The 60,948-nt window shown below is 57.9% G+C and overlaps 5 protein-coding genes across 6 annotated transcripts; 1 reads left to right on the forward strand and 4 right to left on the reverse strand.

Annotated features, from left to right (window-relative positions):
• Positions 1–1,088: 1,088 nt before the first annotated feature.
• Positions 1,089–7,604, reverse strand: LOC147414049 (peptidyl-prolyl cis-trans isomerase H-like). 2 transcript variants are annotated; one of them, XM_086476174.1, is made up of 9 exons: positions 7,539–7,604; positions 6,876–6,940; positions 6,470–6,511; positions 5,932–5,976; positions 5,447–5,489; positions 4,377–4,469; positions 2,745–2,832; positions 2,410–2,450; positions 1,089–1,157 (listed from the first exon to the last, which is right to left on the reverse strand). In XM_086476174.1, the coding sequence occupies exons 1-9, from the start codon at positions 7,602–7,604 to the stop codon at positions 1,089–1,091; spliced, it is 552 nt and encodes a 183-aa protein (XP_086332300.1). The 2 variants fall into 2 exon arrangements, with proteins under 2 accessions (XP_086332300.1, XP_086332301.1); XM_086476175.1 differs by lacking the exons at positions 5,932–5,976; positions 6,470–6,511.
• A 17,186-nt stretch (positions 7,605–24,790) lies between these two features.
• Positions 24,791–31,229, reverse strand: CASP9 (caspase 9). The gene is made up of 10 exons (XM_086476003.1): positions 31,098–31,229; positions 29,891–30,110; positions 29,601–29,672; positions 29,372–29,403; positions 28,803–28,979; positions 28,200–28,289; positions 27,356–27,503; positions 26,656–26,835; positions 26,365–26,474; positions 24,791–25,345 (listed from the first exon to the last, which is right to left on the reverse strand). The coding sequence occupies exons 1-10, from the start codon at positions 31,227–31,229 to the stop codon at positions 25,253–25,255; spliced, it is 1,254 nt and encodes a 417-aa protein (XP_086332129.1). The 3' UTR covers positions 24,791–25,252.
• Positions 31,230–31,465: 236 nt separating this feature from the next.
• On the forward strand, positions 31,466–43,639 carry DNAJC16 (DnaJ heat shock protein family (Hsp40) member C16). The gene is made up of 14 exons (XM_086475987.1): positions 31,466–31,632; positions 32,515–32,581; positions 33,478–33,808; positions 34,609–34,793; positions 36,095–36,199; positions 36,793–36,951; positions 37,313–37,443; positions 37,762–37,945; positions 38,140–38,322; positions 38,574–38,650; positions 39,136–39,216; positions 39,321–39,419; positions 39,861–40,031; positions 40,472–43,639. The coding sequence occupies exons 1-14, from the start codon at positions 31,466–31,468 to the stop codon at positions 40,866–40,868; spliced, it is 2,337 nt and encodes a 778-aa protein (XP_086332113.1). The 3' UTR covers positions 40,869–43,639.
• A 722-nt stretch (positions 43,640–44,361) lies between these two features.
• Positions 44,362–47,333, reverse strand: AGMAT (agmatinase (putative)). The gene is made up of 7 exons (XM_086476257.1): positions 46,981–47,333; positions 46,631–46,833; positions 45,769–45,817; positions 45,448–45,643; positions 44,922–45,101; positions 44,565–44,649; positions 44,362–44,435 (listed from the first exon to the last, which is right to left on the reverse strand). The coding sequence occupies exons 1-7, from the start codon at positions 47,331–47,333 to the stop codon at positions 44,362–44,364; spliced, it is 1,140 nt and encodes a 379-aa protein (XP_086332383.1).
• Positions 47,334–48,990: 1,657 nt separating this feature from the next.
• PINK1 (PTEN induced kinase 1) lies at positions 48,991–60,605 on the reverse strand. The gene is made up of 8 exons (XM_086476025.1): positions 60,300–60,605; positions 58,568–58,879; positions 57,489–57,592; positions 55,484–55,666; positions 54,453–54,616; positions 51,963–52,090; positions 50,628–50,864; positions 48,991–50,218 (listed from the first exon to the last, which is right to left on the reverse strand). The coding sequence occupies exons 1-8, from the start codon at positions 60,603–60,605 to the stop codon at positions 49,958–49,960; spliced, it is 1,695 nt and encodes a 564-aa protein (XP_086332151.1). The 3' UTR covers positions 48,991–49,957.
• Between the last annotated feature and the right edge of the window lie 343 nt (positions 60,606–60,948).

The following is a 60,948-nucleotide window of genomic DNA, read 5'->3' on the forward strand; positions in this document are numbered from 1 at the left end:
GTGAGAAAACCCAAAAAAGGTAAGATGCCAATGATGAAGTAATTTCAGGAGAACGTCAAGAGCGCGGATCTGGCCTGCAGAGAGGACTGGGGCAGTGGGGGAACCGGCTGGAGATGGAACGGCATGGAGCCAGCACAGGCCTAAGCACCGGCAAAGGAACGCTGAAACGCAGAAGAAACAGGTCCGAAACGCTGGACGGCCATTCCCGACTCATCCTACAACAGCAAGACCGTGCAGTGACACTGGGTGCCGCCTCAGCGGTTTTCACGGGAGCGCTACTTGCTGCACGCATCAGCTCACCCTGAGCCAGAGAACGCGGGCGTCCTCCTGGGTCTCCATGCCGGGCCTCTGCACCCGCCTCCGAACCCAAACCCACCAGCGCCTCTTTCTCCCGGCTGATTTTAAAGGGTCTGGACAAGTAACTGACTCAGCTGGCTGAAGCTGGGCAAGGCAGATGCCCTCCTTGTCTCCAGGCAGCTGAGAGGCAGCAGGCTGCAGAAAGGCAGTTTCTAAAACCTGGCTGGGAAGTCAGCGAGGTGGCACCGGCCTCGTCCCTAGAAGGGAAAAGCTGCCGGTCTCAAGCTGGATCTTGGCCAGAGATCATGTGCTCCAAGCAGAAATGATGAACAAGCCTGGGCCTGAGGACAGCCCTAAAGGGGACCCCACCCATCAGCACGGGTCTGCCCATCTGCAAGAAAGCCTGGGAACAAGGTCGTCCCTCTCTTCAAAAGCCTATCGACGCCACCAGAAGTACCAGGGAAACGAAAGAACAATTACATCCCCTGTTGTCACTTCATCAAGCAGGAGGAGCTCCCCAGAGTCTGGAGTGCCACAGATCTGAAAGACTCTGTTATGGAAGCGGGGACAAAGTGTCTTCGTGGGCAATTCCAGACCTCTCTGGAAATCATCGAATGGAAGGCCAAAAACGGTGGGGATTTGCTGGCGCTTCACTGAGCTGAGTCAGCTCTCTACAGACTCAAAGGACTGCGAAACTAAGTCAAGAGAAAAGGAAAGGAGCAGAGCAGCCCAGAGGCTGATTGCACTGGCGGCCTGCGAAGACACACTTACCCCATTTCTGTTTCACTGCTCTACATTTCCCTGCACTGGGAGATCACAACCGGCAGCTTGGGTTTGTTGTTTGGACCCGTCGGCACATTCTGAGGACAGACAAACGTATAGCGTTAAACCTCATAAAAGCTCGGCAAATCCCGCGAGTGACAGGTACTCCAAGACCGGCTGAGAGAGAGATGCCTACAGCATCAGGAACCGGGAAATCCAGACACAGCTCCGAGTCACACAGAAGCACCATCACGCATTTGGGCAACGGACCCAGCCATAAGCTGCTGCACTCTCTCTGCGGGCAGAGGTTTGGGATACAGACCAGACCCCGATCCCTCCAAGGGGAGGGAAGGCACAGAGCTAAAGCCAGAGAGCTCCTCCTGAGATACAGCAGGCATCACGTCGCTTGAGGCTGCTCTGGCCTAAAGCTTGAAAGTTACTAATTACAGCTGCAACACGCGAAGCAAACTTGCCTTTGTACGGCCTTTGCGGAATCCAAACACCAGACAGTCCCACAGCAACCCTCATTCTGAACCTCTCCTTCTGCTGGACTCAGCTGCTCCTTTCTGAGTCTCTTACTTATTTCCCTCAACTCGCCCCTCGCTGCAGTGACGCACAAGGCAGGCACACCGCAACCCTGCCATCGGTGCTCCTGGCAAAGAGGGTCAGCAACACGTGCATCACACCGCGCCGTACCCTTCCTTGCACGGGACCTTTTCTCAACACCGGACGGGGGTCAGCTCTGTGCTCGCCCCGCTTCCCAGACCGAGGGTGGAGGCCCTTGCGCACATTAGCCAGGCGCGGGCCAGGGAGTTAAGTTTCGCCCGTCTCGAACTCACCGCTGTTTGTTACATCTCCTCATCTCCTCAGACACCCAGTCACGACGCTGGAAGCCCTTCAGGAGATGACTTTCATTTTTCTTATCAAACACGCTGATCACGGATCAGCAGAACTGATCATTCAGCATCCACGGAATAATCCCGGGCAACGGCACAGAAGTGATCTGCTTCACACCCTCGTCTGGGTTGCTGACGGAACAGCTTTTCAATTCAGCTTCCCCAACAAATGCAAAGCGTCGCAAATAAAGCCACAGGAACACAATCCCCGCTCAAAGACCAACCAGCAACCACGACAGCACAGCATTTCTAAAGTCAATCTATAGGACAGCATTTGCCTCAACGCCTTTCCTGCCATTTTATAACAACGACAACCGGTAATACCAGTTATCAACGCTGCTGTTCCCTGGTACCCTCTAAACAGACAGCGGCAGAGAACAGAACCACCCTTGTCAATCCTCTGTACCACTTGCCCAAGGGGACGTTCGCGGAGAAATAGGCAAATTCAACTTACTTCCATTTTTCTCATGACCAACAGCCCATCGACGATTTTACCTAGAATGAGAAAATTCTTCCATCTCAATACGGCCGGATTTACCTTTGCTCCCCGCCACTCATCACAGGTACATGCACTTTTGGTCCCGCTGGAAAGTCTGGTGCAGTGTAAAGCTACTGGCCACGTCAGGGCTGGCTTCCGAGCTCTAAACGGGCAAAGGAAACGATCCCTCTTAAAACGTGCTCCACAGGCGAGGGGCGAAGAACAAGCAGTCCCCGGCTGTTTCTTCGAGCAGCTGCGCCACAGGCAGTGTCCCTCAGCCGGGACGCCAGGCCGCCGCTGCCGGTACTCACCAAACACGACGTGTTTCCCATCCAACCAGTCACATTTGGAGCACGTAACGAAAAACTGACAGCCGTTGGTACTGGGACCACTGTTTGCCTGGGGGGAGAATGGCAAAATACCAACAGTGTACAATCAAAGACTTGCCAAAACCGAAGGCAGATGCGCCTCACGTAGGAAAAAGCTGTTGCTCTAGACCCAGCCTAGCTTCTTTTTAGCTTGTGGCTACACAAACCACGGGCAGCAGATACGCATCCGCAGGAGAGCACCCCGGGCTGGGACGCGGCACGCCACCCAGTCTGGTCATGCCGCTCTCACCAACTTCCCACCGTACTTCTACGCAGGCACGTTCAGCACAAGATCGCGCTGAAATCTGGGCTCTAGGGCACGCTCCTGAAAAAAGGCCAAACTTTTTGGTGGCGAGTCCTTCCTGGCTGCAGTATTGTCCCGGGGAAAACTGAAGAGACAGAAACCAGGGCAGAAAAAAAAAAGCAGCTTTCTGCTAGTTGGAAGGTTTCCTCAGGACAAACCAACCCAAACGTGTCTGTTCTGACGACCAGGATGAGAAAGGCAACGATCCCAGCGGCACAGGGCTCACGGAACAGCGCGATGCGGACGGCAAATTGAATTCACACCTGAGCGCAGCACCCGGAGCGTGCGCGCTCTGCTAAGAACACGTCTCTGCCACGCTTAAGTCCATTCCGGTTTTTCAAAGCTCTTTGGACACCCAGGAGATACTAAAGCCCGTTTCTGGGCCGGCAAGTGAACTGGGCACGTTTTGCAGCTGCAGGGCTGCACGGGACACAGTCCCGTGGCATTTTTACTTATCGCTAGCCAGCTGCGGAAGGACCCAGCTGGGAGGGACCACGGCTTGGCCCGGCAGAGCGACTCCGGAGCCACGCCGCTTTCACACAAAGCTGCCGAGACCAGCGCGGGATCCCTCGTCCCACGCCACGGCACACTGCTCGCTTAGCTGTGTCGTGACACCTCTTTCTGGGCCGTGCTTGGAACGGGAGGAGTAACTAATGCACATGGCGAATGCTCTAAGCAAGTGCTTTAAGGGCAGGGCAGCTGAAAGAGCTGGGCGAGAAGCAGCTGCGGACAGGAACGCTGCAGCACCGGCTCCGCTTGCTGTCTGTGGCCAAAGTCAGGGTACTGTTCCTACCAGGCAACGGGCAACGCTTGCAGTTTTTCCTACAGCGTGGAACAGGAAGCCTATGTTAGCAAAGGCACCCTGGGAACGCTGCTACGGCTTCGGAACGCCCCACCTCTTTGCCTCCCCCTTGCTGAGGTCAGTGCTCGGTAACAGCATCGGGGAGGAAGAAAACCCCACCGCTTGCCACCCTACACAAACCGCAAGAGCCACCAAGCTCTTCTCAAAGCTCATCGAGCAAAGCCTGCCCCAGCCCTCCAACGGGGGAAAAGAAAGGATGCTGCAGGATCATCATCGGGACCTGGCTGTTCCTCCACGCATTAACCCACGAGCAGCCTTCTGACGAGCACTCACACAGCCGGTCTTTCAGCCCTTGGGTCCAGCGGTGGAGATGTCTGTTGCCTGGCAAATACCCGATACACCCAGGAAAAGGGCACAGAGAAAGTACCTAAAGCTTTTCCGTCTTACAACGGCAGTGTTTTCTACTCACCATAGAGAGCAGCCCAGGAGCAGAGTGTTTCAGCTTGAAGTTTTCGTCGGCAAAAGGACCCCTGTATATACTGGCTACTCCGGTGCCGTCTCCCTGGGTGACAGAGGTGCCCCGTCAGCCTCAGCGCTTGTTCTGAGCCAGCGCTACCCAACGGTTCAGTTTATTAAAACACAAATTTAAAAGCCCCACGCAAAAGGACAGGGCTCAACTCTGCCCCAAATGGATGCTCCCCTGCCCTCGATACGCACCAGGAGCCAACACATTCAATGTCTGGTGCAAGCCCTAATGCTTGAGCAGCTCCAGGGGAAGGAATAAAGCCCGCGGGGGCATCGCAGCAGCATCACAATTAGCGACCACCTAAAGTCTGCTGCAGCTGAGCCGCCCGCCGTGCGGTCACTCCCCTCAGCGACTTTCAGACAACCAAGTTTTAGGAAGTTTGGATTAAAAAAGCTTCATCACGCCCCCTCACGTTTTGAAACGCTTCCAGAAATGAAATCATTTTACTGGGTCCTAGGACAGCCAAGAGACCCCGCGGTCCTCCAGCCTTCCCCACACACTCTGCTTCTCCCCAACTCAGAGCACGACCACCACTGCCGGCACAAACTCTGTCCTCTTTTGGCACAATTCACTGACAAAAAGTTCGTTTGCACGGAAACGATCTCTTGCACCACATGCTTCTCGGTTGCCTACTTAAGGTCACTCTCCGCAAAGCAAAGACAAACTCGCAGGGTTTCTTGTTCGGGGGGACAGGAGAAGGCGGGGAAGGACAACAGGGTAAAAAAAAAAAATCTTTGCCAATTTGAAAAGCCTCGAGCTGTACTGCCACGGGGCTTTTTAGAGAGGAACTCTTTGGGGGAGGAGAGGGTATGTGCACACAAGACTCACGATTCCTTTCCAAGTACATTACAGCCTGCTGCAGTGAGATGGCAGCAAAGCTACAAGGAAACCTCCAGTGACTACTGGGGACCTCAAAAGAGAGCCAACAGAGCCCCCAAATCAGCACGCACCCTTGGAAACAGTGCCTATTACACCACGCAGGAGAAGCCCCAAAGGAATACAGAGGTACATACGTTTACAAAGTCACCTCCTTGGATCATGAAATCCTTTATCACCCTAAACAAGGAAAAGAATACTTAGTTCTCAGCAGACAAATGCCTCAAGAAGAATACTACGTGGTAAAAAGGAGTTTGGCCTCGCAGCAGCACCACGGAAGTTATCAGGGCCTACGAACGCTACAGTCTCAAGTCTACCACAAATATTAACTACTGGTTGCTATCAGGTGATTTGGGAGCCACTGCTCTTCGACCAGGGACAGCGATTAGGTGACAGATGCCAGAAAATGATCTCTGACCTGGCCCACCAGGAACGGGGGATCCCTCCCAGTGACCCCAGCGTACACGTCTGACAGCGCCCCCAAATCCCCCACAGCTACAGAAGGACAATTAGCTGCCACCCACAAAGGCCTCCCAGACCAGTAACGCCTTGAAGGCGCGTCTCAAAACCCCAGCTGGCTCAGGCTGCTATTTAGGTGCCTGAACAAAAGCAGGGGAATTACCTGTGGAAAGTGCTTCCTTTATAACCCACAGGGACACCATCTTTCCTGCAAGGAAATAAACAGGAACATCACTGCGACTCACTGGACAGCCCACGCAAAACCCTCCCAGGGATCCGGAGCCCCAAAGGGCTGCCCTGTACCTCAGCAGCTGCCTTGATACACAACCAAGCGCTGCAGCCTGGCTCTCAGCTGGTGCTCTCGGAGGCACAGGGAAACCTCCGGTGGGCCCTGCACATGAACTGACGTGGTTCCCTACAACCTCCACACCATCACCTTGACGGGATCCCGCGGCAAGCTGCAGCACGGGCGGCTGCGAGTTGCAGACAGGCCGTTCTAGAGCGACCTGAGCACGAACACAGTCATGCCCAAATGGCAAAGTCTGCCACCTCCGCGACTCACCGACGAGCCCGGCACAACTTCATCCCAGCAGGTTTCTCTCCCTCTTTCCTTTTGTACTGGGACAGTGAGAGAAAATCCCAAGTGACCCTTCTTCCTACTTGCCCAGCCCTCTTTCTCGCAGTAGCCTACTTAAAAAGACCCACTAGAACCCACGGATCTGAATTCCCCCGTACAAAACTGCCTGGAAAACAAAAAAGAGAGCAGAGCGTGAGGCACATCCGTCGGCCCGTGGCAAAATAACCGGGCGGCGAGGAGAGCCCCACCGTGACCTTAAGGCAGCCCCCTTCATAGATGCACCGGGCCTATCGGAAGCTCCACCGAGGGAGCAGAGAGGGACCGGAGGCCTTCACCTTCCAGCCAGACGGGCTCCCCCGGGGATCAGCATGCTGCACCGTCACATCTCTCTGGCAACGCAGAGAGGAGCAAAGCAGGTGCAGCAGTTCGCGGGGGCAGGCAGTCGCTCTGCCACCAGAGACGTTCCTGCACCGAAAACCCTTCGCAGGCCGGCTCCAGGCTGAGCCGCAGGAACGCCGGCCGCTCCTCACCTGAAGTTCTCCGCCGTTTTGGGGACAACGTCGGCGAACAGCTCCATCTTCATGCGGCCGACCTCCTGGGCAAGACGGCGGCCACATGAGCCTTCTGGGCCCCACTCGCACCCACCGGCCTCCCCACCGCTGCACCCAGGCAACTCCCGCCAAGTCAGCCTCCTGCTGCAACCCCAGCCCTGCAAGCCCCCTCCCGATGCAGCCCTGCACCTCCACACCCCTCCCCCGCAGCACTGCCCCAAGCCCCTGCCCACGCGCCCCTGCAACCCCACAGCCCCCGCTGAACCCCGACGCGCCCCTCCAACCACTTGCGCCCCTCACAGCCCCACGACGGACCCTGCGACCGCCCCCTCCCAGCGCACCCCCACCCTTGCGCTCCTACACTCCCAACGAGACCCAACAGCCCCCCCCGCACCCCGGCCAACCCCCTCCCGCACCACCAACAAAAAGACCCCGCCCTGCACCCCTGGCCGCTCCCCTCCCCTCCCCAACAAGCCCCCCCCGCCCTCCCGCTGCACCCCCGCAACACCCCACCGCACCCCCGCCGGCCCCTCCCGCTGCACCCGCGGCCCCCGGCCCCGCCGCGCGGCTCCCGAGAGCCCCAGGGGCCGGGGCCGGGGCCGGGGCCGGGGCCGGGGCCGGGGCGGCGGCGCCCTCGCCCACCTGCCCGCCGATGGCGACATCGAAGAAGACCACGGGGTTGTTGGGGTTGGACGCCAGCACCGCCATCGCGGCCGCCTCTCCCGGCAGCGGCCGCGGCAGCGGGAGGCGGGGCGCGCACGCGCCTTCCCTCGGCTGCCCTCCCTGCCTGCCGGCGGGCAGCGGCGGGGGCTGGCGGCCCCGCAGCCGGGGCTCTGTGGCCCCGGCCCGCCCCGGAGTCGACCCGCCAGGCCGGGCGGCGCCGGGAGGGTGCCAGGGGCCTGCGGAGGGCTTGAGGAGATTGGCGTTCCCCTGGGCTTTGTCCCTCGTGGGCAGCTCTCGGCTCCCTTCTTGGCAGGGCCGGGCTGCTGCCCTCTGGCCCTTGGCGCCGGCCCCGCCGGGGGAGACCCCAGCCTGCTGCCTCCAGGATGGCTCCTGCCCCCGGGGCTTTCCTGGGCAGCTTGGCAGGGCCGGGCTTCAGCAGGGGGCAGGGCCTGGCCTTCAAGCACGTCTCCTCCTGCCTTAGTGCGGGCCTGCTGCAGCGCAGAGGGTAGACAGGCCAGCTCCAGTGCCCCACGGGAGACTTCAGGGAGCGCTGGCGAGCGGCACTGCTGCGGCCATCACCAGATTGAGGATTTGGGGCTACTGCTTAGCGACCCCCTTGCTCTTCCCACCTTGCCTTGAAGAGCAAGAATTCTAATTGGCGAATAGCAGTAGGAGAGACTAATGATTATGCTGGGAAAGTAAGTCTCAAAGGGAATAAATGATCAAATACGAAATACAATCTCTATTGCCAATGCTGCTAGCACGCCCCTGTAAAGTCCCAGACCGAAGGTCTTCATTAACCAATGCTCTGTTCGTGGTTAGAAACAAGGACAGTCTGTTGTAGTCCAAGATGTCTGCCAGACAGGATTTATTACGGTACCCGCTGTGTGTAATCCTTGAATCATGACCAAAGCAGCTGCGAGCCAAGGACGTGTTCCCTGACCATCCGCAGTCAATTCGAGGAGCGGTCGAGACCTCCGACTCACGGGCCACCTGCCCAAATGATAGCCCCTACTCAAAGGGGAACAATGGACAGAGGCTGTGCGCTAATTTGCATCAGAAGCGAGGAAAGAAGAACCAGTCATCGAGAGGAAGAGAATGAATATGCATTGTATAAGCTAAATACGTATGAATTGAATATAGAAATACTCGTTGGTTGCAGTGTGCAGGCGGACATCCTTGGGAAGGATCCCATGTCCCCGGTGCGCAGTGTTAATAAAGGACGTCTCTACTTCTCTAACTGGGTGCAGAGAATGAATCTGAGAAAACTCAACAACAACTCAGCGTTATCGAGCGGGGATTCTTTATGACGGCGCCGGGCAGCACGGGGGATAGCTCCTTCCATCCGTGCTCCAACGGGCCAGCAAAACACATCAGTTCCTATACACAGAAATCATACCCCTCCGTCAGATTCCCTGAGAAGGGCAGTCCGATGGTGATGAGTTCCCAGCGTTCCTAGTCTTCCTCACCTGTCCACTAGTTGAATCCTTCTTCTTGAGCACAAACCTGGGCCCCTTCTCTGATGCAACCTGTTGTAACAATCAGTCCTGTACTAGAGGCGTCTCCTTGATGTCTGGAGCTTTGTCTCCTTAAGGTCTGGCAAGATGTCAGCTATTTATCAGCTTTGCTCAGCAAACAGCTAAAACCATCCTTGCAGGGGAAGAAAAACTCAGGAGAAATGCAAGTAAAGTTTTTCGGTATCTTAGTCAGGGATTGTCAGGGGTTTAACTCTTTCAAGAAGTTTTTCTGACCGCTGCAGATTTGCAACAGCACCTCTGGGGAGAAGGGCTTGACATGCACCCAGGCGACCGTGAAAGTCATTGTGCGGCCCTTGACCAAAGGCAAGGCCTTGGGCTTGTTGCTGGAGAACATCAGCATCCCGGCGCGCCCAGGAAGGAGAGGGGCCTTGAGGTGCTCTGTGGATACGACGGGGACCCTGACTAAGGATTACCTTCTCTGTTAACCACCTGGATATTGGGGAGGAACCCACTCTTGGAGAGTTTTCCGAGGAGCCTAAGTGGAGGGGGAGCTGCTGATCTGCTGACGGGCAAGGCTTCTGTACAGGGTCCTGGGGCGCTTGGGAGGTGCCCGGGGAGGACGTGCAGCGTGATCCAGACCCCGACGGGACTCCCTCTGCACTCTGCCGTCCCCGTGGGCCCCGCTGGCTCCCCGCCGCGTCTCCCGCGGGGGAAGAGCCCTTGCGTGCACACCAGTAACATCTAAGGCTTTGCCCCAGGGTGACTCCACCCGGGACCCTCTTTCGTTTCCTGAGTGCCCGCTCCCAGCCCATCCCCATCCTCTGTCTCCACCAGACTCTAACAAGGGGCCCCAATCCAGACTTCAGCCTCGGACAGAGCACTCGCCGCTCACCCCCTCGAGCCCACGGGGAACGCAAGAAAAGCACCAGGCCCCTTGAGGGTGCCCTTCCTTGCGCCTCTTCTTAAGCCCGGCCTCGAAGGAGGCGTCCAACCCTAAGGCAGTGCCCAGAACAGATCCCTTTTGACTGCAGACGGGCTGCCGGGGGTAGCTCTGACACACCAGTGCCCATTGCCTCTCCCTGCTCGCGGGGACGGCAACGCCCCCAGAGACCCAGCAGGAGCATCGACACCGTTCGAGGCCGTCTGCCCCCAAGCCCAACGGGACGGAGCGGAAACGAAGGAAGAGCGACAGCAGGGAACTGCAGCCTCCGGCAGCCTTCAGCAGAGGTGGCTCATGGGCAGCAGCCAGGGGGTTGTGGGTGCTCCAGAAGGAAGCCCGAGCGGTCCGGGCTGTCCCAAACGGCACGCCATGGTGACCGGGTTGCCCCGAAAGGTACACGGAGGAGTTGTGAAAGGCACAGCAAAGGAGACGGGGTGCAGGAGAAAGTGCAGCAAGGGAGATGGGGTGCAGGAGAAAGCACACGGCGGGGCCTGGAGATGCAGCCAAAGGCACAGCAAGGAGTTGGGGGAGCCCGAAAGGCACACCGCGGGGCCTTGGGCTGCTCAGAAAGGCGTCCTTAGGGGCTTTATCGTCCTGAATGGCAGTGCAATTGCCGTGGAGATCACTGAAATTCACACCTGGGGGGCTGGGGCACCCTGAAAAGCACAGCCGCGGGCGGCAGGAGCAGCTAAAGGCTAAGTGAGACGTGCAGGGGAAGCCCAAAAAGCCGAGCAAGGGTCTCGGAGCAGCCCAAAATGTACCCTGGTGGCCTGGGGTAGCCCTCTGGCAGACAGACAGAAGGCTCTACGGTGTACCAAAGGGCACACCCACACACCCAGGGGCTTTGGGTGCACTGAAAGGCACGTTGAGGGGCGCGGGGAGACCCAGCATCACACCCAGGGGTGCAGCGTGTGCCCAAATCCATGCGCAGGGGGGCTGGGCACACCAGTCGCTTCCCCTTGGCCCCGTGGGCTGTGTGTGTGCAGAGAGGCTCTGAGCGTGCGGGCGCCTCTGCCCCGCCCAGCCCCCAGAGCCTTATGATGTCACTCAGCCGTTCATGACGTCAGCGCACAGGTCCACTAGACCTGGGGCGCTGGCACAGTCCCTGCACACACCGTACCTGCTGGTGCTGCTGGTGCTGTGCCAGTGGCTCTGGCGGTGCTGGTGCTGCCAGTGCAGCCAGTGCTGTTGCTGCTGGTGGAGCTGGTGGAAGCGGTGCTGCCGGTGCCGGCGGTGCTGGTGCTGGTGTCACTGGTGGAGCTGGTGCTGGCGGTGGAGCTCAGCCCGTAGGCAGCTGCCCGTGCCCTGCCGATCCTCGGGGCTCGGCTCCGCCGCTCGCAGCCGGCCCCCGGCAGCGCCCGCCGAGTCCTGCCGGCCCCTGCTGCCCGGGGAGAGGGGAGGCGAGGCCGTGCAGTGCCCGTTCCCACCGGGCCGTGAAGAGCATCTGGCGGTTCCTGCGGCGCAGGATGGCGTGGGGGGCGCCCGAGCCCTCCAGGAGCCGTCGTGCCGATGAGCTCCGGCCGCGCGGCCGGGACCAGCTGCACCCTGCGTCCACCACCATCGACTGGGCCCCGTTGCCGCTGGTGCAGGAGCGCGACACCGGCTGCTGGGGCAAGGACGATGCTGGCCATTGGGCAGGAGCTGCTGGAGTTACGCAGCCTGCACCCGCTTTGGGGAGAGCAGGTAGGACTCTCGGGGTGAGGGCAGTGATGGGGAAAAGGGCTGTCGCCCGCCCTTCTGCTGGGCTGCCATCGAGAGAGGGCACTTGGAAAAGGACAGCGTGGTCTTGCATATGAGCCAGGAGAAAAGGCGCTGCCAGGCATTGTCCCTGGCGAGCAGAAGTCTCGAGGCGCCGGTCCCTTGCGGGCTCCTTTCTGACCATTGGAGCCATCTACCTGGCACACGGGACAGGCGTGTGCGCTGGAGGAAACCCATTCCCAAGCAGGACAAGAGATGCGTCTTGACCCTGCGTTTTGGTAGGGCGCTCGCCAGGCTCTCAGGGGCTTGGGGCGTGTGCTTGTGCTCCGGTTGTCTCTGGAAGCACGAGGGTGCGGAAAGCACCCTGGGCATCAGGGAGTTGTAGGAGCTCGCTCTGGTTCCCAAACCATGTGCTTTTAACGTAGGTGAGCCTGCCGTACGCTCAAAGTCTGCCCTCCGTAAGGTGCCACCAGACCAAGAAGCCGTCGAGGAGAGCAACAGCTCTGGGTGGGCGGTACGTAAACCCAAACATTTTAAATTGCCGTCCTCCTCGTAGGACGGCGCTACACGCCAGCGTGAAATCAGACCTTTCCTCAAGTCATGTCTGATGCAGAGTTGTTGACAACTCTTTTCTAAGCTGACGTCAAGCTGGTGGGAGTCCTGGTTCTCGGAAATGCTGCCCCTCTCCCCTCTTCTGAGCTGCTTTCCTAAGTTCTGCCAATCTGTGCTCTTTATCTCTGAACAGACAGGGTCGGGTTCATCCCCTTCCCACCCGAGCCCTGGAAGCCATCAGCCGTCAGATATCATTGATGCAGAAGTGGTTCAGAGAATAATTGTCCAATTGCTCAGTGTGTGTGAGGACATGTTTCTGGTGCAAGAAACCAACCAGAGCTTGTCTCAGCAGCTGAGCAGAACTGAAAGAGAAGTGGAAGAACTGAGAAAAGCCCTCTCGGAAAAGACATCGGCTTTACACGTAACACAAAGAGAATTACGTCAGGTCCGTAGGCAAGCAAAGGAGCAGCATGCTGTACTCCTTGAGACAGACCAGGAGAGGAAAGACACCATCAAGGAGGCAGAAGAGCTGCAGGAGGAACTGGCCGAGCTGAGAAGTGAAAACCTTTTCCTCCGTCGGCAGCTGGGAGAGGCGCAGGAGACCGCCCAAGCACGAACGGTGAGTGATGCCTTAGGAAGCGAGGCCGTCAGAGTAGAAGAAGGGGTGAGGTGAGCACTGCCCCCTTTTGATGGAATTGCAAAGGTTTTGGCAAGCCGTGAGACGCACTTAGACATCTGTATGTACGCGTATGCATCTGCCGTCATCTGCCTGGTCCCGTGCAAAGCATTTAATACTGTCTTGCACGACGTCCTTGAGTCTAAAACGGGGAGCCTTGGATTTCCGGGAGTTCTTTATGTGCTGGCATACAGGCGTCGTCATTAACATCACATTTCTTGTTTCCTTAGAGAACAGTAGGAGAACTGCAAGACGCGCTTACTGATACTATCAGAGAGCAGTGCAGAACAGAAATTATGCTGAAAGTCTGGAAACGGGAGTACAGCTCCCTGCAGCAAGAACAGTTGCGCTTGCAAGAGGACTTGGACAAGGCTGAGGCCAAGGCACACAACGTCCTTAAACATGTTAGTACCTTGGAAGCTGTTCTTTTCCTTCAGTGACCAGAAGAGAAGAGGGTATTCTGGGAAGCAAGAGAGAAGAGATTTGTCCGTAGATGTTACAAGCTGACTGGCTTTACCCAGCTTCCCTCTTAAATGCCCTTAAATCCTACGGCACACCTCTACCTTTCTTCATTACCAGTCTTTATCTTTCCTTGAAGTTAACTTCCATGTAACCTTTGTCGTTTTGCTGCTCCTGCAGCGTCTGTCCAACGAGAGGTTCCAGCAGCAGGAGGAAAAACTGAAGCGACTGCGGCAGGAGCTGCGTCGCGTTCAGAACTTGTGCAGCTCAGCCGAGAAGGAGCTGAGATACGAAAGGCGGAAGAACATTGATTTACAAAAGCAAAACCTCGTGGTCCAAGAGGAATGCACCAAGGTAGGAACAAGAGCAGGGAGAACTCTTTGGAGAGGGCATCACATCATTTCACAAGCTATGGGAGGTCTGAGGTGCTGAGTTCAACAGACTGGACCTCGTTTACATTTGGCTGTAGAGTCCCTGGGGCTCTCAAGCACGCTCGGTCGCAGCTTCAGGCAAGTTGCGCTGCCTCCACATGAAACTCTGGGTGTGCTGTACTTGCTCCCTCTATTTCTCTTTCATTCTTGCCGCTCCTGGGTGATCGTCTTGCCCCTTTCCTAATCAAGACATGTCAGGTGATCTAGGTTGAAGTGCAAACTTGATTTCTTCTTCTTTTGAAACTCAGGTCAAAGCTGAGCTGACGCAAGCCCGGGCACAACTCTCGGACGCCACCGAAATGTGCTCCTCTCTGTCAGTACAGTTGGAAAGAAGGCAGCAGGAGGGCAGAGAACTTGAACAAGAGCTCTTGCAGTGCTCCCAGGCTGATAAACCGCAGAGCAGGCTGCAGGAGAGGCTTACGCAGGGGAAAGCCAAAGTATCCAAAGCACAAAGAAAGGTATCTCGTCAGCCCGAGCCCAGTTCACAGGCGGGATGTTTTTAGCAGCTTTGTGCAAGCGCAGTTCAGAAACCAGAAGCGCGGACAGCTCACGCAGCAGCTCCCTGACGCCCATTTTGGTACTCCACTTTGAGATCCATGGGCTAAATATTTTAGGAAAAAGGTCTGTTATTTGTGGGAGCATACCCAAGATAATAGAAGCCAAATCTGATGGCTCCACTCTTGTCTCTAAAACTCGGGGTCTCTGAAAATACTGGCAGTAGGGCTGGCAGGCCAGGAAGCCCAGACCACCTTCTTGCCGAGGAGATGTGCTGCAGTTTGCTACCTGGTAAATGGCAAAAGCTTGTGTTTTCCGTGGCATCACTTCTGCCGTGTTCTTGCACTAACCATTGGGTTGGGTTCTGAAGTGTGCAGGATCAAATGAGGTGCAGAAAAGGATTATTATTGCTAATTCCTGATAAAGTGTCTGGTAGCCATTGGAGAGGTGATGCTTCTCATGGGCTTTGACACCAAGACGTGCAGAAGTGCTTTGAGTAGAAGCATGGAAACCTTTTGTTCCTGTGACTCAGACAGTGAGGGATCAAAGGGATCCGTATCAGATCCTGGCCTATACATTCAGAAGGTTTAATCTGTGTCCAATTTTAATCTGAGATTTCAAAGCTCCAGCAAAAGCTAAAGGACTTATACCACCAACTCCTGCTGGCAGAGTCCCGTGTTTCAGACAAGAAACTCCTGGAGGGGGAACTGAAGGGGACCCGAGCAAATGAAGCTTGTGCGCAGCAAGAACTTCACGAGGAGCGGCTGAACAGGTACCCAGAGCTGGGGAAGGGCTGTGCTGGGTGCGGAGGGGAGGCGTGTGCCAGCAAATGCTGCTGGGCCAGCCTGCAGCTCCCTGCTGCAGCTCCACGGCTGGCCCTAGGCGGGCTCAAGGAGTCAGGGCAGCACGGGTTTTACCTCCTTTGTGTCCTTTGGACCTGCCGGTGTCCCTGGCAGAGCTCCCCACATCCCCTCTGTGTCAGATTTGAAAGAGCTTTGGAGGCTTCAGCTGCCTCAGAAGGTGCGTGGCCCCTCCTGCCAGCCCAGTGATTTGGTTTACCCTCCAGCTGCCGGCAGGGCCCTTTCTTGTGCCGCTGGCATTGCTGATCCCAGACACAGCACGCACCTTTCACGTGCCACTGGGAGGTGGGGACAGCCAGGACGTCCTGATTTCTTTCTGCCCTCGCTGTTGCCCAGGGCAGGTGCAGAGCAGCGTGGTGTTGGGTTTAGATCCCAGCCAGCCTTAAATTCACGGAGGCAGGCCTCCACGTCAGTGTCTCACTGTCAGCCCAACGTGCTTTTAGGAAGCCCCTGGAGCAGCAGGTGAAGGAGCTGCAGCAGCAGCTCCAGCATTTGCGGGACGGAGACGTCGCTGGCCAAGACCCAGACGGAGCTGCCAGCCAAGACCGACTGGAGCGAGGTGAGCTGCCGCACAGACGGGTCCTCCTCAGCCGGGGAGATGCCATGCTGGCGGCTGACTCCGTTTCTAAAGACTGTGTTTAAAGACTGAAGCTAATGGGACGGAGGAGTGACATTTTCAAACTCTGTCGGGGCCCACGGTGGGATTTAGAGATCAGCTTGGTGCCCAGGCTTTTTGGAAGCGTGTCTTCACACAAGAGGTGATGAGCCGTAGAGGACCGCTGCTGCCCAGGACTGCGTGACTCACGTCCCAGGCTATGGGGCAGGAGGGAGCTCGAGCTGTTTCTCTGCTGGTGTAGCCGGGATCCCCACGATCCGTGCCAGATGGGCAAGGGAAGGCAGAGGGGCTCTGCAGCTCCGCTCCCTGCCTGCTGGAGACCCAGCCCAGTGGACTCGGTGATGGCCTGCGGGTGCCATGGAGGGTGACGGACAGTCTGAGGAGGCTCTGGGGTAGATGAGGGCCGCCAGCTCCTTGGCTGGAGGAGGAGTATCCCAGACTTGGTCCAAGCGAAAGGCACCGTCTGTCGCCCTGCGCTGCCTCACAGAGAGGCTGGGAGGAGCGTTGGGGCCGTGCGGGTGGCGGAGGGTCCGATGGAGTTTGCAGAATGACTCAGGAGAGGAACTTTGTTTTGTTTTCAGCTCCCCATCACGAGAACCACCAGGCTCTCTCAGCACCCTGCAGGCCGCGTGAGACACGAAGCCTGAAGGAGAAGCCGCAAGCCAAGACTCATCCTCAGGCTTGTCCCCCTCGCAAGCTTCTGAGATTGGGTACTCGAACGTAGCTTTGCCCGGAGAGACCACAGCCTCCAGCTGCAGGAGGAGATCCAGCGCATCAGCTCCGAGAACTTCTAAATGGGGAAAAGAAGTTTGTGAAATCTTGGCTTTTGGGCTCTTGGGGCAATTGCCAAATCGGCTGACCTGGCGATTTCTGTCATATAGTTCAACCACAGGATTCAACAGCTTTTTTGCAACTCGCCCAAGCGTCAGGGTGTGCGTGCGTCACCCCAGATCCCCCCGGAGGCTGGAATTTGTAGATAAACTCCGTAAAATGGAAGAGGGGTGGAAGGGGGTGAAGCCACCTGATCTCCCCCTAAACCCCAGTTCCTTGTCCAGTGCAAAATTACAACCTTTGGAAACGAAACTGGGAGAAGTTGCCTTCCAGCACGTGCCCACTTTTCTGCGCTCCCCTCGATCTGTACTCGGACCCGGTCGTTCCCCTTTGCTCCTGCTCTTCCCCCTTCCACTTTGCTTCGTGCAAGCCTGCGGAGGGGAGCGGGAGGTACCCGAGCACTGAGGGAGGGGACGAGAACGTGCGGAGAAGGAAGATGGGGGGCAAAAGGAGGGGCTCCGAGCGCAAGGATGACGGGTCCAGGGGCCAGAAGGGAGATGGAGGGGGCGAGGGAAATGGAATAGGCGCAGCAGCAAGGAGGGGACCTGGACATCCAGAGGAGGAAAGAGGGGAGATCCTGAACGCTCGCTAAGAGTGATGGAGGGTCTCTGGGGCTGCTTGGGTGGGAGTGGCAGGGATCAGGTCCTGCAGAGCAGGGCTGTAGAGGGGATCTGTGCATGCAGAGAGGGAAGCAGAATGGATCAGAGTGTGAGCTGTGGGGGAAGAGACGGGATCTGACCGCAGGCGAGCGGCAATGGCAGAGATCTGTGCCTACTCAGAAGGACACGGGATGAGCAGGTGTCACAGTTTGCATGAGGGGGAACCAAGGAAACCCGAGTGCTCAGAGGAGGAAGGGGAGAGGTCCTCAAAAATAGGGAATCCGCCTTGAGGGCACCTGAGCGTGCCCGGAGGGGGAGGGTGGGGATCTGAAGTGGCACAGAGGGCCACAGTGGGGGTAAGAGCAGTCCCCAGTGGGAAGAGAGCAGTTCTCCCAAGGGAAGGGACAGAGGATCTTGGAGGAGCCCAAAGAGGATCTGAGCACAGGTCCACTGAGGTTTAGTCAAAACCTACCTGGCTCCAGCCGCATTTCAAAACCCCCTATTTTTCCCACATCTGCCCCGCTCTTTTGCATCTGTGCTGAAATCCAGCGTTAAAGGCACTTGCTTGGCATTTGTCATCTTGCTCTCCACTCGAGCCACTCTCTACACCCATCGCAAAACAGTTTCAAGGAACCTTCTCCCAAGGCACGTGGTCCCCTGCATCTAAAGCTTCTCTGCTTGTGCAACGACTCCTGAAACTTAAATTATGTTGGAGTCCTTTTGATTTTCACCTGAACTTCTTTCACCCCGCGAGCCTCCGAATCTTGGTGTTCTGGCAGGAGGCGCACCATGTTTGTGCCTGCTCAGGTGAGGTTCACGTTGGTTGTCTGCAACTCTTTAGGTCTCCCTATGGGGAAGGCAGTGGGTGGATGGGGATAGCTCACCAAAATGCCCTCTGTGACATGGGCTGTGGCCAGCTGGAGGAGAGAAAGCACCAGGGAGACCTTGGAGGCGCCTTTCAGTAATTAAAGGGGGGCTACAAGAAAGATGGGGACAGACTTTTTGTCAGGGCCTGTTGCCATAGGACAAGGGGTAACGGTTTTCAACTCAAACCGGGCAGCCTCAGACTAGATAGAAGGCAGAAAGTTTTTACGATGAAGGTGGTGAAACAGTGGCACAGGCTGCCCAGAGAGGCTGTGGATGCCCCATCCCTGCAAACACTCAAGGTCAGGTTGGACGGGGCTCTGAGCAACCTGACGTAGCTGCAGATGTCCCTGCTCACTGCAGGGGGTTGGACCTTTAAAGGTCCCATCCACCCAAACAATCCTCTGATTCTCGCGTGTCCCCAGAGCCCCCAGAATGCCTTGGGGTGCACAGCCAGACACATCCAGGGGGTTGTGGGTGCACCAGAAGGAACCCCGAGCGGTCCGGGCTGTCACAAAGGGCACGTCCTGGTGACCGGGACACCCCTAAAGGTACACGGAGTTGTCCAGGGCATGCTGAAAGCCACACGGGGAGGGTTCTGTGAACTCCCAAGAAGCAACCAAAAGGGTTCAGGATGCCCCAAAAAGAAGACAGATGGTTTCAGCAAGGACACGGCAAAAGGTTCAGCCAGAGAAAGATGCTTCACAAGAAGAAAACAGGGCCTGGGACAGGAGGACAAGGTACCACCCACCCCAGGGATGCCCAGCTCTATTCCCCTGCCTTGGCCCGTTCCAGGATGCCGTGGCTACGATCAGACCCGGCCCTGGTGTGCTTGGTGCCAGCCACGACCAGCTGCTGCGTCCCATGCCCCAGGACCATGACTAATGCTGCCGGCACCTGCTGGGCCCAGGAAAGCCCCACACAATCAAACCAACCCCATAAAACAAACAGAAACCCCCAAAAACATCAGCTGCAGCACCAAACCATCACCCCCAAAACTAAAACAACCTGAGCGAAAACAAAACCCCCAAAAGCCCAGGTACACCCCCATGCTCACACCCCCCAAACACCCCCCAACCCTCGCACCCTGGGCACGGCGGGCACTGGAGGCGGCCAAGAGTGACCCAGAGCCCTTTGGCCACGGGTTCCCCTCCCAGCAGGACCCTGGACTCGATACCCCTGAGTGACAAGGACAAAGCCCCTCGGGGCCAGTGCTCACCAGACAAGGGACAGCCACTCCAGGCAAAAGCTGAGACAATGCTCTAGGACAGGACGAGGCTCGGCTACTGGCAAGAGTAGAGAAGGTAAGAGGCCACGAGTCGCTGCGTGGGGGTATCGTCACCAATGCCCTGCCCAATCCCCTGCACCCCCCTGCAGGCCCGCCAGCCCTGGAGCGAGCCCTGGCCTTAAGGCCGGTGCCCCAAACCCTCGGCACCGAGGGCAGACGGAGGAAAAATATCACCAAGGCCATCTTGGGACCCCCCTGGTTGCTTTTCTCCCCCCCTCCGCTTCTTTTGTTACCCAACCTGAACAAAGGAAAAATTGTCTGGGAAAGAGAGGTAGGAGGACTTGGAAAAAAACCCAACCCTATTCATAAGCCATGGGGCAATGTTGAGAGAGACACAGAGAAAAGGATAAAAAGATAAAGGGACCCAGCTGGGGGACACCCAGAAAAAGAAAGAAGGAACAGGACTATGGTGAGAAATAGAGGAAGACACAGGAAAGGAAGGTGGAAGAAGACAGAAGAGGAGGAGAAAGACACAGACCCAAGGGTGCAGAAGGGAAAAAGGTAAGAAGGGCGGGGGGGAAGGGGAGGGAAAGGGGCAGGGGGCGGGAAGAAGGGAATGAGGAAGGGGGGCAGAAAGGGAGAGACAAAGGGGAGCGGAGGAGAGGCAAAAGTCACTTGACAGAGAGGAGACAGTGGTCATGACATGGGGCAAAGGGCCAACGAGCTCTCATCCCCCACCTTGGCTCGTTCAGGGCAGCCATGGCCAGACCTGGCCCTGCCACACAGCACTGGCCACCGCTGGCCCCTGCTCCCTGGCTGCAGGGAAAAGCCCCTGGCCCCTCGCCCACCCTGGCCGCCGGCGCCCGCTGTGCCCAGGAGAGCCCTGCTCACCCACATCAGAAAAACAACCCAAAGGAAAACCAAGTGGCTGCAGCCCCAACCCATAAACACAACAAACTAAAACTATCTGAGAGAAAACAAATCCCCCCAAAGCCCAGGCACACCCCCACGCTCACACCCCCAAACACACACACATAGAGTCTTGCACCCTGCTTTCCTGGGCACCGGAGGCAGCCAAGAGTGGACAACGAACCGGAGACCTGCTCCCAGCTGCGCATGGGCTCCCCCCACCCAACGGCCCCCCCTGCAGGGATCTGGGGACCCTCCCAAGGGAAGGACAGCTCGGGGATACCCGAGGAAACAGGTACAAACCCCCCAGACTGGCACTCACCAGGCAAGGGACGGCCGCTCCGAGCACAGAAGCGAACGAGGATGCTCCATCCTGGGATGATGCTCAACCGCCAGCAAGAGGAGAGAAAGGAGTCACTGCGCCACAACATTTTTGCCCCCACAGGCCCCCTGTGCCCCGACCCAGCCCCTCGCCAGCCCCAATGGACCCAGTGCCCCCTGGCCTGAGCCCCAGAGCCCCAAACCCAAGGACAGAGGGGAAACGGAAGGAACGAACCGGCTGCTACCTGGACCTGCAGGGTCACGTACTGAGTTTTCGCCCCTTTTTCTCTTCTTCTTTTTTTATTGTTAACTGTTTGTCCTTCCTTCCCCACTGCTTTAACTTCTCCCCTTCATGTTGACAGTAGAGGGCTTTTTTTTCCCCCTTGTGGTCTCCCCCTCCCTCTCTCCCAGCCCATATTTCCTGGTTGGGTGGGTTTCATTAAAAGGGGCGGGGGGCAAGAAATAGGGAAAGGCAGATCAGTGAAAAGAGGAAACTAGGACAGAGTAAGAGGATGAAAATGAGGAGAGAAAAAAGGAAGACCGAGGAGCTGAAAGAAAAAAAGACAAAGGCCAAACAGGGAGGAAGGCAAGGCTGGGGGACACCGGGAGAAAGGGAAGAAGGGGGACAAGGCCTGTGGAAAACAGGGAGGAGGCAAATAGCAGGGGGTGCAACAGGAGGCTAATGGGGGGCCAGAAAGACACTTAAGGGGAGCAAAAAATAAAAAGGTGGGAGGGAAAGAGGAATGTGAGAAGGAAGACCAAAACAGAAACAAGAGGGGCAACATGCTAGGAAGGGAGGAAAAATTGCCAATGACAAAGTGGGATAAAGGGCCACCCACCTCAGGGGCCTCTGAGCTCTCAGCCCCCACCTCAGCCCGTTCCAAGCTGCTGCGGCCATGGCCAGACCCGGCCCTGCCACGCACACACAGCGCTGGCCGTGGCCAGCAGCTATCCCCCAGCCCTGGGGATGCCCGCGCCCCAGCCGAGGGGGACGAGCCCCTCGCCTCTCAGCCACTGCTGACCGCTGTGCCCAGGAAAGCCCCACTCATCCACAACCAAAATTAATGAAACATAAATCAAATGGCTGCAGCACCAAACCATGAACACAACAAACTAAATCAACAACCTGAGAGAAAAAACAAAACCCCCCAAAGCCCAGGCATGCCCCCACGCTCACACCCGCCAAGCCCACGCATACACACACACACTCTCGCACCCCGCTTTCCTGGGCACGACGGGCACTGGAGGCGGCCCAGGAACTGAGAAGACACTGCTGAGAATGAGAGCTTGGGAATACCCCAGGAAACAGGAACAAACCCCCTCAGTGCTCACCGGACACCTCGCAGCATCCCAGCTCTGATGCCACACAGACCACGGGCAAGCACCGACCCACAGCCACTGCCGACAGCGCCACTCCACATCCAGGACTCTCCTTGGGCACAGCCTGCACAGCAAGACGGAGAGGAGCAGGGTGAGCAGCCGAAAACACGGGGTAAACCCCAAAGAGATTCCCCCATCCCTCCCCTCGCCCCCAACACACGCCCCCATACCTGCGCCGCTGGAGGGGTCCCACTCTGCCAATGGACACCGGCTCTCGCCTTTGCCAAGGATGCCGCGGGGACAGGCCAGCCGCCATGCTCCATGCCAGGGGAAGAATGTAAGAGACAGGACACTGAGCCACCTCTGCCCAAAGGCACCCCCACCCCAGCTGGGGGGCCCATGGAACACCCCAGTCCCACTGCTGCCACAACTGTGGGACAACTGGGGGGAAAAACACAAGGGACAAAAGTGCAGGATCACAATTCCCAAAGCAGAACGGGTCCCAGAGAGACAGGATCAGCCCCAGGAGCACCAGCACCCCACACCCTAAAGGGACAGGGAAGGGACACGAGCGTAGGGAAGGGACACAGGCACTGCGGTGGCACCGAGCTCTTGCAACCCCCCCGGGCACGGCCAGGGCCATCCCAGCCACAGCCCAGCTTTGGCTGGACCTACCACCCTCCACTCCAGGCCCCCACCCAGCCCGGGGCTGGCACTCCCGTGGCCCCGGGGGGCTCGAGGAGGCCTCGGCTCCCTCCGGCAGAACTAGCCACGCCTCCTGGGCACTCGCCCCTGGCCCTGCACAGGCACGGGCCCCTGCCACCACCCTGGGGTGCCCACTGCCCCTGGGAAAGCCAAAAACTAAAGGAAAAAAACCAACCCAAACAGCTGCAGCTCTAAACCATAAACACAACAAGCTAAAATAACAACACAAGGCAAAGAAAAAGCCCCCCAAAAACTCATGCTTGCACCCCACAGCCACGCGCCCCACAGGCATTCCTGGGTACGACGGGCACCAGCAGCATCCAAGCTGATGCCGTGGCTGGGGCAGCGGCAAGGAACCCACTCCCCACGGTGCCGAGGACGGGCACCCAAGGTGGGCCCCTGCCGGTAGGGACCCTCGGCCACCCCGTGCTCAGCCCCCTGGGAAAGGGGCGCAGGTCCCGGGCCGGCCCTGACCCCACGCTGTTCCCGCCATCCCGATGCGGCACCACCAGAGCTCAGCACCACCAAGAGGGACAAGGGTGGGGACAGGCACTAAAGCCACAGCAAACACCGCTCTCACCTGCCATGGACAGGGCTGCGGGACCTCGGGATCGCTCCTCCGCTGGCCGAGCACCGGTTCCAGGGCAAGGGAGAACAATGTTGGAGAAGAACAATACCCAGCATCTGTTTTGTTTTCGTGTTCCTCTTTGCTGTGCTTCTACCACATCATCCTAAAAATCACTTTCCGAATACCTGGCTTTTTTTTGTTTTTAAATACAACCCAAAATTCACATCCTTTCTTCCCAGCTTTCTCCTCCTTCCATCGCAGGATCTCATAGCAGGGCAGATCTCTGACAGGATGCTGCAGTTGAGCGGTATCTAAAACCAGAGCTCCACTTACCCCAGCAGCGCAGGTGACGGGCATCGGCATCTCCCAGCCCGGCTGTCCAGCTTCACCACGAAGGATTTGCTGCTCCTGCTCCGGTGCTGACGGCCACTTGGGCATGTGGAGGCCCCCAGTAGAGACCAGATCCTGACCAGATCCTGCTTGCTCTGGCTCTGGCCCTGCCCTTTCAGCCCCCAGCACTGCCCTAATTGGCTCAACCTGAGCCCCTTCCCAATTCCCCCCGCCTGGCAACAGGCAGTTCTCTCCCCGCCCTGCTTCCTGGAGACTGCCCCTCTCTTCCAGCCGGCCCTTTGCCCCTCGGTCCCGAGTTTTACAGGCGGCGGGCTGTGCATCCTGGACCCTTACACCAGCTTGGAATGGTCCCGCTCAGCCCCTGTTCCTGATTTCTAGGGCAAAGCACAACCTGCCCCAAGGCTGCACGGCTTGAGGGTCTCCCGGTGATGTCCCCTCATGCTCATCGAGTACCCGAGGGGCTTTTCTTTCCCACAGCTGCTTTGGGTGCATGTGAGGGACGGCCAGGCCTTCACCACCGTGGGACGCCGCTCCCCAAGCAGTAGGGACTGGAGGCAACTGAGGGAGAGCATTAACACCCTTTGCAGGAGTGAGATTCCCCCCCACACACACACTTTTAATTACTTCTTTCAAGTTTTCAGCTCCTTCTGCCATTGCTCAAGCCCCAGCACCCTTCAAAAACTAGTGAAGCCCAAACCCTGGGCTGAGAATCACCCTGCCGGCGGTGCCAAACTGCCTCAAAGTACCCGCAATGCTCCCAAAAAAAGGAGAGTGGAAATCCCTAGCACCTGTAAAGGCAGATCGGAGACCCACAGGTTCCCTCCCCGGCAGCGCGGAGGCAAAGGGCACAGCATGATCCGCCTTTGCAGTGCCAAAACCCCTGCACGGCTTCCCAAGAGCGCAGAACGCCCCGTGTGATGAGGACGGGACGGGCAGCCACACGCACAGCTTGCCTACCCTCAGACAGCCCCTCGGTCTCCAAGGATTCTTTCCCCCACAAATCCCACATACGTCCAGTGTTTCTGCCCCACAACTCTCACCGCAGCTACCCCCAGCAGCTCATCAGGGCGAGGGCTTTCGCTCAGCTCTGATGTCTGAAGGAATCCTCGTCGGGTTCCTGCCGTAACTCCCGTTTAGTGCCCAAGCGACTCCTCGGGAGGACGCGAGCCGCCTTCTCCGTACGCTGGCAGGGCCCCATTGGAAACACTGCCAGTGACAGCAGGAGGCTAAAAAATTACTCGAGCGAGGTTCTTCCAGCTCTTCCCGTTTCAGAGAAGCCTTGGGGAGATGCTGAAACGGCGTTCACGAGATGGAATAGATAACGCAAAAGATTTTTTTCCTTTTTTTATTGTGTTTTACTGAGAACGAGAAATACCGATGGCAGAAATCGTTCCGTTCCACTTCAGCGCCAGATCTGGATTCCATCCATCGGTTATCCAGGCGGCAAAGGACACAAACGCAGCCACCACCGAAAAGAAACACTCAGAGGCCGAGCGCGGCCGCGTCACGTCGAGGTAGAGGCGCTCGCCTTCGCGAGCGGGGAGGCTCCGGCCCAGCCCGCGCCCTGGCCGAGTGGCTTCCTTCGCCCATCCCTGCTCCCACCAGCACCACACCAGCCTCCGTCTGACCGAGGCGTTCACCGCACGGCCAGCGTTCACAGGGCACGTTTCTCAAGACAAACATCTCGACAGACAGCCAAAGGCCACCGGGAGCATTGACACCGAGTCACGGCGGACACAGATTTCATCCGGCCGCGGGAAGGTTGCTCGGAAGGGACCTCAGAGCCCACACGTCATTTGCACATGAAGAAGAATTTTTTACGGAGAAAGTTGAAGCAGCCCGGCATCTGCTTGTACCTCCCCTTGGCAGAGACGGCGTTCGCCACCTGAGAACAGGAGAGCGGTTGAGGAGCGGGGTGCGACCGCTTGCGAGAAGCACCGTGACAAGGATGGGGCCGTGGGACGGCAGAGCGGGCCGGTCTCCTAAAATGGGGCATTGTCACCAGCAAAACCAAAGGGACCTGGAGGCAACACAAGCTTTCGAGACGCCCCAGCTGTGCTGGCGCCGGCACCCCCAGCGGGTGCTTCTCGGCGGTACCCCGGCTCCCTCTTTCCCTTCGGGTGTTCGCCTCAAAGCAATTCCCTTTGCACCCATTCCCTTCCGGACAGGCCTGTCCTTTCCCCAGGGTCACTGCCCTCGCACCGAACGCCAACTGGCGGAGAGATGGCCTCGCCCTACTCCCTTCAAATTGGCAGCTGCCGTGCTGAAGAAGCGCCGTGATGTCAGAACAACAACAAAGTGGGTCCTCCCTGCCCTGCTGCCCCCTCGTAAGACTTCTCCTACCCGCGGAGAACATTAGAAGGGCCTGCAAGTACTGACGCTCAGCCCCAATTTTGGCAATCTCCTCTCGTCAACGGGGTGCCAAGGAACGCAGTTACTGGCCACGGTGGTTCCACATTGCCCGCATGTTGCTCGCCAGGACGCAGGAACGCAAACACCTGGCATCGGCCTCCCGAGGGCGAGAGGCTCCTCAGGACTTACCACGGAGTCATGGGAGCACCAGAGAGGGTGAGCGAGCACCCACGGAGATCTCCGGGCACGAGAGACCCAGCGGGTCTTCCCCGAGGGCACAATCGGCCTGGACGCATGGCAGCACGCTTCTGACGGCGCCCCAGGGCTTAGCCTTGCGAGGATGGGACCAGCTATGCCATTTTTTTAGCAATTTGCTGGGAAAATGATTAAAGCCTGTGTTTTCCAGATCGCTTCTCACTAGAGAAACCTCGAGGTGATTTCAGGCAGATTGAGGCCAGACACGTTCTTCAGAATTAGACCCCTTCCCATAATTAGACCCCCTGACTATTGCCTTCACCATGACTACAAAAACAAGAAAAAAACCCCATTTACCCGCAGCAACATGCTCGGCAGGTCTTCCGAATGGGCATACTGCTCCAGCACGCTGTCCAGCGTTTCCACGTACCACGAGCCGCTCGACCTCTCCCTCCAGGACACGAAACCTTCCGAGAAAGAATGAGAACGTTACCGCTAAAGCCAGTCTTCTGTTCTCGTCCTGCCAAGTTACCGCCGCTCCCCGGCCGCCACCTCCAACGGAGCCTGTTGCCCTTTACCGCCCCCAAAGCTCCGACTTTTCTGCTACTCGCCCCGTAGCCAGCAAAGGATTTGTGTGGGCTGTCTCACCCGGGAAGGTCGAGTAGGAGACCAAGATGTCGCTGGGTGTGGGCAAACTGGCTACGGCGTCTGGCTCGTCCACGTTACCCGACAGAGTCTGAAAAGGAGTCGCGTCCGACTCCAAAGAACCTCCAGGCGCTTCGTCTCCAGGTGAATCGCAATCCACTACAAAGCCTCGATCTCTCTGTTCTGCAAAAAGCGGCAACAAGACAACCCTGACATTCATCTCACCGACACGCTCAACAACCGTGCACCCTCCGTTAGGGAAAGATGGGAAAAAAAAAAAAAAAAAAAAAAAAAAGGCATACGGGCCCTCCAACGAAACAAAGCTTTTCGGCCCTTCGGCCAAGGTGGAGCCCTCAGCGATTCCAGTGACGGCCCTCGGTCCGCGCTTCCCCGCTGAGCTCATGGCTGTAGACTCGGAGCGGCCGCTCAGCGCCGCAGTTACTCCCCTCCTTCCGTCCCACGTCTCTGTCCCATACAGAAAAACCGCTCCGGCGCACGCAAATCGGCACAGCCCGCCTACGAGACGCTCACGCCCGAGCCCTTCGGCTCAGCAGGAAGAACATGTGGCTGCGGGCGAGGGAAGCCGGATAGAGAAAGAGGTGAGGAAACACAAAGGGAACGAGAAGCCAAAGCCTGACTGCGTCTCCGACGCGTGCTTATGCCCAACAGCCGACTCGCTACTGCAGCCAAACCAAAGATTCACCTCCGCCACAGGCCTGGATGAAGAAGAGTTTGGGTTTTCCTCTCAGACTCGGGCAATTGGACCCATTGAAATAGTTCACAATCTTTTCTATGGGAATGGGTTTTCCATCCGTTCCGTAAATGCTTCCAGGAAACTGAATATGGCTTGTCTGCAAGAGGAAAATCCCGGAGCTAGTAATGCGGGAAGCGAGGCCGGTTCCAAGGGAGCCCATGTCCGATCGGGGGCTTCGTAGCCTAAAGCGACTGGGACAAACTCCACTCCCTCGCGTTCGTACGAACGCGCGCACCGTGCCGGAGCGAGGGGACGCACCGAAACCCAGTGATCCAACTCCTCCCATCACCCAACGCCCGCCCCGCCTCCTCCGGCAGCCTCTGGGACGACGGGCACACGACGACGTACGCCCTTTTCCTAACGCGTGCTCTCCCCTCCCCGTCCTTCGAGGCCTCTGACTCGCGGTAAGTGGGCTTTACTGCTCCTAGCATCTCCCCCCACAGAGCTGGGGAAATAGGAAGGACTAAACGACCGCAGCATGAGGGGCAGCGCTACCGCCCTTGGCTCTCTGCTTGTCGTTCAGTTCCGAGTTGCCCAGCCCAGCTTCCACCACAGAGAACGCCCGTCCGCGGGCAACGCCGGATCAGACTACCCCGGAGAAGCTCCCGGTTTCTTGAACTCCGATGCGAGAGCGTAACTTCTCGCAACATCCCGCGAAGGCGGAACGGCTGTCAGATCCATCCCAACACACCACCGCCCTCCCGCCCTGCGAGAGACTGTGGGGCGGGGAACCGACCCCTTCCCGCACAGGGAGCCTGCCCTCCGAGCGACGGGAGAGGCGCAAGGAACCCACCTGACAACCGTGGGAAAGGACGACCACGACGCAGCAGTCCAGGGCGCCGTGGTCCCGCCGCGCCAGCTTCTGCAGCTCAGCCACCATTTCCTACCGGGAAAACGTCATGGGAAGGGCTTTTCGAAGCGTGCCTCAGCCAGGGCTAACGGCCGTGCCCCACTCTGATCCGTCTGCGCTGCTCAGAGGGAGCCGGTCGATCTCTCTGCCGCGGGATAATGCGCGCCCCGCGCACCGGCAGGAAAAGCCCTCAGCGGAGAGTGAGGATGGCGGTGGTTCTGCCCCGATTTCACATTGGTTGCCTTAATCGCACCGATTTCCCTCCTCGCTGCGTCCTTGACAACACGGCAACACACATCAAAGCACGCTTCCACGCGATTTATTCACCAAAACGCACTGCTTCTGACGAGGGGCCAGTGGGCGAGCGGAGAACCCTGTTCTACTTTCAGCGGCCGCTCCGCACCGTTGAGCTCCCCACACTCCCCGAGGAGCGGCCCAGGACTGCACAGACAGGCAAATCGCACCCCCGGCTGCGCACAACACAGAGCCCGTCAGAGCTGGCGTGGAAGCACAGCCTCGTCCTTCGGTGGACGCCGCCGGCCTCACCTGAGCTTTCAGATCCCGCCGAGTCAGGACGTTGAAGCACAAGGCCCTGAAGCGCTTCTCCAGCTTCTCGCAGTCCACGTCAGAGCCGTCTCGAGTCGACAGAGCCGAGTCTTGACTGAAGTTGACGTTGTTGAGGATCAGGCAGTGTCCGCACGGGTCCGCTTTCAGCTCGTAAACCTGGCGGGCACACATCGCAATTAAACGCCCTCTCAATCCAATCCAGCAGGACCTGACGCCAACGAGGAATGGGTGCCCTTGAAGTAGCTCATGGCAGAGCTTTTTCATTTCTCCAGGCCTAGGGACAGGTAAGAGCATCTGTTCTCCACACGCACGTCGCTATCGGCGGCCGGGGAGCGCAAAACAACCCGCCAAATCCCTTCTCTGCATTATAGCTGAGGCCATCTTCAGGAGGAGCCAGCCAACAACGGACCCGATCGGCCCTGTTACAGTGGCGTCGGCCTCGGAGCTCGGATAACGAAAGCAGTCCCAGGGCTCCTCCCTGGTGGCTGCCCACAAGGCACGGAGCTTTGGCTGCCCAGGGAACGCTTTTGGCCGAACCAAATACTAACCGGGTCGCGGTTCCTCTTGTCGACGGCCGAACCTACAACATGTAACAGAGACACGGCACTGAGCTCTGTGCGCTCCACAACGAGGCGTTACACGCTTCCTTCCTAGAGTTCATGTGGATCCCTCCCCGTCACCCGCGGCACGTACGAATTCCCCCTTCCCGCCCTGCCACACGCTGGAAATGAGCATTCAGCACGCCACCCCTCTGGCAGAGCCCGGGACACGACTTACCCCGGGCTGGCGCGGGAGGTCTTTCACTCTCGGCTCGGACTGGGACAGACAAACGTTGAGGCAAGTTCACGGCTGTAACGACACAGCACCATCGGGGCTCGCCTCCACCCCCTTCCGCTTTCAGGTGACAAGTCACCCACCCAGCGATACGACGTCGCCTCCGCGTTCCCCTTTTCAGGGTTCGACAAAATCGGGACCTCGGAGACGATTGCCCATGGCCAGAGGGATCCCAGCTGCCGCTCCCCCACGCTGCCGTTCGCCCAGAAAACAGCGGCGCCCTCAACGCTTACTTTTACCGTGCTTTTCCCCACGGAAGCTCAGCTCCACAGGCCTCAGGTCGACCAGCTGCGGCGGCGCCAGCGGGCGCCCACACTCCTCCATCAGCATGTCCGCCAGGTCGCCCTGCCCGGTGTCCCGCAGGATCGAGAGGAACACAGGAAAAGCCCGACTCCCGCGCGTCTCCAGGTCAATGAGCAGCTGCCGGGCTTGCTCTCCTCGGCTGCCAGCGCTCTGCAGAGGAGGAAAGCCCAGGCCGAGGCGCGTTCACCCCCAGCCAAGGCCCACCGCCGGGCCAGCCCTGCCGACCGGCACCCCGAGAGAGGAAATGTGGGGATCGGCACCGAGCACATCTACACAGGGCGGATGAGACTGAGACCCAACGGCCATGGCCACAGAGACCCCCAAGCAGCCACCCAAACCCCCGCCCTGACGCCTCCTCCAGCCGCAAAGCCCGGCTGCAGCCCACCATAGGGCTTGGAGGGAGCAGGGGGAGGGAGCACTCCCAGCCTGTCCCCAGGGGACGAGCAGGCACCCCCCAGGCTGTCACCAGTGAGTGGGACAAGCCAAGACACCCCCAGGCCTGTCACCAGCAACAGGGAGGGGAAACAGGGGCCCCTTAAGCCTGTCACCAGGCTGGGATGACAAGGAGAAAGCCCTACGGCTGGCACTGGCTGGGGCAGGGGACAAAGAGGAACAAGACCTGAGGGAGTGGGGGGGGTTGTTACACCTCTTACCTGCAGGGCCTGGGGTGGGGAGGGAGAAGAGCCACTTCCCAGGCCTGTCACTGGGGAGAGGGGACACGGGGCCTCCCTTGGGCCTCTCACCAGGATGAGGGGACACAGGGCACCTCCCTTGCGCCTGTCACCAGGGCTAAGGGGCCACAGAGGCCACCTCCCCAGCCCTGTCACTGGGTCTAAGGGGACACAGGGGCCTCCCTCGGGCCTGTCACCGGGGCTAAGAGGACACGGGGGGCCTCCCCAGCGCCTGAGAGGACACGGGGGCCACCTCCCCAGGCCTGTCCCCGGGGCTAAGGGGACACGGGGGGCCTCCCTTGGGCCTGTTACGGGGCAAGGGGACACGGGGGTTCCGGCCCCGGGGCTATCCCCAGGCCTGAAGGGGACACCGGTGCCGGCCCCCAGGCCCGTGCCCGGAGCTGAGGGGGACACCGAGGCCCGTGCCCGGAGCTGAGGGGGACACCGAGGCCCACCCCCGACCCACCTGCAGCTCCTCGACCATGGGCCGGGTGAAGAGGCCGCGGTCCTCCAGCGGGTCCCAGAGCGGCGCCACCCGCAGCGCCGCCACCAGCCGCGCCCGCCCGCGCCGCAGGGCCCGCCGCTGCGCCTCCTCCATGGCGCCGCCGCCGCCGCCGCCGCCGCTCCGGCCGCTCGCCTCGTGACCGGAAGCGGCCCCGTCTCTATGGTGACGGCGGGGCGGGCGCGCCGGAAGCGGCGGCGCAGGGTGGGTGAGGGCGGCCCGTCCGCGGCCCGCGCCGGTCGCCGGTTCCCCCCGCCCCCAGCGCCGCCGTCCCTCCGCCCGTTCCCCCCGCCACCCCCGGACACACACCCCGCCGAGCCTCCGCCGGAGCCATGGAGCTGGGGCGGGCGGGCCTGGCCTGGGCCGCCGCCCTGCTGCTGGCGGCCCTGGGAGCGCAGGCCGCAGCGGGGGATTTCGACCCGTACCGCGTCCTGGGGGTGGGCCGGAGCTCCAGCCAAGCCGACATCAAGAAGGCCTACAAGCGGCTCGCCCGGGAATGGTACGTGCCTCCCCCCTCCGCCTTCCTCCGGGCTCTGATTCCACCGGCGCCGGGGCGGGACGGACACGGGGACACACACACACACACACGCGCGCGGTGTCGTTCCGCCTCCTCCCGGTTGACGGAGCTAGGCCGCTGTGCTTCGAGCGGCGGGGAGCGCTGCCGGGAGGGCAGCATTAGCCACCCTACCTGGCTGTCCGCGCCCGACGAGGCTCGGTGGGCGGCCAGAGGCAGGCGCCAGGTCTTCCTCGCAGGCCAGGAGTCATCCTGAAGCCGAGCAGAGACCTTCACGCTGGCGATCCATACTGTAAAACCCTCCCGGAGTCCGGCTACGGGGGGGAAGATGTTCTTCCCGCCTCAACTGGGAGCCTTCAACGCGCCAGGGCCTGTCTCAGTTTGATGCCCGAGGGCAGCTCAAGCCCCGTGCCAAGGGAAGCGCGTCCGATCCACAACTGTTGCTCCCCTCGCTTCGGCAGTGCGCGCCGGGGAGCGGGCTCGAGGCGTTGTCTCGGAAAATAGCCTCCCCCGGAGCTTTCAGAGCCTGCGTGGTGTTGCCCGAGAGGTCCCGAGGGCTGTGGCGGGAGGTCTTGCAGAGGAAGAGCGCGACAGATATGTAGGGCGGGAGCTGAGGGCTGTGTCGCTGCAGCGGGTAGGAGGGCTCCGCGCTCCCTCATCCCAGGCCGATGGTGACCGATCGGACGGAGGGATGGGTCCGCAGGTGTGCGGGACGGGGCTTGGGGAGGGAGGGCGCGTGCTGGGTACAATATGTGCCACCGCACGTCCTAACCGTCCGCGTCCCGCTCGCCTCTGAACGGCGGGCGCCGGCTCGCTCTGCCCCCTGGGGAACCGCTGACCCCCTTTTCCTCCGGTTCTGCCTCGCAGGCACCCCGACAAAAACAAGGACCCAGGAGCCGAAGACAAATTCATCCAGATTAGCAAGGCCTACGAGGTAACACGCTCTTCTTGCTATACTCCTGCTGTCGCTAAGTTAAGTGACCTCATTTTTCCGTACGGGGCTTGGGCTTGTTCTGTGTACGTCTACACGCTCCCGAGTGGACAAGCGTGGTCTTTCTTCCTCGACGGGGAGCCGCTGGCTGTCACCAGTGTGGCCTCTCTCGCAAGTATTTGGCCACCAGTCTGCCCTGTTCTCGCTATGAAGCCTCAGACGAGGGCAGAGAGGGTATTCGCCGAGCCCCACGCAGCTGGGTGGCCATCTTGTTTGTGTCACACGTACCTAGAAGTATTTTGGGGGTGATGTAAGCGACGTTAGTCACCGCAGGGCTTCAGTCACTTCGGATTATTCTTTGCATAAGTAGTTATTTGTGCAGCGCTCTCGCAGGCGGCTGCCCTGACACTTCCACGGCAAGCAAGCCGAGCCTGCGGAAGTGAAAGCAAATCCCCATCTCCCGGCCAAAACACACCACTTCTCTCCGGGGCTTCCAGCCGCTCGGTAAAACTCTGGGCACCGAGAAAACCCTCAGTGTTCAAGCTGAGGCCAGCAAAAGCCTCCCCGGCCGAGAGCGTTAACACTCGGAGGGGTCAGGCTCAAGGGGCGGTCGGTGTCAGAAGGGGTACAGCAGTCTGGATTTACAGGCTCCTTTTCCTGGGGCTTTGGCTTTTTATTTTTTTACCCTTATTTCCCACAGCGAGCCTGGAGGCGCGGCGGGTTAGTTCCCTTTTCCAGAATATTGTTCCCTCCGAGGTGCAGCAGAGGCCGCATGTTCCCTCGTAGCCCGCCCTTAGGCAGCTGCCGTTGGTCACTCAGGGGCTGGCGTCGGGGGCGGTTCCCCCTCGCGGTTTCAGGTGCCTGTTCTTCTGTCATCCCTTCTGTCACCCGCTTCCCAGATTCTCTCCAGCGAGGAAAAGAGGGCACACTTTGATCGCTACGGAGACGCCGGGGAAAGCCAGGGCTACTCTCAGCACCAGCATCGCCAGTTCCACCACTTCCACGAAGGCTTCTATTTTGACGAGTCCTTCTTCCACTTCCCTTTTAATTCGGAGAGGCGCGACACCTCTGATGAGAAGTATTTGCTCCATTTCTCCCACTATGTCAACGAAATAGTGCCAGATAGTTTCAAGAAACCTTACCTCATTAAAATAACCTCCGACTGGTGCTTCAGCTGCATCCACATCGAGCCTGTGTGGAAGGAAGTCGCTCAGGAATTGGAGGCGCTGGGTAAGGATGAGGCCGTTGAGGCTGGGCGCGTGGCCGCGGCGATCGCCTTCAGAGGACCGAGTTTAATCCATAGATTGCCTCGGGGATCGAGCCTAATGCTTTCTCCTGCCTTACTAACATCCTAATTGACAAGGTTATATGTTAGAAATGAGGAAAAAAATGAGTCCCGTAGATCAGGAGGGCAAGACGCCTTTCCTCCTGAGCCCGCCGCTAGCGGCTTAGCCCGACGCCGATGGTCGTAAGCGATGGCGTGGCCGGGGGCCGGTCGCACTGCCATGAATTTAGGCCACCGGCCTAAAGGCTGCATTTCTCTTTGTCCTGCACCGCCACGGCTTCGATACGCAAAGACCCCTGCAAAGTATGTCCTCGACTTTAGGGCTGCCGTACGGTGAAGTTCTGAGAATTACTCAACGCATTTGGATGCCAAGGAGGGATTTTGCACTTGCCCCTCCGCCCCCAGCTCCCTCGTTTTCCCCTCAGACGTTGTCTGCACGCGCTCCTGTAAAATCACGTAGCCGCCCCAAAGACAGGGCAGTGTGTAGGTTTTTCTCCATGAGGTTTTAATGAAGTACCGGCAGACAGAACAAGAGCGGCTCGCTCTCTCCCTAGCCAGAGCTGCGAGTTTTAATTACAAGTTTCAAGGATTGCAAGAAGAGGCAATTACAGAGTTAGGAGGGACAGTCCCGTGAATAACTCCCGAGCGGGGCACGGGGCAAGGGAACAGGTCTTCAGCCTCCGTTTTCTACTCTGCGTCTCGGGTCATCAGCGAGCGCTCGCGCGAACCTGCTCTCCTTTTCCAGGCGTGGGCATCGGAGTCGTTCACGCCGGGTACGAGAGGCGCCTCGCCCACCACCTAGGCGCACACAGCACGCCGTCCCTGCTGGGGCTCCTGAACGGCAAGATAACCTTCTTCCACAACGCCGTCGTTCGAGAAAACCTGCGGCAGTTCGTGGAGAACCTTCTGCCGGGGAATCTCGTAGAAAAGGTACGCCACGCGCCACTTGTCGTGTCCGGCTGCACAGTCATCTCTCCTGAGCTGTTTGGTGGCTGCTCTGTGTCACACACGTGGGAAGGCCCGACTGGGGCTGGTGACATGAGGCGTTCTGAGAGCTGCTGTTACAGCTACGAACCCCGGAGGTGTCGGAAGCCGTCAGGCGACGCGGCTCTGTCACACTGCTCCTCACGAAAGGGCCAAATCCCGCGACTACGCGGTTACGCCGGCGCCTTCACGTGCCTCACTCTGCCGGCTGTAACGCCCCGCGGCTGCCAGAGCCGTGCGACAGCTACCCCTAGGTTAGGAAGCTGCGATCGGGCTCGACCTGCCTGCTGGATTTCGCTTCCCTTCTCCTTTTTGGGAGTTTCATCTGGCAAATTAAGCTCGCCAACTTGTAGGCATCGGCTGCTAAAACTCCCCCACGCAGAGACTCATTCATTTCATCCGGTTTCAATGCAGCCCTCCGAAACTGGAGCCGGCAGCATGAGCCCTTTCGAAGCTGTAGGTAAAACTTCCCGCTAGATAGAAAATTCCTGCCTTTCGGCCTCGCTCACTTGTTTTGGGCAGAGTCCCAAAGCACCCGCCCCCCGCTTTCGGCGCGATGGGGCCGGGTCAGCCCCCATAGCGCTCGTGCCTGCCAGTCCTCGGCCCACAGCCTTGCTCGCCTCCCCTCGTTTTCCCCTGGGGGCTTCAGCGAGGGCCGCCCTTCCCCACGGACTCTTACCTGGCTGTTCTCCAGGTATTGGAGTTCTTACCCCCACGGCAGGGTCTGCTGCCCCTTCCCGTGGTTTAAGCAGCCATTTCACCTCCCGCGCCCTGGAGTTCCTCAGAAACAGAGCTGGGTCAGCTCTTCTCCCTGGGGGCCCCCAAACCAGCTGCCATCTCCCTTTTATCGCCTTCCTCTAGGTCAAAGAGGCACCACTGCTGAAACAGAGCAGGTTTGATGGAGCTCGGCAGGGGAGGGGGGGGTGGGGTGGGGGAGCTGTTAACCCTTGGCTTCCCACTCTACGCATACGACCCCCAGGAACAGTTATGAGGATGAAAGCGGCATCAGCATTGACTTGGCTCAGCATGGACAGAGGGTGCAGTAGCCAGGAGGGCTGGTGCGGGGGCAAGCCGGACGGTTTTAATTAATTTCCCGTATCAGCAAAGCACGGATCAAACCCGCAGTCTGCTTTCTCGAACACCTGGACAGCGTTTCCCAGCTCAGTTCCCATTCGGGCGCCTCAGCGCAGAGCTTTGCGTGCGTCTAACGGCTCAGGGGTTACGCTGACGTCCGATTCTCTCTAAAGATTACAGATAAAAACTACATCCGCTTCCTCTCCAACTGGAAGAAAGAAAACAAGCCCCACGTCCTTCTATTTGATCACATGCCAGCTGTGCCGTTATTATACAAGGTAAGGCCATTTCTGTCGCTGCATTGTTGACTTCCTAATAAACCCAGCGGCTCCAAAAGAAAACGCGGTGCTGCCGCCAGCAGAGGCGGAGCGACGCCTCGAAACACTATCGACCCGTTCCAGGGGAGAGCAGGTTGATCCGTGCCGGTTGCGAGCGGCACGGCCTGATGACCGCTGTCGTTGGGAGTTTGTTTCTCTGCCCTGCCACGGGCGTACCCGCAGTGGATGCGAAGGTGCGGGTGGGTTTCCGGGGTGGCACGTGCTAGCCTTTATCGGCGACGAGAGATTTTTTGCGGTACATCCGCTTTGGGTTAGTGGAAAGCCCGTTTCCTAACAGATCCCTGCTGCCCTGCAAAACGGCGGGTGGTCAAGTAAAGCTGCGGCTCCCTTGAGGCTCCCCGGACCTGAGTAAGAGGAGGCAAACTGCAGTTCAGCCAGGGAGAGGAAGGGCTTTTACCTCTAGCAGCGCGTGCCCAGTGACATTGAAGCGGCGGGAGGTGTTCTCGAAGCAAAGGCACCACCGGTGCTCGGGGGGAGGAAAACGCCAGTCACTCTCTAATGAAAACACGCGCCGGTGCTCTCTTCCCGTCCAGCTGACGGCCTTCGCGTACCGCGATTACTTGTCCTTTGGCTACGTGTACGTGGGACTCCGGGGCACCGAAGAGTTGTCCAGCCAGTACAACATCAACGTCTACACGCCCACCATGATGATCTTCAAGGAGCACATCGACAAGCCCGCCGACGTCGTGCAGGTACGGCGCAGAGCCCCCTCCGAGAGCTTACACGAAACGACGCTGAGGTTGTCGGACCCGCCTTGTGACGAGGGGTGGGTGGGTGGCACGTTTCAGAGTACGGAGCGTTCAGTCTCCGTGTAAACTCGGGCTTTGGCAGAGGCACAGAGCGACCATCAGGAGGGAGGAAGCTCAGCAGGCTCCAACTACTGGGTCTGGCCTCTTGAGGCGGGTGGCTGCAGGTAGCTCCTCAGTCTCAGGTGATTTCCACGAGGACCGTGACAGCCGGCAGCCTTGCCCAGGCTTCCGATGAGCACGTCACGACAGCTTGACTCTCCTCGCCCTGCTCCATTCTGACCTCTGCTTTCTTTGTCCTCGCCAGGCACGAGATATGAAGAAGCAGCTCATTGACGACTTCCTTTCCCAGAATAAGTTCCTCATGGTGGCCAGGCTCACCAACCAGAGGCTGTTCCAGGAGCTGTGTCCTGTGAAGAAGTCTCACCGTCAGCGAAAGTAAGGCTCTGCGGGTGACCCGTGTCGTGTGTCCCCCCCACACACTTTGTTTCCCACGGCTCTGGGGCTGCTCCTAAAGCTGCCTTGTGTTCGATTCGGCGGGAGAAGGGAAACGGCCGCATGGGATCGTGCTGGGTATCTGCATTGTTTGAGAGTTTCCCCGCCTTTCCTAGGCATGTCCGGGGAAGCGGGGAGGAACAGGGTGATAGGCTGGAGAGCTGCGTACGTGGCAGGCAGGAGCAGCTAGTGGAAAGGAGACAGTTGTTCCCTCTTGCGTCCAAAACGGCTCCTAATCCTCCGTCTCGTTGTGTTGCCTAGGCACTGTGTGGTCTTACTTACCGGAGAAGGCGATAAGTTTGCTAAGGCTTACGAGGCATTTTTGACTTTTGCTGCGGCCAACACAAAAGACACCCTGAAGTTCGTGCACGTCTATACCGATCGGCAGCCGGAGTTTGCGGACGCCTTGCTGATGGATGAGGAGAAGTATCGAGGAAAATCAGCTGTGAGCGGTTCCTTTTTTTTCTTTTTTTCCCCTCCCCTTTCTTCTTTTCATCTGTCGTCGTAACTCGCATCACATTACACAGGATGCTGTACCTTGATCTGACACCTAAGGCTGGGCAGCGATTTGCAGCCTAACACCCGTCCGGTGCGAAGCACCTTCCTCTCTGACATCTGCGATGTCATTGCCTCGTCCAGGTGGTCATTCTGGAGAGACGCAATAACGCAGGGAAGATCGCCTATAAAACCTTGGAGGAGGCCTGGCAAGGCAGCAAAGAGGACAACTTCATCCTCCTGGATCTTCTGGACCAGCTGAGGACTGACCCCGGCCTTCTCTCTTCCGAGACCGTCCTGGAGGACTTGAATGACGAACTCGCTCCCGTAAGTGCCTCACGCCTTTCCAGCTGCCCTACAACCGTGTGACCTTTCTGGACAGGCCTATTATGGTCATTCACGGGCACTATTTAGATTTTAAAATACCAGGGCGAGACTCTTACAAGTTTCCTCGCTCGCGGAAGGAAGCTCGGGGCCTGCCCCGAAGCTGATTCAGCCCAGGGTTCTGTTTAAGGGGTGGGAGTCCCATCGGGGCTCTGGATAGTGGGCTGGTCATTTGCTTTGTTCTTTCCAAGCAGATGTTCCTTCTCCGATGGCTCTACTCCACGCTGGACTATGTCTCGGACTGCTGGGACAGTTTGTTTCACAGTAACTGGTACGGATTGGGTGTTAACGAGTCTCGCTCTAAGGGAGCGCGATTGCTGTTACCGGGTTCAGACGCATTGTAGAACCAGGCTCTTATTACCAGGAATTGAGACCGTATCAAAACACAGAGGTGCCCGTATTCTCTTGAGATTTAGGGGAAGAGCGGTGACACCCCAGTGCCGCTAGCTTCTGCCCCGAGCACCGGGCACTTCGGCCTTGAGGCCAAGCGTGGGCATGACGCTCCTGAAAGCATGCATTCATTGTTGGTTTTTACCGCTTCCCTGTCACCTTCTGTTAAAATGGATCGTTTTATCCTCCTCCTTTTGGGTGGGAGCAGGACAGCGCTCAATCTCGATTGTCCTTAAGACCCCTGGAAACGAGCTCAGTTTCTGGGGAAACAGCGTGGTATGACTTGAGGTAGACGGGAACTGAAATTCGAGTAGAAGCTGCGCAACTCGTGCAGACCCGATTGCCGTTTGCAAATCTTCCCCGCAGGCGAGAAATGATGCCGCTGCTGTCCTTGCTCTTCTCAGCGCTCTTCATCCTCTTCGGCACCGTTATTGTTCAGGCTTTCAGGTGAGTGCACGCCAAAAACGTCCTGGGGGACCTGAGGGTCCGGCCGGTAGCGCCTCCGTCCAATCTGGTGCCTGAAACACACACAAGATGATCTTCCTTTGCAGCGATTCGAGTGACACAAGGGACTCTCCTCCCTCCGAGAAAGAAGAAACCGCCGCAAAGACCGAGAAGAACGACGCGAGCTTCAGCAAAGAGAGTAACAGGTTCCCTCTCTGACTTCTCCGGCAACGTTTTCTGCCAAAGCATTGCTGGGGGAGCGAGCGCGCAGAGGGCGTTAGGGGGCCGGCTGAGAGGCGCCCGAGTCGCACGGACGCAGCGCAGTCGTTGCGCGGGGCAGCACGGGCACAGCGAGGTGGGCAGGGGCGGCCTTCAGCCGGAACCCGGGCCAGCACAACCTTAGTTCTTAAGCGATTCCCAAGGCCAAGTTTGCCCCAGACAACAGCCTCGGGGTGCGGGGGGGTAAAGCTCTGACCAGGTTGTTGAGCAAGAGCCAAGTCTGGCCCTTGCACCACCGACACTGGCTTTAGCTACAGGGCACGGGGAGGGCTGGGTGTAAGGGGGCAGGGGCTGCGTTGGCGGGTTCTCCACCCTCGGGCACTCGCAATCCCTCGTTCCCCTTTCACTCAGTCGCCGGTTTGTTGCAGCAGGATTCCCAAAAAGGGCTTTGTCGAGGTGACCGAGCTAACAGACGTCAACTACAACAGCAACTTGGTCCGCCTGAGGCCGGGACACATGAACGTGGTCTTGATCCTCTCCAACTCAACCAAAACCATCCTCCTCCAGAAGTTTGCCCTGGAAGTCTACACGTTCACAGGGTAGGCTGGGGCCCTCGCCCGGGTTTCCGTTACGGTTTTAAACAACTTGTGTAATGCTGCTCCGATGAGAGTTAGGAGCGGCGGCGGCTCGACCGCCCGGAGGGAACGCTTCTGGCGAGTGAAGCGGCCTCCACCTTCCGTGTTAGCGGCAACGAGCCGCCAAAAACTGAGCAGCCTTTCCCGGCTGTCCTCAATGAAGGCGGCCGGACGGGTCTGGCGCCGCCACCGCTTCGGCTGTAGCTGCGTTTCAAAGGACAGAGAGCACGGCCGTGCTGCGCGCTGGGTCACGGTCACCTGTGCCAAAGTGGGTTAAAGGAGGAGCTGTGTCCCGCGACACAGCGCTGCGCCTGCCCTCCTTGACAAAAGCTGACCTGTCCAGTAGGAATCCGGCCCGACTCGAGAGACCTGCTAATCCTGCTTCTCCTCTGCTCTTCCCCCAGGAGCAGCTCCCTCCATTTCTCCTTCCTCAGCCTGGACAAGCACCGAGAATGGCTGGAGTACCTGCTAGAGTTCGCGCAGGACGCGGCCCCCATCCCAAACCAGTATGACAAGCACTTCCTCGAGCGCGACTACACGGGCTACGTCCTGGCTCTCAATGGCCACAAGAAATATTTCTGCCTCTTTAAGCCTCACAGATCAGGGGACGAGGGGGGAACCCTGGGGTCGTGTGAGGATTACAACTCCTCGCTACACCCGGAAGCCAGAGGGAAATCCTCCTGCAGCCCGGGCTCTCGCTCCATAAAAAGCAAGTTACACAAATTGTCCTTTTGGATGGAACGCCTCCTCGAGGGCTCCTTACAGAGGTTCTATATCCCCTCGTGGCCCGCGCTAGACTGAGGGATTTTAAAGAGCTTCTCACGGACACACTTTTTATGAAGATGACAAGGGACAGCTCTTTCCAGGAACACACACACAAGCGTGACGAATGGACCTTAGGTTTTAGATGTACTCTCCTAGGGCCGGCGACTAGAAAACCTCTCCCCACGGCCGGAGCCCAGGAGCGCAGCCAAGCGCACCGAAATTCCCTCCACCGGCTCGTCGTGCGTTTGGACGCCGCACTACCGAGGAGCTGAGAAGTCTGGTTTTTCCCTTCTTGTCCTGCCGCGTCTGCTTCCCGAGTCGCCCCCGTTTCCATCTCTCGTTTTACCTCGATCAAAGGAAAAAAAAACCCAAAACCCATGACTTCTCTGCTGCGGTGACTCGGTCCGGACCGAACGCAGCCGGGGATGCAGGTTGGGGCGTGGTTCTCTCTCCCCTTCCCCGTGTGCTTAGCCCGTGGTGCATGGCGTAACACTGGCAAGACCCTGCAGACCCTCCCAGGCCCTGCCCTTCTGAAAGGCCTCCTCCCACCAGGCGGTCTTACTTTCCTCAGCTTTCCCCGTGTGGTAAGTGATCTGGAATGTGGTCAGGAGCGTCTCCCTCATAGCAGACCTGTAGCTGGGACGTGCCTGTGGTGCAGGCGAGTAGGCGATCTGCATGTTTCGTGCTCCTCGTGTCCTAGTTCCACGTGCAGCCTCACCGGCTAAACCGTAACCGGGGAGGGCAGGGGTTTTGCACGGTCGTAAATACTGCAAAAGTGTGGAGCCATTTAAATGTCACCTTGATTTTTTCGGATGCCTTTCTGCTTCTGTCGATTTTAGACAATGTTATCCTAGAGCCATAACTTTGTGTCCTCAGATTGTAGGCGTGAGCTGCTACGAGCCAGTAGATGCGTACAAGAAACTCTACCTAGCTGCTAGGGAGTCGCTCCGGGCTCCTTTCAAACACCCTTACGTCTGTAGTACAAACCACCCTTTCTTTGTATCAAGGAACGTAATTCATCGATGATTGTAGTCTTGACACGTTGCCCCAGAAGTGCTGTATCACTGAACCGTCGCTTACGTGTAAAACTCCTTTTGGTTTAGGCGTGCGTTTCGGACGCCTCATTTCAGCCTCACACCCGTTTCTTTCTTGCCCCAAACCTTCGTTTCTCAAGCCGCAGGCTGGTGCCTTGGGTTTTGGTTTGTTGGCCTTGGGCTTTCTTCCTCTTCTGGAACTCGTAGATGTCTGTGCAAAGCTAGGGCAGTCGTTGAAGCGCGGGGTTTGGTTTCGGCTTTGCTCTAGCCGCTCGCAACGCCGCGGTGGGGAAAGGGCAGCCCTCGGGAAGGCGAGCGGCAGGCTGAAGGCCACTTGCCACTCCCCGAGCGATACAGCAAAGCAACAGGGACCGAAATCCTGCGGGGCTTGTTCTTCCTTTTCACTGCTCCGGGGCAGGCTCCGGTGCCCAGGCCAGTCCTCACTGCACCTCCCCACCCCAGGAGCAGTCTGGCATGCTTCGACCCCCACAGGTCTCAAACACCGTGTACAATGTACTTCCAAATAAAGGCTACGATGCTACCAACCGACCCCATGTGAGGTTACTTAATTTTGCCTCAGCGGACTCTGGGCCGCAGCTTGTGCCGCCGCAAGAACGTGGCACTGAAGTAGAGGGAAGGACAGAAGGTGAGGTCTTCTCCCTGCCAAAGAGCTCCGAGGCACGCCTGGACCGCTGAAAGAGCGGGAGGGGGAAGGAAACGCTGGCCTGACGCTGCTAGACTTCGTTTTCATTTGGCCAGAGCAATTGCTGGAGCTCTCTGGTGCTTTTCCTGCAGCTTGCCGTGTAGGACGTGGCTAGAACAGCTTTTAGCCCTGCAGAAGGCTCTGTGAACCTTTTTAAGCGTTTGCAAAAGCAGAAGTCTACTCTCTGGGTCTCCACTGTCTCTTCAGCAAGTCAGAAACCAGGAGAAAACCATGGAAAAAAAACCAGGAGAAACGTGGGGAAAAAAAAAAAAGTGCCTAGTTGTGCTAGGGTCAGGGAATTCAGCCCCGCCCCAAGGAAGGAGAGGAGGCCTTGTGGCCTTCAAAATACAGTTCATGTGCTGCACCCCTGCTGGCATCCGTGTTTTCTTTCATCTTTTTAGCATGGGTAACTTCCCCTTTTAGACTGAGCGTTGCGGAAGGAGCGCTTGTGGCAGTTCACCCTCGCCGGCTGCGGCCGGCCGGGAGCACAGCTCCTCTTCAGCTGTAACTGCCCTTCGCTGCTTTCAACCAGGTCAGACCAGGCCTCGCTGGTTTCTGGAGAAACTTCTTTTCACGGGCCGAAGCAAACGCCAAACTCTTCTCGACCCCTCGTTCGGTTTAGCTTTGGTGCCCTTCGTGGAGCACCGGGTGCTCGCTTGCTTGTAGAAGAGCGTGGTCGGAGGCTGCTTACGCCCGAGGTCCGCCCGCCCTCGCCCAGCACCTGCGAGCCCGATCGTTTTCTAACCCGCCGCCCCCAGCCGCGCTCGACCCGGAGCGTAACGTATCGTCGGCGAAACTCGCTTGCGCTTCTGCTATGCACGTGGCGGTTCGTTCACCCAAAGATGGAGGAGATTCAGTCCTAGCGCGCTGGTGTAGCGATCGCTGAGCAATCGCGCGCCGCTCGGAAGCTGAAGCAAAGGGACGCAGGCCCCCGCTCGAAAGGTGGTACCAAAACTCCTCGCGGGACCGAGCGTGGTGAGCAGCTCTGCTGTTCACCGAAAGCTTGCCAGGAAACTAGCACGCTACCGCAGCCCGAGAAGTAGGACTGAAAACTAGGTACATATTTTGCACTTTTGATACTGGGCGGGGGGGGGGGGGGGGGCGGCGGGAATTAACTTATTTGGCAAACTTGTCTTTTTTATTTTTGGTTGAGTTTTGGTTTTGGTTTGTTGGTTGTTTTTTTTTTTTTTGTATTTGTGAACAGGCACTGATGTTATTTTGTTTTAAGACAATTAAAATTTCGCAACCAAAATAAACTATTTTAACGTGTGACGAGGCGGCTCTGTGTTCCCACGTACAAACCACCCGTGCCAGCTCAGAAATCCCAGGGCCGATTAAACCACTCCTGCCATAGGAGATGCCTGCTTATCCCCAGCGGGAGATTTATCCCCCTCCTCTCAGAATGAGCCCCAGTCCACCCTCGGCTGCCCTCCCTTCCTCTACATTTGCTGTCCCTTGGCTGCATCTCGATGGGACAAACTTTTTCCCAGTGACAGTTTTGCCACAAGCCCGGTGAGGAATCCCAGCCGTGAAAGCAGAGGTGAAACACCGTCAGCCTTGCCTTTTCCTTTCCCAGGCAAACTCCAAAGCTACGGCCACCAGTTAAAGGGGCTCTTCAAACCCATCTGCTCCCTACAGTTTAGCAGTTTAAAATTACCTTTTCTAGTGGCAAATGGCATTTATTCCTTACTGCAAAGCCCGCGTTCGCTGCAGCCGGTCGAGGGGAACGGGACCCGGGAAGCCTCGGCTGAGGTTGGAGCTGTGTTGCCCCTGGGGCAGGTGGGAGCTGCCCTCACATTGTCTCCACTCTGGGGAGAACGCACAGCATCTCGAACAGCAGGTTTGCCCCCAGGAGAGCTGTGTTACCTAAAAAAAAAGACGAAGTGGGGGAAAAAAAAAACCCCAAGCCATGAATGCCCAACCGCTTTCACCCACGGCGGGTCAGCCGCCCCTGCCAGGCACCGGCGTTTCACTCACAACCACCTTTAGACTCACCAGAGACATCGTACATGGGTGCGACTTCCACGAGATCACATCCCACTATGTTCATTCCTTTGCAGCCACGAATAATCTCCAAAGCCTAGGGGGGAAAAAAAAACCAAACCAAAACCCACATTTGGGATCAAGAAGCACATCTGACCTAGCGGACTGGTTGGGGCTCTGCTTTCCCTGTGGGCAGCTAGGGAAACCCAGCCCACACAGCCCAAACCACATCAGTCCAACATTTCCTTTCCTCATCACCCCTATCAAATGCTCCCCGGCCTCCCTAACCCTTCGCTGGCGGCACAACCTCCTTCCACGGGAGCAAAAACGTCCCCTTCCCACCAGGAAATGAAGCTGCGTCCCCCTTACCTGCGCAGGCGTGAGCCCGGCTATCTCTGGTGTCCCGGTGCCCGGGGCGTACGCGGGGTCTAGTCCGTCGATATCAAAACTGATGTACACTGCCTTGTCCCCCATCTGCCTCCTCACCTCGCCCATCAGCGGCACCAGGGACTTCCACCAGCACTCTTCAGCCAGGACCACCCGGAAGCCCTGCGGGCGCACAGACACCCAGGTGCCCGCTCAGGGAAAGGCGGGCAAAGCCGAGTATCCCCTGCCCCGCCGGGAATTTCCGCCGGGATAAATCCCCATCCCAGGGCCAAGCTGCAGAGGTGCACCTTGAAGCACCCTCCGCTCACTCCCGCTTCCTTACTCTCGGCTCAGCTAACGGCTCGGAGCGCCAGGAGCGCTTGTCCTGCGGGCCAAGCCGCCGGCACAGGACAAGACGTAGAAAAGACCTGTCTTTTCCTGCTGAAGCTACGGGAATATTAATGACTTGGCATTAGTTAACGGCAGGGAAAGCAAGCAGCGCTCGGCACATGTCTGCGGCCGCGCTTACCTGGTCCCGGCAGTACTTGTAAGGGTCGGGCTCATAGGAGGAGCCTCGGACACCGATCTGGACCACACGGCTGCAGTCCAGCAGCCCCTCCTCCACGCAGCGCCGGAACGGGGTCCCGTGGTAGATCTTCTCCCCCAGGGCTCTGTCTCCGGTGTCGGTGTGAGCGTCCACGTGCACCAGTCCCACGGGACCGTGCCTAGGCGAGACGGGGCAGCCACGTCAGCCCCCACCCTGTGCGCAATGGCCTTGCCTACAACGTGGACACCAAACCAGGAGCCTTCCCAAGGCTCCTTATTCTACACCTCCAGGTCAGAAACTTACTTTTCTGCCACGGCCTGCAGGATGGGGTAGGTGATAGTGTGATCTCCACCTGCAACAGGACAGGGAAGAGGGTGGAACACACTGCAAGAGGCACACGGCACTCAGCCCGTTTATTCCCAGGTGATTTTTTTCCCCTCCTTGCATTTATCCTGCACTTGTTTACACATCCCAGGGTTTCATCCCCCAGGGAAGACCTGAGGCTCCCGTGTGCAGGCTGCTTCCTCTCTCCTCTTCCCTCCTTGGGAGGACCAGAGATGCAGGACTGCTGGCAGGGGTGGCCCGTGGAGCAGGACCCTTGACCGGGCTTGTAAGCAGGTGCTTGATTCACTTCTGAGGACAGTAACTGCTAATTTGCCCCTCGTCACTCTATACACGCGCTTCACTTAGCGATGCCAAGCCGTGACAGCCGGAAACTTGACTACGCACCCAAATCACGCCTCGTGCAAAGCAGCACGCTGCCGGGCGCTCGCTCCAGCTTGGAGCTTTCCAGAGGGACACGAACTGCTCTTGCTTTGGGTCCTGCTCAACAGGACGCCAAAAGCACGCTGCCGGTTGGATTCGCGGTCGAGCTTCAGGCTGTGCACTGAAACAGTCCCTCAGCTGACCCATTCTCCCCATTTTTGACACAAGAGGCAACACCGATGCAGGAATTTTGGCAGAGAGCATGTAAATTTGCCCCTGATTTACCCACTTAGCCCGTGATTTACCCATTTAGCCCATGAGTTAAATCATACAACACCCCGTGCAGGGGACAGATTCATCGCTCACCTCCTACCATGTTCAGACTGAACGAGGGGAGGAGGAGAGGGAGTCTGGATGAGCCGGGACATGGTGGGCTGGCAGGGAGACGCGGGGTCCTTACCCAAGGTGAGGGGCACGCAGCCGGAGGCCACTATCTCCTGGTAGGACTCTCGGATGAGGCGGCAGCTGTCGGGCAGGTTGTAGAGGTTCACGTTCACGTCCCCGATGTCAGCCACCCGCAGGGAGTCAAACGGTGCTGCCCCGGTGCTGGCGTTGTACCTCCTCACCATTGCCGACTCGGCCCGGATCTGGCGCGGGCCGAACCTGGGGAGACAGCACGGCCGGGAGAAGCTGCTGGGCACACTTCCCGACACCAGCGCCGCACAGCCAGGGCTCCTCTCGCGGGAGAAGAGCTGTGCCGGCCGGCCGGAGCGAAGCACCCGCTTCCCCGGCACCGCCGCTAGCCCTTACCTGGCTCCTGGCCGGTTGGATGTGCCCGTGTCTAGAGGGACACCGACAAAAGCTGCGTCCAGCCCCTCCGCTGATGCCTGAACGGGCAGTTTCATCATGGAGCAGACCCCCACGGGCCGGGCCACGAACAGGGCGCTGGGGGGCACGTTGAACTGCGAGCTCCAGCGGCAAGGGACCCCGCGCCCCGGGGCTGGGCGCTGGATGAGCCCCATGGATGGGCCAGGCGAGGAGCCGGAGGCCAGCGGCAGAGCCGGGGACCACGGGCTGCGGCGTGGAGCAGCCGCCGCAGACACCTTGCGAGCGCGGAGCCCGGCTTCCCAGGGCAGCAGCCGGCTGCGGCCAGCCCAGAGCATCATCCTGCCCCACGGGCTCCGACCCTCCGTCCCACGCGGAGCACAGCGAGGGGTGCTGCGGAGCCTGGTCCCTCTCAGCTGGAAAGCCGCAGCCGGGCAGAGCGCCAGCCGCCTCCACCATGCCTCCCTCCGCCCTCCCCGGGGTTCAAAGTGCAGCTGGACACCCCGCTGCTCAGGGAAGGGCAGAGATTCGGCTTGGGCCTCGCGTTCCCCCTTTCCCCATGGCACCGTCTGCTTCCCGGCAAACGGCAGGGACAAATGTGGCAGCAAGAGGCTTTAGCTCGAGCGTCTCAAGAGCCTGCCTGGGGATTAGCACGACAAGGCAAGAGGGACGCGCTGGGAAATGTTCCAGTTTTGCTCCCCCCGGGCATTTGCACAAAGTAAGGCAGCATTTGTCGCATTATACTTTTAAACGGCACTTGACAAAAGCACCCAGAACGCTGAAGAGTCATAAAAATGTCTCATTAACCAAAGGCAGGCAGTGAAAGAAAACAACAAAAAAAAGTCTAACCTCAGCAGAACCGTAGACAGACAAAATGCAAGCAAAGGAGAAGCAATAATAGGGATTTAAGGACCAAAGGTGGTGCTGCGGGACAAGCATTTTAGGCCATTTTTAAGGACAGAGAGATGAGATTAGATGATTTCCAGGGGAAGCAATTTTCAAATGTCTGGAGTTAACCAGCACAGATCAAACCCTGGTTGGCCTAACGAAATCAGATGGCTCTGGCTCCTCATTCTGCTCCCTACTCGTGTAGCAATTGGACCTGGGAGGAAAATCAAGGGGAAAAAAACAGAGTCTGTTCACTGCAGAAAGTCTGCTCCACACAGTTGCCTTGGATGTGGAATATGGGTGTATTCCACGCTCGGTACTGCAGGGACAAGGAAAGACTCATCAACAAGCGCAGCTGCGCCTTGCTGAGCTGACCAGCTCTTGCTGGCTCAAACTGCAGAACACCACAAAGAGAGGTCAGAGATCTACCAGAAAAGTGACAGTATTTACTCTTCAAAAAGCTCCAGGGAACTGGCCTCGTTGCTAGATACAGGGGCACAGAGCTCGCAGGCGAGCGCACACACAAACCCAAGGCAGCCATCCCAGCTCAAAACGCGCTGCGAGAACTCAATACCCAAGAAAAAGTGGGTTTGGTCAGGGTCAAACAGAGTTTCCAAAGTTCTTTTTCTGCACCTTTTTCCCCAAAGAGCTCCTTTTCCCAGGCTCCGTGCCCCCTGCAGCCCCAGCAGCGCACTGTGCTCGTAGGCCATGCCCCGGGCAGGCAGTTTGGCGCTGCTGCCGCCGCACGAGACGCCGTTTCAGGCTGCAAGACCTTGGCGGCCCGTTGCTGCGGGAGGGTTGGGGTAGCAGCTGTTTGACAGGCGATGTCATCGACCTGCGGGCTGCAGGAGCAGCCAGCGATTTACCGTTCAGGAGGGTACGGAACAGGCACATGCACGAGGCAAAGTCCGCTCCTCTGCGCGCAACTCCACTTTATAGCTACTACCTGAACCAACGTGTTCCACAGACGGCACTGGAAAGAGCCGAATGCTCTTTTAAGACACCACGGACCCAGGGCTACGTGGCCCCCAAGGCCTCCACAGCCTAAAGCCCGGACCCCACGACCACAGATGAACTAGATTTAGAGAAACCACTTGGCAGCAGAGCTTCATCTTCAATTTATTGGGCAACAAGCGTAAATAACTCTCTCCCCGAGTTCCTCTAAACACAATTACAACACATGAAACTGAATGATGTTGTCATAAACACAGCTGCTGTTGTTCAAACATCGATGTCCCCCCTCCTCCCTAACCAAAGGCTATTGCTTCCTTGTCCAACAGAAAAAACAGGTCGGGAAAACAGAACCAAACACTTTAAGCAGGCGCGGCTGCTCAGCCCCATTTCGTTTGCAGCACTACCCCTAACCGGACACAGCCTGACTCGGCCTTGGACCCCGCGGCAGCACTCCCCGCGCAACCACGACAGCCAAGAAACAAATAAAAGTGGGTTTTGAGCTCAAAGTACCGCTGCTATTCCACGTACAACTAGCGCGGTATCTAACGGTGCGTTAGCGGAAGAAGCGAGCAGCTCCTGACACTCACGTTACCAGGCAGCACCTCGCTAGGAGGCTTCAGGCTGTCATTTTCTAGCAAGACCCGTCCGTGGCTGCAGAGGACTATCATCTTCAGAGCGCTGCCCGTTTCCCGAAGAAAGGTCGCCCGTCCCTTCATCAGCTCGGTGTTCTCGGTGCGGCGCTGACAGCGGTGACGCTGCCGGTGAAGAGCAGCCAGACAGCGCCTGCTCCCACACAGCCCCCCCTTCTGAAAGGGAACTTGCTTCACTCCACACACGACTTGAAGTCAATTAAGGATTCCCAAACGTGAGCGAAACCGACCGCGCACCTCGGCACACCTGCAAGGTCCGCGCACCCTCACACCAAGAGAGTAAGGAAGCGAGGGCATCGCCTCCAGCAGGGAGAGAAAAAGCGGTGTGTACTAACACTGGCTAAAGAGAACCTCCACCTCTTCAACACAGGCCCGCCCCTTTGCTCCCTAAAGCGCTACAGGACTCCAGGCAGACAGAGAAGACGGGTTCCTGTGTGCCTTCAGAAAGTGCCGTTGATCTGCCGCACGCTTCACCCGGACCGGCTTCTCCAGGCCAGCAAGAGGAACATGGCTGCCCACAGGTCTTCGTACTCAAGGTTCGCCAAAAAGCACATCTTCATTTTGGTTTCCACCCGGCTTTTATCCACCAGTCCGTCCAGGAGCAACGTGGCCGCAGACTGGCAGAGAAGCCAGGCGATCATCTGGTCGGGCTTCAGGGTCTCGGACGCCAGAACGCTCTCGCCCCAGAGGCTTAGGTGAAGCACGTTAGCGGCAACTCTAGCAGACAACCTCTGCAAAGGGAAGGAGAGGGAAGATCAGCTCATCCTGCCGCACCCACGTCCCACCGCTAGCCTGTAGCGCCTGCGCTGCCCAAAGTGCCCCAGGCCTCCTCCGAGGCACCAACCACACTGTGAATTGAAAAGCTCCTTGTGACTATTAATATCGGCTGCATGTAACCCCCCAATTCAAGGTCCAGTCCCCAACAGAAACAGCCCTGAAATCCCCAAACCTCTTTAGTGCCACACGGGAGAGGCGGCGCCGTGCTTCAGCAAAGACTTTTTGTTTGTCTTTGATCGTTATCTCGGCTGCAGTGATATCGGGAGGACAGTCCTGCCCGCGGAACCCTCCGGGGTGAAACGATCTACAAACGATACTCCCAAAGACCGGCTAGAGGACTTCTCCAAGACAACAGCTTCTTACCTTGTTGGGATCCCTCTGAAGTAGCATCTTTACCACTTGCTTCACCTCAAGGGGCACGTGATCGGGCAGGCTTGGCAGCTGGTCTTCACGGTAACTTCTGCTTTCCAGAGTCCACTCCCCACGGCCGTAGAAAGGATTGGCCAGGCCAAGGATTTCATAGGCGATCGCTCCAACAGCCCAAGCATCGGCTTTACTGTAGTTGATCACCGTGCCCGGACCAGGCGACGCTGTGATCACCTGTGACAGAGATGGGGATGTTCAAGCACACCGCTCTAGCGCGGGCTCTGTGCCAAAACTAACCTTCAGGAGTCGAGTCAGCACTTCTGCTGGAAGAAACCGAGAGAGGCTGAAACCGAAGCTCGGTCTCATCCAAATCTCTAGCATTAATATTCCCTGCTGGCATGCGCTAAGACTTCGGCACTGCCCAGCCCACCAGGAGGAGTCTGGTCCTTGTGCCTAGGCTGGAGTCGTTGCCACAGAGTCCCAAGGGCTATTTATTTCACGCTGGGATTTCAGACAGGCAGGATGAACAAGCAGTACTGCGCCGGCACGTATGCAACGCAAGGCGCTGCAGGTCAAGCAGACAGCTAAGGGTGTCCTCGCTTGCACTACAGTAACCATCAGAGAATTAGAAAGGACCTGTAAATCATTTCACAACCGCCTTGAACTTCACCCAGAAACTACTGTCACAACACAAGGACTGCTGCATCGACTGCTTTAATAACTACACGGAAAGGGGCCCGAAAATAGACCGAAGAGGAATTTTTTTGGTCGGAAAGGTCAATTCTGCCTCATAACACTCCTAACACCGACTGATTACGTTTCCCCTTTCAGCGCTCAAGGTGTCTGTCAGACAACTGCTCAGCGCAGGACTGAAGAGGACCCCTTTTACTAGCACAGAGGTGTTCAGCAAGCACCACTCAAGTCAGGGCACGGACCTCCTACGCCGCTTTACGGGACACGGCTCCCCACGGCGGAGCGTAGGGCGAGATTAGCTACGCAGCCACCAGCTACGGGTCCTGTCTGGCGTGACCGAGTTACGCCAATAGGGAGGAACAGGTGGAGAACGGCGGATCCGGTGGCAGAGGCCTTCAGCAGGCGCTCCTGAGAACGCAGCCCAGCAGAGACCACGCAAGGAAGTTTCGGCGTGTGCATGTGGGGGAAGGCTCGGGGGCAAACCACAGCAAAGGGAGGTGCGCGCACACCCTCCGCTGCTTCTGGACTTAACCCCGGCCTTTTTCAAGTTCCTGTCACAGCCCACACCATCAGGCTGAAATGTTTTAGCCCCGACAGCAGGACAAACAGACAACCAGCAACACAAACCGGGGGATTTACCTCGGGTGCCATAAGACAGCCGTTGCCGCCCCGATCCACGTAAGAGCTGGTGAAAGGCAGCCTCAGGCCGATGTTTTCATCCGCCAAACAGCAACCAAAGTCCGTGATGACCAGCCAGGGGCAGCCAGCTGCGAACGACACGGGGCCAGCAGAGTTAGTGTCCGGTTCGGGAGGGCCTGGCTCTACTAGACACCGCATCACATGGACACCAGCGACAGTCTCCTGGATCAATCTCAACACCCCCAGGAATCACCACGATCACACCCTGTTTTCCTGCTTCGTCTCTGCATTATTAGGTTTTTAGGTGCATTGGCTTTATTAAAACAAACCTTGTTCTTCCTTCTCCTCTTTAGAGGGCATCAGCTCTCCCCACGGAACGTGTCTGTGACAAAATGTCATGGATACCATTAAAATGAAAACACATAAGGTTAGAGACTCATCCATGATGGAGACATACATTCATTTTTTTCCCTTTGCTTTTATCTATAGCAAAAGCTATCGACATCTAGACATATACTCAGCTACAGCAAAAGGTTGGAGAAACTGCATTAGTTAATAGTCCTTGTCCTGATGACAAGTCAAACATTGCAAAGCAGAACCATTACTGCTTGTAACGGGTCTGCGTGGCAAGGTTTTGGTAGCGGGGGGGTTACAGGGGTGGCTTCTGTACGAAGCTGCTAGAAGTTTCCCTGTGTCAGATACACCCAATGCCAGCCGGCTTTAAGAGGGACCCGCCGCTGGCCAAGGCCGAGCCCATCAGCGACGGTGGTTTTGCCTCTGGGAGAACGTGTTTAAGAGAGGGAACAAAGTGCTTGTGCAGCAGGAATTGCAGTGAGAGAGAGGAGCGAGAATATGGGAGAGAAACATCCCGCAGACACCCAGGTCAGGGCAGAAGGAGGGGCAGGAGATGCTCCAGGCACCGGAGCAGCGATTCCCCTGCGGCCTGTGGTGAAGACCACGGTGAGGCAGGCTGTGCCCCTGCAGCCCGTGGGCGGGGGAGCAGAGGACTGCCTGCACCCCGGGGAGGGCCCTCACGTTGGAGTAGGTGGATGCCTGAAGGAAGCTGTGACCCCGTGGGAAGCCTGCACCGGAGCAGGCTCCTGGCAGGACCTGTGGCCCGTGGAGAGAGAGCAGCCCCCGCTGGAGCAGGTTTGCTGCTGGGGACCCCGTGAGGGGGCTCACACTGGAGCAGTCAGTTCCTGAAGGACGGCACCCCATGGAGGAGACCCACGCTGGAGCAGTTCATGAAGGACTGAACCCGTGGGAAGACTCACGCTGGAGAAGTCATGGAGGACTTTCTCCCGTGAGGGGGACCCCACATTGGAGCAAGGGAAGCGTGTGAGGAGTCCTCCCCCTGAGGAGGAAGGAGCAGCAGGAACAACAGTGATGAACTGACCCCAACCCCCATTCCCTGTCCCCTGTGCCACTGGGGGGCGAGAAGGGAGAGAAATCGGGATCAAAATTAAGCCCGGGAAAGGAGGGAGGGGTGGGGGAAGGTGTTTTAAGATTTGGTTTTATTTCTCATTACTCCTCTCTGAGTTAATTGGTAATAAATTACATTTTCCTGAAGTCGAGTCTGTTTTGCCCGTGACGGTAAATGCTGAGTGATCTCCCTGTCCTGATCTCAACCCCACAAGCCTGTTCTTTTTTTTTTTTTTTTCCCCTCTCCCCTGTCCAGTTGAGGAGGGGGAGTGACAGAGTGGCTTTGGTGGGCACTTGGCATCTGGCCAGGGTCAACCCACTGCACTGCTCCAGACTCCGATACGGAAAAATCGATGCTTTAGGTCATTCCTAACTGCATCCAACATTGCTCCAGAGCAGCTTTTCCTTCGAGAAAAGAAGGACGGCATTAATATCGCTGAAAACCTTCCACGGCTGCTGTACCAAGACCTTTAATTACATAGATCTGGCTGCCTGCTATCATTTCCTGCCCATTTGAATCTCAATCGTGTCAAAAAAGAGCTCAGGTAATTAAAACCACAGTTAGAGGCTGACAGGAGAACAAGCTTTTGCCTTTACCGCTGTCGGCTCCTTTCCCTTCCAACTCATGTTTCGTCATCCCAGGACCAGCACTATTAACCTGACCGAGAGGGGGGAGGTTTAAGAGCCGCCCCGTGCTGTTTGGCTACTGAGAGACGACAGAGCCCAGAGGCTGAAGCAAAGGCACCTCTGGCATCACCCACGAGGCGCTGGCTGTGCTTGTGCAACGCCATCGCCTCAGCAATACGCTGCCTCTCTCCGTCGGACTGCAGCGCAACGCTCCTTTCAAGTCCGTTTTAATGACCCAAAACCTGAGGCACAGGCAGTATCAATGACTTCCCCAGTGCTGCAGTGACAGCAAGCAGCGAGCTACAAACAAAACCCGAGATTCTTCCAAGGGTTTGATGCTCTTTTTCCCCCCCCAAACGCACTCCTGGGTAGGACTTCCCCTGATAACCACACGACTGCATCGCTTCTGCACGTGACATTTATACTCGGCGATCTACGTACCAGAATCAAATTCAACCAGGACGTTGTCAGACTTCAGGTCTCGGTGTGCTATTCCGTGCCGAACAAGATGGTCCACGCCTTCCAAGAGCTGTAAAATCATCATCGTGGAGAGACAAACATCCGGACTGCTCTCCCGCAGATACTGGCGCAGGGTGCACGGGTAACTAGTCAGAAACAGGAAAACCTCTGAATTAGGATCCTGGAAGCTCATCGCTGGCTGGGGATGCAGCACGCTTGTACATGCCAAATGCTTCCTGACCTCCATGGTGCCTTCCCACCTCCCAGCCTCAACCTGACACCGCTCCCCTCTCTGCTCCTTTCAAATCCTCTCTTTTGCAACAACACCCACCACTGAATTTGCGGTTTTCTTGCCCGACTTTGACAACTGACAAGCAAATGAGCTTCTTAACAGCGTGGCGAGGGGCCGCAGGGATACAGCGGTCATTCTCATGGGTTTTTACGCACCGGTGGTATATTTTGTGTGAAAGAGGAGGCAGATTAATAACGCAAATCGTACGAGTGAAATGAGGAGACGTGCTGACAGGGAGAAAGAGCATATTCTTGAAGGACATTGGGGACAGAGCCCTTCACCAGATGCAGGCAGAACAAAGGAGTGGGAAACAGAAGGTGCTCTTATGCCAAGGCCACTGCGATACCCATTCAAAACCAAACCCCAACTGAGAAAGCCAGAGACACCGAGCACCAATAAATCTCATTACCGATTCTACTCCGGCTCTAGCGGCGTGTTCAGACTCAGGGTGAAATTCGGACTGAGAAGGGCAGACAAATGGGGACAAGCTCCGCATTTCCTACTTTACTTTGGGGTAATTATTAAAAAGAATGGCTTGTCTTCATGGTCGAACAAGAATTAAAATCTCAAGGACTTGGAACGGGTCTTAGGAGGCGTTTCCAAGAGCACAGTCTGCTTTTTGGCAGCAGCCCAGGCCAAGCCCTTGCAAGGACCCGCACACAGCCCCGCTGGGCAGCACCACGAAAAGCCTGACTTGCTTAACAAGCTTCTCTCTACCTACTTCTTCATCACCAAGAAGAGCGTGCGGCTGTGACCGATCCCCCTGGGATTTAGGTTTAACGGAAGAACATCGGGATAGTCCGTGAAGGCTCCGGGCAGCAAAGGGACAGAGGACGTGAATGCTCGGATCACCTGGATTATATTCGGATGAGGCTGTAACTTCTTCCTCCCAAGGACGGGTTTTCTGCGCAAAAGTAGAGATGCCAGAGATTAGGAACCGATCTCCCGGTCGGTTCTGATTCCTCACAGATGCATCTCTGTTATTTCTGGAACTACCTTTCGCTAACACGGCCCGTCCTCCCCACCAAATGGTTCCAAAGCCCTCTGCAAACACGTCATTCTGTCGTGAAAACCTCATCAGAGGGAGCAAGGAGGCTGCCCAGCACAGATTACAGGACTGCGCACTAAGCCAGCATTCCAACGGCCACAGCCTGGAAACCATCCGGTCAGACACAAGAGGGGCAGCAACCTCCCTGCCCTCGCGGCCAACCTCCCAACCGGCGCCTCAGCCCAGCGCTTCCCACGTCGATGCAGAGCGCCCACAGCCTGAGCAGACCCCCGCAGCAGTGGGCAGGTCCCAGCACTCTCTCCGGAGTTGAAAATCTACCCTGGCGCTTCCCACAGCAAACCGAAGCACCAGCGAGGCAGCGCCGTCTGCAGCCACACCAGTGGAGGGTATGCAGACCAAGACTTCACCTGTGGCTGCTAGAGAGGCTCTGTTGTAACTGGATTTCCCTCTATACAATGGTCAAACAGGAAATACTGGTGCTTTGCTGCAAACCCTGACACTTAACATGCAGCCTTTAATTTTTGTTCAAACCCTACTAGCCCTTCCGTGCTGCTAGCGAAGGCAGAGCTAGTCACAGGCTGCTTCTTGGCTCAAAAAGAACTACAACAGCAGCTTTAGAGAAAAAAAAAACAAACCACCAACCAAACAATTACTTTGTTAGATGTAAAATGAAGGTCAACTTCACACTAGGCATATCAATTTAGACGCTCTACTTTATGGCACAGGCAGGAGGCAGTCACTAGGACGAAAGGCAGGTTACCTATCTGTAGCTGCAAACATCTCTCTCCCCTCTCGTCCCCTGAATGTCAAATACCCTGTTGGCTGCTCTGTCGCCTTCTCAGCTAGCGATGTACCGCACGGCATTCGTTATTCACTTCTATTGGCAGCTGAGAGGTATTTGAAATTTAAATCAGACAATCTGGGCTGCGGACACCCTTGTTTCAAATCCAACAAAAAAAAGAGACATTTGTGAACAAAAAGAGAGCTAACTCGAGAGAATGTAATAGTTTCTGTGCAACTTTCCACCTTTGTGCTGTTCGCTCACTTCTCGCTCAGGTGGAAGGGTGAGAACCGAGTCGTTTTCCACACTCTTCCTCGACAGTTTCCCCACGATGGAACAGTTTCCACCCAGCACCCACTTTACCACCAAACCGGTCCTACAGAGGTATCACAGTCCAATCGCTTGATGTTTACCACAGTCAAACTGTTACCGATGGCAGATGTGTACTTCTGCAGTTAAAAAGCACTGGGATGCACGTTTAAATGACGTTTCATCCAAAGTGGCTCCTCCCAGCCTTTACCCCTGCAGCTACCAACGCATTCTACACACGGGGAAACTAAGGCACGGGGCAAAGAAGTGCCTGGCCACAGTCACCCCCCAGACGGCTGGCCGGACCCCAAGCGGTCCCCAGTTACTGGCGCACCCTTCCCGCACCCTGCTGGACTACGCCTCCCCAGCCAGCGCCGTCCAGCTGCGTCCTTGCGGGACGTTTGAGGCGTGCGGCACTTCTGAAGGCACCGCCCTTCAGACAAAACAGGCGCGTGCACCTCCTGAGCCACTAATAATCCCGAGGCTTCCTTTTAATCTGCTTTCAGGAACTACTATAGAAACCTCTGGCCGTCTTCTTACCGGTACAGGTGTGCTGCAAAATTATTTCACAGATAAAATCAGGGTGTCACCACTTGAGAACCTCCACCATTTCCGTAGGGACTGTACCTGCGGCCAGAGACGGCTCCATATTCTCCGGCTAAGGCAACCCCCGTGGCTGGAACAAGCTCTCGGCCCATAGCATCGAGGATGGCTTCACTCGACGAACCAGCCTGCAACAGCAGTTACACATCACATTGCTTTAAGCTCCACAGTCATCCAGCCTCAATACAGACTGAAGCAGATAATCCTGATACTGGCACTGTATCTGGAGTTAGATCCATGGAAACTAGATCGATGGGACTCCCTTCTCTACTCTGAAAACCAGGGAAGGCCATCGACTACTTACAGAATTTACCAAGGGACGTGGCAAGGCCTTTACTTGCAGAAGGAAATCCATCTGGCTCTTCAAATGTAATCTCCACTGTCAGCACCCCGAGCTGTACATTACCACTCATTTTCAACCCTCAAACCTGACTGGTAAAGCCCACAGCTAAATGCCAGGGGATTTCTGGAGCCCCAGGGGTTTCAGATGCTGCCACGCTGGAAGACTCTCTTAGAACATCCACTTGTCAAATCAAGCGCTACAAAACCTCTTCAATGGGAAAAGCCACGTGGATTTTTTTTAAATGTGGAGTAGCCGCACCGAGGGGGTGGATCACCAGAGTCACCGGGGCTGGGAAAACCCTGCGCGATCTCGCTCATTCACTTCACAGCAAGGGGGCCCAGCACGCAGGTTACCAACTCGCACCTTGGCCCCGCTTTGCAGGAGAAAATCCCTCTCTGCCCTGACACCGAGACAAGGACACCGATTCCTAGAGCACTGGCAGCGGTGGCTTTCCGTTTCTTATTTCTTTCCACCTCTTGCCGTCCTTCTACTTTCCCCTTACAGCCAGCTGCAGAAAACCTTCCTTCCCAAAGCATCACCCCCATGACCAGCAGCTCTCAGCGCCACACCAGAGGAATGAGGCACGCTGACCACCTGGCTCTGGGGCCGCTCGCTGACAACCGACGTCTCCAACGTCACGTCTCGACAGCTTTGTTTCGGCACGCGCTCTACAGAAGTAGCGCTTTCAGCACTGCGGCGTGACACGCTTCAGCCAGGCCGCCCCAGCGGCGGACAAGGGGGTTACGGACCAACTCCTTACCGAAATGTTCCACATCATCTTGATGGCCAACGGAAAAGCCGCTGTCGGGTGGCGCTTCCCTACGGGCTCCTCTTCAGCCGCCCGTGAAGCCGAGCTGCCCTCCGGCGGCGCGGCCGGCCCCTGCCCTGCGGGACGGCCGCTCTCCGCACGCCCCCGGCCATCGCACACCAGAGGAACAGCCGCTTCGTACACGGCGGCGCTGCAGCCCTTCCCGATGGGCTGGCCGATGAGGTACTCCTCCAGCTTGAAGCCCTGCCGGCGGAAGGGGCGCAGGGGATCTTTCTGCGGCTTGTTCTTTCCGACAAACACCGTCTGAAAGGAAAAGAACGGGAGACAACGATAGAAAACCCGCTCGGTTCCTCACGACGTCCCGAGGAAGGAGAACTCCCGCACTGTTTCAGCGCCGTTGCACGTCCCGTTGGGTGGGTCCAACCTGCGAGCCACAATCAGACTCTAACCATTCGGTTTAAATCCCTGTAACCATAGGGAAAATAATTCGCAGACCATATAGTTTTGGCTCAAACAAACGACCCCTAAAACAGTCTTTACCAAAGGTGCTCTTTCCGGGGGTGCTGTAGACGCACAGGAAGAAAAGGAATAGGGAGGGGGAGTCATTTGCTCATCTAGACATAAATATGTTTTATAAAGACAAGTCTAACTAACTGCTCCTAAAAAGAGATGCACTGTTACACTTTTCTCCACTTCCATAAATAAATCAGGCAAATAGCATTTAAAAGAAAATCCAATTAAGAGCACTGACAGATGGAAAAACAATGCCCTGAGCTTCTGTGACAGCCACATACGAGGGCTGGCTAGTTCGAGGAAGAGTGAATCAGTGATGGGAGAAAGCTGGGGGAGGGAATTGAAAGAGACAACAGAAAACAAAGCACAGGAGGGCTGTTCCGGAGTTTAACCACAGCGTTCAGGATCCTACAGGGCTGCTGGTGCCACAGCTGTCACCTGGACCGATGTAACCAAGCACACTTCTCCGTAAGCTACAACCCTGATGCACTGGTGGCCGCCCTAGGGATGTGCCTGGCAGCAGAAGGCCACAAATTCAGGGACCATGGAAGAGGGAAGACAGCAAATTTAGCTACCCAGGCAGGGCAGGGGAGAGAAAGCATCCTGAGGAACTTCAGGGACAGGCAGAGGCTCTGCGGGAATGTGTTCCTCTGCTGGTTAGTGGGGCAGGTGACAGCTGGCTCTGGACACTAAAGGTCTATTTTTACCCATGAAATATGTTCATCACCGTCCGTCCCTGGTGCCCTGCCAGCATGGCTTGGCCCAGCCTTGCAGAGCCCCATCTGTCTCAGGGTGAGGGGACGGGCCTGGGGGCTCAACACCAGCCTCCTGGGACACAAGACTCACATCACCAAGGCCCTGACTCCCTCCCTTTCTGGGGGGACAGGAAGCGAGGGGCTCCCCACAGTGAGGACCTGCTTTAGGGTGGTGAGGGGCTGCTGAGCAAGGCCGTTCCCCAGTACCCTCTTTTTGAGGAGGAAGAGGTGTCTGTGGGGCTGCTCACAGCAGTCCCCCGCCTCCCGGGATGTCCCTGAGGGCTGCTCATAGCAGTGCCCCCCCCCCCTCCTTGCGGGGAGACGGGCAGGTGTACCTGAGGGGCTCCCCGCAGCAATAACCCCCTCCCCTTCACGGAGGGAGCCCGAGGGGCTCCCCAGCGGGAAGCCCGGGCCCGGGGGTCCCGCAGCCATCGCCCCCCGAGGGGACGCCGCACCTGGATGTGGCGGCACGCCGCCTCGGCCCGTCGCTGCTCCTCCAGCCGCGGCTCCACCAGCCCCAGCGCCATCACCAGCGCCAGGCAGGCCCCGCCGGGGCCTCGCCGCGCCACCGCCGCCGGCCCGCCGGCCGGCCCGCGCAGGAGCAAGCGACGGGCGGCCGGCAGCCAGGACAGCCAGGGCCGCCATGGCGAGGGCGGCGGGTCGGGCCGAGGGTCGGGCCGGGGGTCGCGGCGGGGGACGCGGGGCAGGCGGCAGCGCGGCAGCAGGCGCAGGGCCCGCGCCAGGAGCAGCCGCACCGCCATGGCCGCCGCCGCCTCAGCGCGACCGCTCGGGGGGCGGGGCCGACGTCTGGCGTCATCCGCGCGCGGCGGGAACGCCCCCGCCCCCCCCCCCCCCCCCCCCCCCCCCCGCGGCTCGCCTCTGCCTCCCCGGCGGGACCGGGCCGCGACCGGGGCATGGCTTGTGCGCGGCCCGGGGAGCGGCTTGTGCGCGGCCCGGGGAGCGGCTTGTGCGCGGCCCGGGGAGCGGCTTGTGCGCGGCGGGGAGCGGCTTGTGCACGGCCCGGGGAACGGCTTGTGCACGGCCCGGGGAGCGGCTTGTGCACGGCCCGGGGCATGGCTTGTGCACGGCGGGGAGCGGCTTGTG

This window comes from Leptosomus discolor, chromosome 20 (genome assembly GCF_034619465.1).
Source record: "Leptosomus discolor isolate bLepDis1 chromosome 20, bLepDis1.hap2, whole genome shotgun sequence".
NCBI classification, from domain to species: domain Eukaryota; kingdom Metazoa; phylum Chordata; class Aves; order Leptosomiformes; family Leptosomidae; genus Leptosomus; species Leptosomus discolor.

Coding starts and splice junctions, on each gene's coding strand:
- LOC147414049 (XM_086476174.1), bottom strand. CDS start 7,604: ATGGCGGTGCTGGCGTCCAACCCCAACAACCCCGTGGTCTTCTTCGAT. Junction 4,470..5,446: donor AAGGAGGTGACTTTGTAAAC/GTATGTACCTCT, acceptor TCTGTCACCCAG/GGAGACGGCACCGGAGTAGC. Junction 1,158..2,409: donor TGGTCATGAGAAAAATGGAA/GTAAGTTGAATT, acceptor GTCTGTCCTCAG/AATGTGCCGACGGGTCCAAA.
- PINK1 (XM_086476025.1), bottom strand. CDS start 60,605: ATGGCGGTGCGGCTGCTCCTGGCGCGGGCCCTGCGCCTGCTGCCGCGC. Junction 57,593..58,567: donor AGATGATGTGGAACATTTCG/GTAAGGAGTTGG, acceptor CTGCTGTTGCAG/GCTGGTTCGTCGAGTGAAGC. Junction 55,667..57,488: donor GGAGCCGTCTCTGGCCGCAG/GTACAGTCCCTA, acceptor ACTTTTGCGCAG/AAAACCCGTCCTTGGGAGGA.
- CASP9 (XM_086476003.1), bottom strand. CDS start 31,229: ATGGAGGAGGCGCAGCGGCGGGCCCTGCGGCGCGGGCGGGCGCGGCTG. Junction 30,111..31,097: donor CCATGGTCGAGGAGCTGCAG/GTGGGTCGGGGG, acceptor CCTCCTCTGCAG/AGCGCTGGCAGCCGAGGAGA. Junction 28,290..28,802: donor GGCGGGATCTGAAAGCTCAG/GTGAGGCCGGCG, acceptor TTTTCCCGGTAG/GAAATGGTGGCTGAGCTGCA.
- AGMAT (XM_086476257.1), bottom strand. CDS start 47,333: ATGCTCTGGGCTGGCCGCAGCCGGCTGCTGCCCTGGGAAGCCGGGCTC. Junction 45,644..45,768: donor CTGCAGGCCGTGGCAGAAAA/GTAAGTTTCTGA, acceptor CGTCTCGCCTAG/GCACGGTCCCGTGGGACTGG. Junction 45,102..45,447: donor ACAAGTACTGCCGGGACCAG/GTAAGCGCGGCC, acceptor GTGCGCCCGCAG/GGCTTCCGGGTGGTCCTGGC.
- DNAJC16 (XM_086475987.1), top strand. CDS start 31,466: ATGGAGCTGGGGCGGGCGGGCCTGGCCTGGGCCGCCGCCCTGCTGCTG. Junction 31,633..32,514: donor AAGCGGCTCGCCCGGGAATG/GTACGTGCCTCC, acceptor TCTGCCTCGCAG/GCACCCCGACAAAAACAAGG. Junction 39,217..39,320: donor GTTATTGTTCAGGCTTTCAG/GTGAGTGCACGC, acceptor CTTCCTTTGCAG/CGATTCGAGTGACACAAGGG.